A 52,040-nucleotide genomic window follows, 5' to 3' on the forward strand; every position below is an offset into this window, starting at 1 on the left:
CTGAACGATGGGGGTGGAGACGCTCCTTCAGGTTTACTGGGCCAAGGCCGTTTAGGGCTTTAAAGGTCAGCACCAACACTTTGAATTGTGCTTGGAAACATACTGGGAGCCAATGTAGGTCTTTCAGGACCAGTGTTATATGGTCTCGGCTGCCACTCCCAGTCACCAGTCCAGCTGTCACATTCTGGATTAATTGCAGTTTCCGGGTCACCTTCAAAAGTAGCCCCACATAGAGCGCATTGCAGTAGTCCAAGTGGGAGATAACTAGAGCATGCACCACTCTGGCGAGACAGTCTGCAGGCCGGTAGGGTCTCAGCCTGCGTACCAGATGGAGCTGGTAGACAGCTGCCCTGGACACAGAATTGACCTGCTCCTCCATGGACAGCTGGGAGTCCAAAATGACTCCCAGGCTGTGCACCTGGTCCTTCAGGGCACAGTTACCCCATTCAGGACCAGGGAGTCCTTCACACCTGTCTGCCCCATTCCCCTAAAACAGTACATCTGTCTTGTCAGGATTCAACCTCAATCTGTTTGCTGCTATCCATCTTCAAACTGCCTCCAGACACTCACACAGGACCTTCACCGCCTTCACTGGTTCTGATTTAAAAGAGAGGTAGAGCTGGGTATCATCCGCATACTGATGGACACCCAGCCCAAACCCCCTGATGATCTCTCCCAGCGGCTGCATGTAGATGTTGAAAAGCATGGGGGAGAGGACAGAACCCTGAGGCACCCCACAAGTGAGAGCCCAGGGGTCTGAACACCACTTTTTGGAAACGGCAGAAGGAACAGAACCACTATATAGCAGTGTCCCCAGCTCCCAGCCCCTCAAAACGGTCCAGAATGATGTTATGGTCGATTGTATCAAAGGCCACTGAGAGATCCAGCAAAATATGGGTTGTTGTCATTCTTGTTTGTGTAGTGGGATTAAAAACAATAGTACCCAAAAAAGTGAGAAACATGCCAAAGTAGTACATGGAAAGTTGTGCTACAAAATGCCAACCAAGCTTTGGCCAACTTGGAGATGAGAGAGAGAGAGAGAGAGAGAGAGAGAGAGAGAGAATTTTGGCAAATGATACAACAGCCCATTCCCCTCTCAAAATGTGGACATATTAAGATCAATCTGAAGACTTATCTAAGGCATCTGCTGCTTTGGGTTTTTGATGGAGGAATGTTTCGCAATCATTCTCCCCAGTACTATTGAAACCTCAAATTTAAGCTCTATTTTTTCATGTATTGTGGAGACTTTAAGAATGACTTTTTCAGGAATGCTCACACTTGAATATACCTGATAAAGAATCAACTGTATACACACATACAGAATAATTTGATGCCTGGATTTCAATCTTGAATTAATTTTCAAATACGACTGTATCCAATTTGGCTGTCCCCCTCACATAAGGGTGGGAGAATGGAAGGTGATTCAGCTGCCTTTCCCAGAGCCTGGCCAGGCTCTCAATTGAAGTACCTTCCCGCCTACTAGAAATAATAACCCGAACTGAACTAAATCTCAATCTTGGGGGGGGGGGGCATTAAGTGGTGATGTCAGGGGAGGAGGACTTTGGATCCAAGCTATTTCCAAAACCCTCCCCCTGACATTCTCAGAACACCCCCTTCAGCCTGACTAACACTGGCAGGGCCAGTCCATCAGATATTCTTGCAGCAGCCCAGAGTGGGCATCAGATTTCCATCAGAAAGGGAGCTCCAATATATCCTATGATCCCAGAGACAGCCTTCCAAGGATCACAGACTGGGAATGACAAACTTATTCCACCCTTTCCAGTTTTGTTTGTCTTGGACAAACTTTACATCTCATTTTCACAAAGACAAAATTAATGTCTGAGGAAATCTGCTGACCAAGATAGTATCAAACAACTGAAAATGTTTCTCATCCCATTTTGAACATGAGTATTATGGTAGTTTTATTTGCATTTTTCTCATATTTAAAGAATCTAAATATTGAGTTAGGTTTCCTAGTTTAGTCATGCACAATGATTCAAGTAGCAAAGATCTAATGAATAATTTCCAATATAAATTTATTATACAAAAAATAGTTTGGTAGCTTTTTCCAGAAGATTTTTTTTTACATAAAAAGGTTTACAGGGTTAAAATTTAAGCATATCCCATCTTTTAAGTATAGTTCATTGTACAAAATGAGAACCACCAATTAAACAAATAGTTTCTGATTAGACAAAGAAAAAAACCACACTGGATATTTTATATTCTTGGCAAGTGTCTGAAACCTCTCATCCTCTCCCATAGCACAAGTAAATTAAGATAGTACCTTAGCAGCAATTGTGAAGTACTTTTATAGTTGAGCATCTTGCATTAACTCCATACATCACGTCTTTAAAAAGCTTGCATAGTCTCTTTTAGCTCAAAACCATGGGCAGTGAAAACAGTTATATTTTCCTGCTGAACAAATTTGGTGAAATCTTTACCAGTTCACCAAAACCTGCCAAAGCTATGTCTGAACATTTAAAAGACATATAAAAAGAATTTAAATACAGCAAAGCTACATAGCTGTGAAAGACTACATGGGTGTCTCCCTCACCAATTCACTTCCAAAGCAGACTGAAAGGTGGCCAATATTAAAAGTGCTTGCAGAGGACAATGACCTGTAAGGTAGAAGGAAGTATACACTATACTCATGTAAGTCTCTTCAAGAGAGTTGTGCATTTAAGTAAATAAATAAAATAAAAATAAATAAAAGTTATTTGGACTTTTCCAACTAATTTTGATCAAGTTTCAAAAGGCACCTGGAAGACCTTTATGAACACAGAAATCGCAGCCGTCTCCTATGGAAGCACTTCAGGCTGAACTTGTTCGATTCTAGCATAGAAGATCCATTGTAGACCAACAGCACCGACATCCTCTGTGCATAAGTGAGGTTCTGCAGGAGCTGTCAACAAATCAAGAAAGAAGGCTCCATTACAAAGAGTCTGTCCATTGCCAATCACATTTGTTTCTTAGTCAATATACACCAGTACTTTCCACATCAGCCACAGTCCGTTTCTCAGGAACAAAATGCTATCTTACTTTCTCCTTTTTGGCACATATGCATTTTGGTAGTTACATATTAACACTGCATTTTAACGTTTCAGACCTTAAAACATAATAATCACAATGGGTTGGAGCCAAAGGTTTCCTTTTTATCAAAAGAAGTCCTTCCATAGGCAAACTCCCTCTGCCAAAGGAAGAGAATCTCTGGATCCCAGTCCAGCATAATTAAATGCTTGCCAAAATGAAAATACTAACCTTCCCCCTTAATATTTGCAGGGTTAGGATCCCCCTCAGGAGGAAATTCCATGGGGCCAGGACCAAAATTGGAGGACCTGCTTCAGCCTCCTTTATTTGATATTATAAAGAGATGGAATTAAATCAGAGCTGCCTACAAGTCTCAAAGAACAGAAGCATTCAAAGGGTTATGATGCTGCTTCCAGTATGAAAATCCCCAAGCATAAAGGATTTTATAAAACCATACCTATGCATTGGATTGCACTTGGGATGTCAATGAATAGACTGATTTAAAACAGGTTTTAGATGTTCTGGAAAATGTTCCCATCAATATTATGCATCATCAGGGGGTTTGGGCTGGGTGATCATCAGTATGCGGATGATACCCAGCTCTTCCTCTCTTTCAAATCAGAACCAGGGAAGTTATTGAAGGTCCTGTGTAAGTGTCCGGAGGCGATTGGAGGATGGATGGCAGCTAACAGATTGAGGATGAATCCTGATAAGACAGAAGTACTGTTTTGGGGGGACAGGGGACGGACTGGTGTGGAGGACTCTCTGGTCCTGAATGGGGTAACTGTGCCCCTGAGGGACCAGGTGCGCAGCCTGGGAGTCATTCTGGACTCACAGCTGTCCATGGAGGTGCAGGTCAATTCTGTATCCAGGGCAGCTGTCTACCAACTCCACCTGGTACGCAGGCTGAGACCCTACCTGCCCGTGGACTGTCTCGCCAGTGGTGCATGCTCTAGTTATCTCCCGCTTGAACTACTGCAATGTGCTCTATGTGAGGCTACCTTTGAAGGTGACCCAGAAACTGCAATTAATCCAGAATGCGGCAGCTGGACTGGTGACTGGGAGTGGCAGCCGAGACCATATAACACTGGTCCTGAAACACCTACATTGGTTCCCAGTATGTTTCCAAGCACAATTCAAAGTGCTAAACAGCCTTGGCCCAGTATACCTGAAGGTTATACCCACATTGTTCAGCCCAGACACAGAGGTCCAGCTTTGAGGGCCTTCTGGCGGGTCCCTCACTGCAAGAAGTGAGGTTACAGGGAACCAGGCAGAGGGCCTTCTCGGTGGTGGTGCCTGCTCTGTGGAACGCCCTCCCACCAGATGTCAAGGAAATAAACAAGTACTGTACCTGACTTTCAGAAGACATCTGAAGGCAGCCCTGTTTAGGAAGTTTTTAGTGTTTGATTCTATTTTTAATATTCAGTTGGAAGCCGCCCAGAGTGGCTTGGGAAACCCAGCCAGATGGGTGGGGCATAAATAATAAATTGTTGCTGTTGTTTGAATAAAGAATTGTAAATAACGTAGAGTGATAACCAACTAAGTCATACTCAGACGTACTTTAAGGCAACTGATTTTCATGGGTCTACTCAGAGTATCACTACTCTGTCACGCATAGCACCCACATAAGTACGCACCTTTGGTGTAATAAGGAAGTACTGAGAAGTGCTCGCTTTGCAAGCCGTTTCAACCACTACATCAAAGACTCTCCTTTCATTAACTGGGTCCATTCCCTGCAAAAGAAATAAACATGTTAACATTTTCTCTCCTGCTAATGAATACAGTATACCCTTTCATGTGCTGGCATATGTACCTGATTTATTTCATCCACCACTCTGAAGGGGCATCTGTTGAGTTCCTGCAAAGCCATCAGGTACAGCATCGTCGAAACACTTCTCTCCCCTCCACTCTGATGGTGTGGAGTCAGTTCGTGAAGTTGGGTGCTACTGCGAAACTTGACTCTAATCCGAATCCCGTATTTGTCATATTCCTCCTGTCATAACAGGATAGCAGTGTTAGAGATCTGCAAGTTGGCACATAAGGTAAAGGTAGACCCCTGACCATTAGGTCCAGTCGTGACCGACTCTGGGGTTGCGGCGCTCATCTCACTTTATTGGCCGAGGGAGCCAGCATGTGGCCAGCATGACTAAGCTGCTTCTGGCGAACCAGAGCAGCGCATGGAAACACTGTTCACCTTCCCGCCAGAGCGGTACCTATTTATCTACTTGCACTTTGATGTGCTTTCGAACTGCTAGGTTGGCGGGAGCAGGGACTGAGCAACGGGAGCTCATCCCGTCGCGGGGATTTGAACCACTGACCTTCTGATCGGCAAGTCCTAGGCTCTGTGGTTTTAACGTACAGTGCCACCCATGTCCCTAAGTTGGCACATAGTCATGTACAATAAATCAAAGAGAGAAAATGCTGCTATCACATCAAATCAAAAGCTTATTTGCTTTCATTTCCCATCTTCTTGGCACTCAGTGCCATACATTTATTCCTGTCTCCAGGAGGCAGAGAAATACAGTAGATGTAACTATGGTTTGTCATTCAGACAGCATACCAAACCACAATTAATACCAACTCCCCCCCCCAAACTAACTTCAAATCATGGACCGGAGTCTTGTTTCAGCTTTATCTAACAACCCAATCCCAATCCCAACTATGCTCCAGTACTAGCATGAAAAAACACAAGCACACTTGCAGCAGTGTCAAACTGAGCCTTAACACAATACTCCTGTTATGGAAGAGACTGCTTTTCCACTCAACAGGCAGGAAGGGGCACTTGCACAACATCTTTCCCAGACCATCTGGAAGCCAAAGGCTGTGCTCACACAGCAGCACAAACCAGCACTAACATTTTGTAATAGCAAATAGGCACTTCCCTTCTGCTCCCCAACTGCTAAATTTTGACTAGCAAAATACTTGCCAATTATGATTCATGGAAGGTGGTGGATGCAGGGCTAACACACACGGTTTGTGTGCATGTGTAATGCATTTCCATGTGGTTGCAGGGATTTCCATCAGTGAGACTCGGGCCAGAAGGCAGGCTTTACCTCCCCACAGGGGACTCCCAAAACACAGCACTTCCCTTATCCCCATAGGAGTGCAAGCGAGAAAGGAAGACTATTGAGGTTAAACTGCCCCTGCTGTTTCCTGGTCTGAGTTGATGGTCTGATTTCTCCTTCTCAGTTGTATCCTACATATGCTCATTCCAAACCAAGCATTGCCAATGTGTTCTCTGGGGCCGACTCCAAAGTGAGCATGTTCTGCCCCTTTCATCTAAATAAACCTACTCAAGGTCTCAATTCCTAGTGCAGAGCACTGGGAACTACTTTTTATGTATTTGAAGTGTTTAGATGCTCTGAAAACACTTAAATAAAACTTCTGCTTGCCAGGGTTTGGTATAGAACATTATTGTTAATGCCAGTCTGGAAACAAAACAGTTTATACTTCCCAAGAAAGCCTGCCACTACGTTCCAAGAAATGTTTCAAAAGTGACAACATGAGAAAACAACTGGGTATTCCTTATTCTTTAATATAGGCGTGAAGATTCAGATATCCAGATGGAGAAGTTTCCTCTCAATCTTAGACAAAATGTAACACTGATAATCATACCTCGTTTTCTGTATGTAGGTCCACTTCCCCGGCACACTGCATGGAACTAAAAAAGCCACTGAACTTTTCATTAATTTGCTCAACTAGCTGTTTCAAAGGGTTTAGCCACTTTTCCTTAGCCTAAAAAGAAAAAAACCACTCATGTTACGAGGAGCAATTTTACAGCAGATACACATCTTTGTGCTGCAGCAATCAGGAGGTTAAAGTTTTAAATATGCTCTTTATTAATGGTGTCCCTAAACACCATCTGACACATGGGTTAGAAGGTGCATGTCCACCAATGTGCTGCGCCAGCTGTGATCCAGGGACTGGGGGTGGGGGAAATGAAGAGGGGAGGCTACACTGCCAGTTGCCCCCCCCCCCGTGGGAAACAAGAGTGCCAGGCAGAGGCTGTGCTGTGTTGACACTAGACCTGCGCACTGAATGCCAGCATGTGCAGGGTGTGCATGAATGGATATTCTCATCAAGTTGTCTTGGTTGCTGAAAGCCCCAAAGCTGTGCAGGTCAAACACAAAGTATGCTCCTACCAACTTCACTCCCATTGGCCACACAGACCTCCTGATGTGCATGAAGCCACCCCACTGCACATGGAAGCTACTCAGTGGCGACCGGATGCCATGTGCTATCCATGTTACCATGGATGGGTGCTAGGACTGTGCTGCCATGCTATGGCAGTGGGGGGTGGGGGTGGGCGTTCCACAAGTCCTTAGTCCTGTGCTCCAGCTGGCTGAACCTGCCGGCGGCAGTGTGTACTCGGCTTGCGAGTTACCTGCCTCCGTGTACCACTGCCATTCATATACCTCTTGCAAGGATGGATTTGTAGACTGTACTTATTATGATGATTTATTAGAAGGCCAACAGCTATTTATACACTCCCCTATATTATAATGCCTTATGGAGTGAAAATAATGGCAATAATAACCAATACACATAATACCTGTGAAATATTCTGCCTATAGTCATCCAATTCTTTTTTCTTCTCCTCCAGCTCCGCTGTCACCTGCGCTATTTCTTCTGTCCTTTTGTTACATTCCTCCACAACCTGGCAGGAAGACATGACTCTCTTTAAGAGGCGACATCTTCCAAGTGGACAATACAGACGTTTTACAATCCAAATCCAAAGAAAGAAAACTACAAGGCCCATTACTTGTTGAAATAGAAAACAGACACGGAAACCTGGTTACACAGTCACAATACAAAATACATTTCTAGCTCAAGTGAAAAGAATATGAGGCAACACTGCACTTCTTACTGGGAGAACCTCAAACATTCAATAGCAGCACAGCTGTTTATTTAAAACTGGATCGGCCTCCATCAAATATAAAAATGGGTGGGTGGAGGGCCTGACTTTTAGGTGCAAAGGGAGCATGAGGGTGGAGAGGTGAACAATTCTGCCTTTCCTCAGCTCCCCACAGCACATCACCCAAGACCAAGGGGCATTAACCAAACCAGTCTTATCATTATCATCAATTGTACTTTGAGCCAAAGCTAATTCTCTCCACCCTCCCCCTGCAATCGCTGTTTTTTTCTTTCCTCTTTTTAAAAAATCAGAAGCAGCCCAGAACACAGTGGTCTCTGAGAAAAAAGGCTATTTAGAATTCTAATAGATTCAGAATATGGCATTTTACAACACATTGTTCCTGCTGCTTAGCTTATTATTGTTGTTATTACTAAGCAACGTAGTACAGTGTGGGAGTTAAATACTGGGGATACATACTGAAGCGCTGAGGCCTGTGAAACAGGAAGCTCTTGATTTCTCCTCATTCAGCAAAGTGTCAATTTCATCCAGTGTGTTTGGAAGAGCAAGGAATGCCTAAAAGAAAGGACCTTGGTATCAATGCCAACAACCCTGCAAAAACCTCGATTAGGATTTGAATAGAAATTGCTCCTTCATATGTATTCTCTGTCTTCTCCACGCAAAGGACCTACCACTTGCTTGTTCGTCCTCTTGCTTTGGACATAGCCAAAGAAACCTTTTATTATTATTTTTGACCTCTCTTACAAGCCTGAACTCATTCTGCGCTTTAGCCAGCCTCACCTTCCCCCTACAACTGTTGGCTACTTGTGATTTCCCCCTTCTTCCATTTCTTATACACGCCCTTAATTCTCAGCTCCTCTGTAAGCTCCTTATGCAGGAGTAGCAGGAAGCATTCTATGGGCTGTGCCTTCCAAAGGCTGCCTGGAGTGTTCTAAGGTCTGCAACAACCCAATAATCCCCCCCCCTTCCACAACACATTTTAAAAAGGTATTGGATGTTAATCAGCCAAAGGCCTGGTTAAAGAGGAATGTTTCCACCTGGCGCCTAAAGTTGTATGATAAAAGGTGCCAGCTGAACCTCCCTGGGGAGAGCATTCCACAAATGGGGAGCCACTGCAGAAAAGGCCCCGTTCTCATGTTGCCACCCTCTGGACCTCTCAAGGAGGAGGCACACAAAGAAAGGCCACAGAGGATGATCTCAGGGTCCTGGTAGGTTGATATGGGAGAGCCGGTCCTTGAGGTATTGCACTGCTGAACTGTTAAGGCTTTATGGGTTAAATACAGCACTTTGAATTGGGCCTGGGAACTAGTGCAGTCTATATTGTTTCACATAAACTTTTTGGAAATTAAGCAGTACATAAATTCTGTTTAATAAATAAATCATTATAATAAAGGAAGCCTTGTTGGGAATTACATTAATGATTGATAATCTGCTCTTTATTTTAACTGTAACTAATATTTATAGATATGATCAAAATTTTTCTGAGATTGTAAAATATTTATTCTGGTACAATCAAACCTAAATGCCTCCATCATTGTACATTTCGGCTTCCAAATGCTGAAAACCCAGAAGTAACTGCTTTGGTTTTCGGAAGCCAAATGTGCTACGCGGCTTCAGTTTTGAGTTTCCCTATTGTATTGAGGCTTCTGCTTTCAGTTTTTGGTTTTTGAACATTTCGCAAGTTGAATGGTCTTCTGGAACAGATTACATTCAAAAACTGAGGTTCCACTGTACAATAGTTAATGTATATTAACTATTGTATATTCTAATGTTATTCTAGTACTAGCTTATTCTAACAATAATAAGCTAATATTAACTAATGTATATTCTGCTCTGGTCAGACCACACCTGGAGTACTGTGTCCAGTTCTGGGCACCACAATTCAAGAAGGACACTGACAAACTGGAACGTGTCCAGAGGAGGGCAACCAAAATGGTCAAAGGCCTGGAAACGATGCCTTATGAGGAACGGCTAAGGGAGCTGGGCATGTTTAGCCTGGAGAAGAGGAGGTTAAGGGGTGATATGATAGCCATGTTCAAATATATAAAAGGATGTCACATAGAGGAGGGAGAAAGGTTGTTTTCTGCTGCTCCAGAGAAGCGGACACGGAGCAATGGATCCAACCTACAAGAAAGAAGATTCCACCTAAACATTAGGAAGAACTTCCTGACAGTAAGAGCTGTTTGACAGTGGAATTTGCTGCCAAGGAGTGTGGTGGAGTCTCCTACTTTGGAGGTCTTTAAGCAGAGGCTTGACAACCATATGTCAGGAGTGCTCTGATGGTGTTTCCTGCTTGGCAGGGGGTTGGACTCAATGGCCCTTGTGGTCTCTTCCAACTCTATGATTCTATGATTCTATGATATACACTGATTAATAATAATGAACGTGATTCATTAAATAGGCAATCAGTATTTATAATTATAATTATTATTTAATGAATTATTAATGAATTTATAATCATGCAATACTATATACTAAACTATATTAGAAATCTATTATGGCAATGAAATATGCATGCAGGGAGGGGGGGGGAAGGCACCCAAGGCTGCTTTGCCCAGGCTGAAGCCAAAGGTGAATAAATAGAATATAAGTTTTCAGAGTAAAAAGGCTGTTTAGCTTTATGTTTCACGCATTGTAGCAAGACAAAGAAGAAACAACACTGGAAAAATTTCGGATCCACTAATTACTAAATCACAGGGGTCAGTTTCCCCCATTAACAATAATAGGACCCCAATACACTCTTTCAGGGAAGTGTTATTGTGTTGTAATGTTTATAAAAGGAATAATTCTGAAAGCCCATTCGCACCTCTTGGAAGTGTGCCATTATCCTGTGTCAGCTGAAGTGATTATAAAATGTTGTTTTCACCATAAGATGCCAGTATATTTTTGTTTCGTTTTTTAATCTAACCTATTAAAAGAACCCCTAAAACAACAACCCCACATAAAAAAAAAACAATGTCCACATCAAAACTACAAGATCTTCTCTGGTAGGGAAATCACTACTGTTCCATTTCATAACTTTGAACGGGCACAGCATAACATAAGAAAAAGAGAAAAAGTCCAAAACAAAACCCCAGGATCACTTGGTCTGTAATTTGAAAAGCTTTATTTGCTCCAGAGGGGCTACTTGGCGTGCAAATTTCATAAACTTCTCACAAAAGATAAAAAGGCATTTAAAAATAAAATCCCATAATAAAGCACAGAATAAAGCGTCAACCCCCACCGCTGCCGCCAAATCAGACCACCTCAGACTGAGCCAGGCTGTTTTCCAAAGTGCCAAACTGGGATCAGAGCAGACTCTTATTTATCATTTATTTTATTTACAGGATTTGTATCCTGCCCTTCATCCAAAAAGGCTATCTGAGTGGCTTAAAGGTAAAGGAAAAGGGACCCCTGACCATTATAGAATCATAGAATCATAGAGTTGGAAGAGACCACAAGGGCCATCGAGTCCAACCCCCTGCCAAGCAGGAAACACCATCAGAGCACTCCTGACATATGGTTGTCAAGCCTCTGCTTAAAGACCTCCAAAGTAGGAGACTCCACCACACTCCTTGGCAGCAAATTCCACTGTCAAACAGCTCTTATGGATTCAAACTACAAGAAAGCAATGGAGCAATGGATTCAAACTACAAGAAAGAAGATTCCACCTAAACATTAGGAAGAACTTCCTGACAGTAAGAGCTGTTCGACAGTGGAATTTGCTGCTAAGGAGTATGCTTGGCTGCTCCTTTCCGCTGTATAGTAAACTTCAGAAGAGCATGATCACTCGCGCCTAATGATCCTTCCACTTCTACCTCACTAACCAGGTCATCAACATTGGTTAGGACCAGATCTAAAATGGCTGTTCCTCTTGTTACTTCTCCCACTTTCTGGACAATGAAGTTGTCTGCAAGGCCAGTGAGGAATCTGTTTGACCTTATGCTCTTGGCTGAGTTTGACATCCAACAAATATCCGGGTAATTGAAGTCCCCCATTACTACTATCTCCCTTCCTTTTGCATGCTTGGCCATCTGTTCCAGGAAGGCATCATCTATGTTGTCAGGGCTGCCTCAGGTCTCAGCTCACAAAAGACCAACACCAGGCTCTTCTTATATACAAGGATGTTTATTGCAGTTCATTATCGGTTCCACAACCGGAGCGCGCAGCCCCGCGTCTCTTAGGCTAGACGTTTGAAGTCCCCTCTGAATCAATCCCGCCCCTACACCAGCTTAAGAGGCTTGTGCTAGTCCACCTCTTCCTGTCTTTCCTTTTCCGCAGGGTCTTTCTGCCCCCCTGGGTTCCTTCCCTCCCGCTCTCTCCTGAAGCGGATTCCTCAGATGCCTGCTCCCCCCTCCTTCGTGCTTTGGGGCCAGGCTCCTCCTCCGGGCTCTCTCCATTTCCGCGCGCCTCCACATTTGAACTTGGCGCGCGTTCGCTACCCCTGACCTTCCTCTTGACACTTACACTACTCCCTGTACTACTCTCCGCCTTTTCCGGCAGGACGCCCTGCCCCGATCTCCTTCCCCTGTCTCCATCCTGCTCCGCTCCGTGTGTCACACTGGGAACTCCACTCTCTTCACTTCGTTCCTGCTGGGAAGCCGGCCCCGATCTCCCACTCCTACTCGGGGTTTCCCTGCTGCTTCCCTGCTCCTGGCAGGTCCCCCCTGTGACCCCCCTTGGCCTGACTAGGGGCGCCCCCTTCTGGGAATCCTCCGATTCACTTGAGAGACTCATGGAAGACCTCAAGTCATTGTCATCCTCACTGTCCTTGGATTCTTCCCCATCGCTCTCAGTCTCCCCCCTCACCTGTGCCTCTGTCTCTGAACCCCTGACATATGTCCTCCGTTTGGCTTGGGGATCTATAGTAAACTCCCACAATGAGGTCTCTGTTATTCTTCTCTCCCTTAATTTTGACCCAAATGCTCTCACTTTGGCTGTGAGGTTCTAAATCTTGGATCTCTTCACAGGTATACACATCCCTGACATATAACACCACTCCTCCTCCTTTCTTGTCTGGTCTGTTTCTCTGAAATAGATTGTATCCCCCCATTATTACATTCCAATCGTGGGACTTATCCCACCAGGTTTCAGTGATGAAGTGTCAGGGAGGATTTAAAATTTACAGTGTGCTGTGCGTTGGAAGGAGAATTACATGAAAATGATAGATCAGTGGTATTCAACACCTGTAAAATTAGCAAAGATGTACAGAACTGCTCCAAATGTTTGTTGGAAATGTAAAAAGGCAGGCATGTTCTACCATATGTGGTGAACGTGCAAGATAACAGAAGCATTCTAGGAAATATTTACAATGAGTTAAAAAAATGTTTAAAATAACATTTGGAGGAAAACCTGAGGCTTTTCTACTAGGTCTTCTAAGTGCAGAGATTCCAAAGGAGCAGAAACAACTATTCATGTACGCAACGACAGCAGTGCGAATATTACTGGCCCAGAGGTGGAAAGACGATAAAGTTCCGACCAGAGACAAATGGCTGATGAAGATGATGGACTACGCCGAAATGGCAAAAATGACTGGGAAAATCAGAAACCAGGAAGAGAACTTTAAGAAGAATGGGGAAAATTTACAATGTACAGTGGTACCTCGGGATGCAAACAGGATCCTTTCCGGAGCCCCATTCGCATCCTGAATGGAACGTAAGACGTGACAGCGCATGTGCAGGTCACGTTTTGCCGCTTCCACGTGTGATGTTATTTTGAGCGTCTGCACATGCGGCAAAACCCGGAAGTAGCATGCTCCATTACTTCCGGTTGCCGCAGCGTGCAACCTGACAGTGCTGAACCTGAAGCACATTCAACCCGAGGTCTGACTGTACTTAAGAGAACACTGCAAACAACTAAAAACTTTGGCAGGATTTGAGTAATGCTTGTAATATACAAAGAACTATGGTAAAAATGGATTCTTTGTTAAACAAATAGAGAAAACAAGGGAGACAGTTGGGGGGGGGGAGAGATTGATAATGGTAACCATGGAAGGGCAGAGGGGAGTCGAAGGATTCAGGGAATCCTAAATGATGATGTTGATGTATAATGTTTGAATTCAAATTGGTTATGTAAAACTCAATAAAAATAATTTTTTTTAGAAAATAAGTTTTTGAAGTGTCTTCAAATATATGGTAATATGAGGTGTACTGATGACTTTGAAAACATTTTCCTATTCATTTTCTTGAACTGTTCTAAAAGATAACAGGCACTTCGGAGCAGAGCAAAAATGGTCCTATGTGATTGTGCAACAGTTTCCATCAACAAAAGATGGCTCCGCCTGGGGTTTAGTTGTGTGTGTGTCTGTGTGTCAGTCCTTTGTTGTGGCACTTACGTTGCTGAAATGTTCTGGAATACTTTGATCTGGACGAAGGTTGCAAGCTTGCCTAGCTTTCCCCATTAAACCTTTACAGTTCTCCAAGAGGGCGCGTCTCCTTTCATCCAGCTCCAAAAGCTGCTGCTGTAATAGACAGAGGGGGGGGGGGAGGCAGTATTATTATTTTCATGAAAAACTCAGCAAAATGTTGACCAAAGCAAGGCCTTCAGAATTTGGGAGGAAGGGCAGGCTATAAATTCAATAAATAAATAATTACTCTGAAAAACTAAAAATGGAGCCACAAGTCGAAAGGCCCCAGGGAGGACACCAGCCGGGTGCGGAAGGGAGGGCTCATTCCTGTGGAGTCTGCGCTGCCATCAAGACAGAAGTCTGAGGGAAGCACTACCTGGCAGGGTCTGCCTTCCTGGCTCTGAGGGAGCCAGAATCAGCACAGACCTTGAAGGCCTTGTGCTTGAGTTGGCTCTTTCCCTCCTGCACTTCAGGCCTTCCCACCCTGAGCAAAGGGACAGTCCTACGACTGATTTTCGTAAGCCATTCTAGGACCCTTTCTGGTTAAAGAGTGGGGCACAAAATGCCTTAAGTAAATACATCATCTGTAGCATTGTAGATAAACCCTTAAATAATTTTTCAACACCTGCAAGTGTTATTCAACCTACATCTCACAACCTAAAAATAATTGTGTGAATTAGTCCACAAAGCTGTTTCTCACACAAACTTTTTCCACAAGATAAAATCTAGACCCATCTCAATGGAGGAAAACACATCTATTTGGATTTCCAGCGTTTATTTATTTCACGCATACGCACACAGCCCGGGGTGTCCTGGCCTAGGACTTCTAGCACACTATCACTGCACAGCGTGTGGTCGCTGGCGAGTTGTGCCCGGCCAAGGTGAAGAGCAACCTGACTTCTGCCCCAGGCCAAGACAGCAAGCGCTGTGAGGGAGGCTGCCATTGCGGCCTCCTAGGAAGAGAAGCGAGAGGAAGACTAGCCGGGACCAGAGAAAGAGCAGCTGCAGGGAGCTGCCAAAGCGAATGCCAGACTCCAAGAGCAGCCACCCCGGGATGGCAAAGCAATAGGGTAACCCGTGCTGATCCCCACCCCGGGCCGGGGAAGACGGCTGTTGTGTGTACTCCAAGAGAGCTGGCCAATTTGCCACAAGTACCATCTGATCTGAATATCCAGGAACGTCAAGCATTGGCACGGAGCTTGCTTGCTTTTCTTCCCCTCCTTTCCCCCCTTGCTATCTCTCGTCTGTGAGAAAGTGAGCCAGTGGGGTGTAGTGGCCAAAGAGTCCATGAAGCTCCCTGGGTGGCCTTGAGCCACTCGCTGTGTCTCAGCCTAACCTCACAGGGCTGTGGCAAGGATAAAATGGAGTAGAAGAAAACTATGGAGGAAAGGTGGGCTATAAATGCCATAGATAAATCAATAAACCTAAAGGCACAGACCAGTCTGATCTATTAATCTCTGTACAGCAACATATTCATCCACAGAAGGCATTTCAGAATCACAGGAGAGAGAAAAATGCCCAAGCTTCAAGGGTTAGGAAGCAGCTCACAGCAAGAGGAGCTGCCATCTTCCCTTTCCCCACTTGCTCCTGCTTTTACCAGCAGCTTGGCTGAGCCGCCAGAACTGTGCTGTGAATAAGGCAGCAGGGCCATCAGCTGGGGGGGGGGGGGCATTCAGGTCATGGAGGAACTGATGAGACACTGCCAGAACTCTGCTAGGCTCCAAACAGTCACGGACAACATCAAGGTTCAGCCACTTCTCAGAAGTTGTTTCGATTGTTGGGAGTGAATCAAATACGTAACTAAGAATTAGTGCCCGAGTTTGCTTTTTTCCTCTTCCCTCCCAGTCATGTTTCCTTTTGTGTTATGAGTTTTAGGTTGTGAGCCCAAGGGCAGAGATTGTATAATTATGGATTCCCGAAAGCCCCTCTGGAAGACTTTTTGGGTTGAAAAGCAGGTTACAAATCAGGAGTTATTAATACGTTTGTCTCTCCAGATGTTGAACTCATAACTCCCATCCTCTTTGCTCACTGGCAACGCTGCCTGGGGCTGATGGGAGCTGGAGACTAGAGGGTCTCAGGTTAGCTACATCCGGTATTAATGCTGCAAACAAACCAACCAACAAACAAACAATGCACTATGGTAGCTACCAGACTTCAGTATACCATTCTTGTTACAGAGGAAATCAGGAGTCAGTAAGTGCTGTGAGGACACTCTGGCAGGAGTTCTGCCTCGCCCTTCGCACTAGAGATGCCGCTGGCTCAGGCACGCTCAGGCACGTGCAGCCCCCTCCCTGTGAGCTGCTGCTCCTAGTGAAACAGGGGCAGAGAAATTCTCTTATCTGCCAAAAGAACAATTTTCTGAAGGGTAAAACATGCATCATGCTGGACTATCTAAAATAATAATGATAAACTTAGTCTTTAGGATAATTATTCTTTCTGCCTGTTCAGAAAGAGATATTTGGCAGAGTATTGGTATTTCCTCATATGTCTTATTTGACTCCATTAGGAGTAAAAGGATGGGAGTCTACTGAAAAATAGCCAGTGACTAACACTTCCATGCAGAACTGAGCTGAAAAGATTGCCACTCTAACAGTATTCCAAAACTTTTAATTATGAAAAATAACACAGAAGGAAAATATGATTGTTGTGTTCTTAAAATTCATTCTAAAATAAATACTGCAATGTATGTTCTGAACAGTACTTGGTGGGTTTTTCTCCCCAAATGTGCCACGGCACGTGTTCCAAAAAATAAAATAAAAATCAATTAATCCAAACAAGACAATTATCAAGTCTCTCTCAAAACAGTTGTCAAACACAGAGGCGGCTGGGCCAATTATCTGACGGGCAGATGGGGCTACCAATCCTCCCTACTGTTCCATATGGGTCACACACAAACACAGTTGCCTCTCACATTTATTAAGAAAATTAAATAACCAAAATTGCTTAAGATAAATATTAGAGTTCTTGATCTAAGGTGCTATACTGAACAAGAAAAGCACATAAAATCTGCTAATGTGCATGTGTCATTTTTAAATGTTCATGAATGTTAGCAAGGAAAACATATTCTAATCTAAGAGATAATGTTTTACTTTTCTTATGAATCACTGTGCTGACAGAACCCACATATGCAGCATTTGTCTCCCACAGAAAAAGGCTGAATTGGATTTTGCCTGTCTGCCACTACTTGTACAAAGCCTTTTTTAAAGACCATCAGCACAGTTCACTAACAAAAGAAGTTAATTGCTGCTATTAATGGTGCTCTATTTACCTGCATTTGCAGCCCTCAAAACTCAAGGATAGGCTTCCTTTAGCAGGTAAGGGAAACTATCAGGGAAATTGCTCTCCCTATCTGTCAGGGTGTGTAAAAAGGATGTGAAATGCTGGTGCCCTAGGTAAGCATTGTGCCTTTTCATATTATTTTGCAGATCTTGATTGAATATACTCATGAACAAGGAAGCTGTCTTGCAGCAAGTAAGACCACTGATCCCTCCTGGCAAAATGCTGGGGACACCAATTGGCAAAAGCTCTCCAAGGGTTTCAGAGAGGGACTTTCTCAGTCCTACCTGAAGACACCTTTTGCAGGAAGAGCATGTCCTCTCACACAGGACAATGGCCCGTCCCCTAAACAGCATTCCATATATAAAAATAGGTTTTCAAGCTCATTCAACAAGTGTGAGAGTGCAGGTCTTACCTCTGCAGCTCGTAGCTGGACAGCGCAGGCTTTATATTCAGCCTCAAGTCTGCTCTTGTGGAAAGCTGCTTTCATGTTCTGTAGAACCAAATCTGTTTTCTGTTTGTTCAAGGTCACACAACTCTGTGGAAAACAAGTATCATTTAGAAGATTTTGCTAAAAAGAAAAGCATTTACAGTGGTACCCCGCAAGACGAACGCCTCGCAAGACGGAAAACCCGCTAGACGAAAGGGTTTTCCGTTTTGGAGGCGCTTCGCAAAACGAATTTCCCTATGGGCTTGCTTCGCAAGATGAAAGCCCATAGGGAAATCTCTCCCAGGTGACGCGCGCCTATGGCAGGAGCCTCCATAGCCGAGCGTCACCTCTCCAACCGGGAGAGCGCGCGCGGGGCTAAAGAAGCCATAGCCCCGCGGCCCTCTCCCAGGTGACGCGCGCCTATGGCAGGAGCCTCCATAGCCGAGTGTCACCTCTCCAGCTGGGAGAGCGCGCGCGTGGGGCTAAAGCAGCCCCCCCGCAACCCTCTCCCGGGTGATGCGCGCCTATGGCAGGAGCCTCCATAGGTGCGCGTCACCTCTCCAACCGGGAGAGCGCGCGCGGGGCTAAAGAAACCCCCCGCGACCCTCTCCCGGCTGGAGATGTGACGCGGGCCTATGGCAGGAACCTCCATAGGCGCCCGTCACCTCTCCAGCCGGGAGAGCGCGTGCGGGGCTAAACCAGCCCCCCGCGACCCTCTCCCGGCTGGAGAAGTGACGCGCGCCTATGGCAGGAGCCTCCATAGGCGCCCGTCACCTCTCCAGCCAGGAGAGCGCGCGCGGGGCTAAAGAAACCCCCCGCGACCCTCTCCCGGCTGGAGAAGAAAAGCCCTTCTCCGCACCGCCAGCCTGGCAAGCGGTTTCCCTAGGAACGCATTAATTGATTTTCAATGCATTCCTATGGGAAACCGTGCTTCGCAAGATGAAAAACTCGCAAGAAGAAAGAACTTGCGGAACGAATTAATTTCGTCTTGCGAGGCACCACTGTATTATTCTTCAATCTGGCGTTTATCCAGATGCAATGCCTCTTCTGTTTGATCAAACACTTGGCAACTGAGAATAAAGTTTGCTTTTCCAGGGCGAGTGACAATTCATTCCAACCTGCCAGAATGATAGCGCAAAGCACTTTTTATTATTTATTTATGTATTATTAAAATTTATATCCCACCCTTCACCTTGTAATATACTTATGAGTGGGCATTTTTGTAACTATTTATTCCTTTGGAACATTTGCACTGTCATGCATCAGGCTCATAACAGCATTGATGTTAATGGACTCCTCTAGGTGACAAGCAATTGAGAAATAAAATGTTCAATACATCTATCAATTAGGTCTTCGTTTTGGGGAAGGGAGGAGTTCATCATTATTTGAATAAACTCATAAAACACCAACAGTACCAAAAGCAGCCTTTGAGAGATGTGTGTTTACCTTTATTAGTTGCATAAATTCTGTGACGAGTTTTACTTTTTCAGTGTTAATTTGTTTTACTGCAATATTCGCTTGCTCAGACGCTTCTTCCAGGTTGACGCCATCTTGTTCCATTTGTCTCAAACTGCGCAAGGAAGATTTATGGGCAATGCTGTTTGAATTACTACAAAAATCCTAGTTCAACCCTATGAAGGCTAGATTTATGTTTTGACAATGAGGAGGCATGATAACTGCCTTTCAAAGTACAGAAAATCAGACTATCCTGTGCAAGCTGAAGAACTTAAAAGAGTAAAGTCTACAAACCTTTCACAATAAATAAAAACCTAATTTTCAATAGTGCCTCTAAAACACATCTGCCCTATCATTCAATTAACAAGCTCTGTCCTGACTGACGTTAACAAGCACAGGAGAAAACAGGGATGCCTGTCATCATTAGCTCAATTCTTCAAGCTAAATTCTGTCAACTCTTAACCATTTTTGGGGTCAGGTCTGAAATCCTAGTTGTCATGTTATGCAAATTGCCCACCAAAGGGATAGCAGATTCTATGAACACCAAAGGAGTTATTTATACAGCCAAAGTATAGCATTATTTGGGGGGGTGCGGGTGGCGCTGTGGGTTAAACCACAGAGCCTAGGACTTGCCGATCAGAAGGTCGGTGGTTCGAATCCCCGCAGCGGGGTGAGCTCCCGTCTTTCGGTCCTAGCTCCTGCCCACCTAGTAGTTCGAAAGCACCCTTAAGTGCAAGTAGATAAATAGGTACTGCTTTCTAGTGGGAAGGTAAACGGCATTTCCATGTGCCCAACAATTTTTTAAGAGGCACACACAGAACTTCAAATTCTCAGCACATACCTTTCCTTACTTTCCCCACAATTTAATAGAATCATAGAACTGTAGGATTGGAAGTGACCCCGGGGCCATCTAACCCAACCCCCCGCAATGCAATATTTCTATAACTTTCATAAGCCAAGTAATTAAATTTGATTGTCCATACTGCCTTCTTTTTTACAGCTGATGTTTAAATTACAAACCGTACAATGCACATGCAAGTATGCGCTTATGCGGTTGCCCCCTGGTAACAGTGTAGCAAAGAGAACAAAGTTTAGAGCAAAGGGAACGGAACTGTCCAAACCCTGCAAGTAAGCAAAGTAAGAAAAACTGAGGGGGACTAAGGACTTAAAGGGCAAAAATATGAATATGAATATAAATATAAATAAAATATAAAATACATAATATAAACAAAATATTATGTAAATTCTAATGACATTTCTATTTGCCTTTTAAAAGTCTTTTAAAAAGGGTGGAAAGATTAATTGGACTTGTAGATCATTAATCCCCTATTTCCATCTTGATCTCTCATATCCATTTTATCATAGTCAGAAGTTCACAGTGCTCAGCAGAAGGATGACAGGTTTTCCTCATCATTTAAATGGCTCCATGATCATCAATGGACTATCAAAGCAGTAAGAGTTCTGATCCAGGTTCGGCTCAGTTTTCGGAGTGCTGTTTCTCTACATAATAAATATATAAAATAGATATACCTGTCACTTTTCATACTAATTTTTGATTCCAATTGCTTCCTTTTGTTTTTTCTATCCAATAGCAACTTTTTCTGTTGTCTGAGGTCATTATCTCTGCGTTCCATATGTTTTTGTTGTGTAGAGAGAGAAGCCATTTTAGAATCCAGCAACTCCAGCTGCCTTGAAATTTCCTAAAGTAAAAAGTGCAGAAGAAAATCCCATTGTATGATGTGTTCATAGTGCACAGGCAACCATTTTAAAAACAGGGAGTATTCCCCCCCCCCCAAATGCTAACAGTATTAATTACATTAAGAAGGCATTTTAAAGTTCAGGTGCAAATATTCTTGTGATATTTGAAAGTTACTTTCAAATTGTAGCTTTAGTGTTAAATGTGGTGAAAAACAGATATAGAACACCAGCCAAAATTGCTGACCAAAGACTTTACAGGATTAATAAGTCCCAACATTTCAAATCATGAACTGCTGTTTTCCTAAACCATCACGATAAATCAGCTTACCTTCTGTTGATTTTCCAACTGCCTTCTTTCGTCTGCATCCACTGTGACAGTAAGGAACTGTGCCGGCCTCAGTGATGTATTACTGGTAATGGTCTGATTTGTGTAAAAAGACACTTTTACCACATATCTTTCTTCTGCTGTGTAGATGCTTCTCAGTTTGGTTTCTTTTATGACCTGCACACACAAAATTACCACACTACAATTATATCAACTCCAGAGGGATAGCTATTAACATCCCGAATGTTAGTCTATTGCAACAAAAAATTCAAATAATTTGTAGCAAATTTATTACGGCATACATTTTAGTGGCTTACAGTCACTCGCATCAGATGCATGCAGTGTTATCCTAAATTGGAATGAATACATACACATGGCAGCGGGATAGCGGGAGTGGAGTTGCAGGCAGCAATGTGAGAGGGAAATAAAGTGAAATGCAGAAACTACAGACTGTGATCATTACTTGAGATGTGCACTGTGGCTGGATGGCAGCCTTACCCTCTCCCCTTGCACCACGAGTAACCTGGGGCTCCCCAGGGCTCAGGAACCAATGATGTGGGACAGCCACATTCAGCTCCCAGAAAGAAAGCTTTCTATCTCAGCACATTTTAAGACCTCTTCTGACTAGGAGTGTAAGAAAGCAGGCTCCTTTGTTTCCTACCTTCAAATTAAGGGCAGCTCACCAGGCCTGAACTTGAAAGGGACGGGGGGGGGGGACGGGGGACGGGACTACTGGCCTTCTAGGACTTTGGGAGCTTCATGTGAGGTAGAAATGAAGTGATGTCTTAACTGCTGCTGTTTCCACTTTTTTAGCTTGTGTTTTGCGTGTGTACCACCTGTTTTAAGACAATTGTTTTTAGGATGGTTTATCTGTTTTATATTTTACTGTAAGCCAGTTGAGATCCAATTGATAGGAAAGCAGATTATAAATTTAAGCACAGTATTTATTATTATTTGCATTTGTTAGTTGCTTTATATATTTAAAAGTCTCAAAACAACTTTACAAGAAAAATACATACAGCTAAGTACAGTTATAAGTCAAGTTTAAAATACATTTAACACAAAGTATCAAAATGTTTATCCAACAATACACTAAATAGTCAAAGATGAACAGCACAATAGAGACTGACTTAACCACTAAAAGACTAGATTCCACAAATAGGGGTGGGGTAGAGAGTAAACACTCTACATCTCCCTCCAGGCTGGGTCACGTGAGGAGAGGTGATCTTTGGAACTGGGATCCTGAACCACATAAGGCTTTATAGGTCAAGTCAAACTCTCTAAATTGAGCCCATAAATTAACTGGTATTCAGTTCAGCCAGAATCAGTATATTGTGCTCAGACCTTCTAATCCCAGCTAATAATCTGGCTGGTGACTTCTGCAGAACCATCACCCCAAAAAATCAAGCACCACTTTCTCTCCACTGCTGCTGGGAAACAAAGAACAGATACGACTTTCAGTGTTCGAAGAAACCCAACTCATCTCTGCCAATGGGTGTAATTTGATTGTATGTGCTTTTCTTAGCTGCTTGTTGCTACTGTGCTTTGCTAATGTGCTTATATAAAGTATGACAAGTTCATGGCCTCCTGATCTGGTGTTGCTTGCTTCTAAGGGAAAGGCGGCAGCATCACACCAAGAGTCTTCCTAAACACTACAGATTTCTATCTCTCTTAGTCAACATGCCTCACCCTTTCGATCATATTTCTGGTTTTCTCTGTGCCGACAGGGACCTCATGAATGCGATATTTAGCACACAGGTAATTCATCACAGGGTGGGGAGCATCAAACAACTCTCTCAAGTAAGAGAATACTCCATACCGGCTGAAGAAGGCAAGAGAGGCAGTTAAATACATTCCCCCCAATTAGTAAAATGAATAATCAATTCTCAGAGCAAGAGTGTTGGAGAAATGAATAAATATGAGCAATCATATTTTAACTGAGGTTAAATATTAAGATTCTGTAACATCAAAAGCCAAATTCTGCAAGCTTATAACAGGCAAAATTGAGCAAATAGTAAATGCTTATTTAATCAGCTAAATTAATTTGATTCAGTATGCTGGGCATCGTGGTGAAAACAGCTAGGTCACTGCACAATTGCTTTCACACAATAACTTATTCCCATTATTATAATGTAGGGTTTTAAGATAAATAGCTTAAAACTTACAACAGTTCTTCAACGGGTTTCCAAGGTTTGCTTTCAGCATAAGATTCACTTGGTGCGCACACAGCATTCACTCTGAGCCTCTGAACATCACGCACCTAAACAAGATTGCATCAATGCCAAGAGAACACTCTTAGCTGTCTTAAGAAAAATGTTTGAACTGAGCTTTTTAACAGTTCTCTTGAGTAGGTAACAATAGTAACATTAGAGAGTACTTCGGAGGATCTTTAATTTAGAACCACCTACAACTCCTTATCTCCTGCCAACCTAGCGGTTTGAAAGCACGTCAACGTGCAAGTAGATAAATAGGTACCACTCTGGCGGGAAGGTAAACGGCGTTTCTGTGCGCTGCCCTGGTTCGCCAGAAGCGGCTTAGTCATGCTGGCCACATGACCCAGAAGCTGTACGCCGGCTCCCTCGGCCAATAAAGCGAGATGAGCGCCGCAACCCCAGAGTCGGCCACGACTGGACCTAATGGTCAGAGGTCCCTTTACCTCTTACAACTCCTTATCTGAAAGCCATTTCAATCAATTAAGGATAGGGTTAAGAAGTGCCTTGCTTTTCTTTTTTGAATTATCTGCACCCTGTTTATTAAGTGAATTTTCCAAAAAGCCTAGCACCCATTAACTTTGTATCAGAAGAATAAAGAAACTGAATCTTCATATAGTCACTGTTATCAGGCAACAGTAGAACAGGTTTTTCCCTCTCTCGCTCAACAAGGTGACTTCTAAAAAATATAACATTTCATGTGCTTCTCTTAGTTGGCGGCTGGAAATGCACTGGAGAAAAGAAAAATTAGCAGTGCTTCATGCTACCAGTGTGGCGAGAGAGACGCAATCAAGAGCCTGCTTATTAAGCTTTTTGCTGTCTGGACTTCGATACCAATCTGTTTTTAATGTAGGAATTGGTCCTTGCCTCTCGTAGAAAGATTTCCATATCTTCTTGGCTTTCAAAGACAAAGGCCCTCAAGTCGTTGGATGAAATGTGATTTTCTACATATTTAGCATGCTTATGATCTTTCATATTGATCTGTGCAGAAAAAAAATATCCAACAATTACAAACGGTGGCTGAAATTAATAGAAAAAGAACAATAAAATGCGCATGAAGGCAAAGGAGCCAGTAAGATGATACTTGGGTTCTAAATAAATGGTAAGTACATTTCCAAATGTAGTTAAGGACGGATATTTGACTGAGGCTTCAAATCCTGTGCACACATATCTGGGAGCAAGTCCCACTGAATGCAATGAAGCTTACTTCTTTTTTCATCGTTGGTGTAGTGTGTTTTAAATGACTTATAATGAAATTATATATTTCAAGTATGACTTACATTAAATGGGCATCAAGAAATAAAATAAAATGTGCTCTATTCTTTAAAATGGCTCAATACTCATTATGCTGTGGCTAATTATTCTAGAAGTACCTTAATTCATATGTTGGTGGTTACATTGTGGCCCTGTCGTTATCTTCGTGGGAGGGGAGATGCTGCAGTATGGTGCCATCCGGATGCAGCCTGGAAACTTAGTAAGTCCCAGGTGATGTGGGAGGAGCCCAAATGAGGACTTTTTCTTGAGGGTAACCTCAAGATTAGACTACTGTAACACACTGCATGTGGGCCACCTTATGCCTTGTTCCTGTAACTGGTGCAAATGCAGGTGCCGGGGTGCTTAGTGGGACACCCAGCTTTGCATATATTTTAACAGTGTGGAAAGATCTGCACTGGCTGCCTATTAGCTGCAGAGCCAATTTCAAGGTTGATGGTGTTGGTATTGAAAGCCCTGAAGAACTTGACACCAGGGCACCTAGCAGACTGCCTCCCCTAGTACAGAGCAGGCTGATCTTAAAAACTTCCAAGGAGACATGGCTGGTGGCTCCACAACCATTAGATTGTCACTTGTTGACAATGCAGAAGCAGGGCTTCTTGTGGATAGAACCCAACCTCCAGAATACCGTTCCTCACACAATCCATGAGGTGGAGACTAGGGCTGGGCGATATATCAATATATTGTCCAAAACGGGTCTGAAGTTCACATCGTGATAACTGTTTCATAATATCTGAGCTGGCAATATATCACAAATCACAGTGTGTGTAAGGGCTAGGCAATATCTGGTTTTCAGTATCACGGTAACTCACCAGCTAAATGTTGAAATGTCATCAACAGCTAAACCTCACAGAATCATCAGCTCAACACTGCAACTACCACAATGTCTGAAATAAGGATGGAACTATACAGAGGCGAACAAGACAATGTCCAGGCAACTGCTACCACTTAAGAGGTCTAAAATGGATAAACGACAACATTATCAATCACCATACAGTTAGTTTCATCAGCAGGCAAGCCAAAATGCATCCCAACAGGACTTTTGGTTTTGGGCTTGGCTACCAAATGATGGCATCCAGGACAATCCAAACCACGACAATGAATCATAGTGAATACAAATAATTTGGGGCTGCCAGGCTGCCAGCAGTTCTGCTAGGAGACAGAAACAGCAGTGGCAGAAACAACTTGCCAGGACTGCAGCAGTAGCGGCGACAACCTGCAAGGCCTGGCAGTGGCAGCACAATCAGTGGTGGCCTGTGAGTCCTCATGGAGGTGACAGGAGCGGGGCAGCAGTAGCAGCATGCAAGGCCTCGTGGCGGTGGAACAAGCAGTGGCGACTGCGAGGCCTTGTGGCGGCGACAGAAGTTGGCGGCCATAGCAATGGCAGCCTGCAAGGCCTTGCAGCAACGCCACAGTGACAGCCTGCAAGACCTCTTGGTGGTCATACATAGTGGTGGTAGTAGCAGCAGCAGCCTGCAAGGACTTATGGCAGCGATGGAAGGCAGCAGCGGTATGGGTGGTGGCCTGCGAGAACTAACAGCAGTGATGGGAGGTGGTGGCAGTAGCGGCCGCAGCCCACAAGGCCTCGTGGCGGCGATGGAAAGGGGCAGCGGTAACGGCACTGGCCTTCGAGGTCAGGATTTGGCAGCAGAAGCAGTAGTGGCCTGCGAGTCCTCAGGGTAGAGGCCTGTGGGGACTTGTAGCAATGACAGGAGGTGACAGCAGTAGTGGCATCCTGCGAGGCCTTGCATCAGCAATGGGAAGTGGGGGCCTATGAGGCCTCGTGGCAACAAAAGCAGTGGGGCTTGTGAGGCCTCACCATGGTGGCAAGAAGTGGCAGCCTGGACGTCCCCCTGGCGGTAGTGGGAGGTGGTGGCAGAAGTTGTGGCAGCCTGCTCAGCGAGGCCTTACAGGTGACCCCTGCTTCTGGCACTGTCTCCTGACACCATGGGAAGGCCTCACAGGCCACCGCTACTGCCAGCGTCATGACAAGGCTTTGCAGGCAGGCGTCGTTTTTGCCACTGCTGCAAGGCCTTGCAGGCCACCACTACTGCTGTCACCGCAAGGCCTCACAGGCTGCCGCCAGCACCCACTGTCATGGCAGGGCTTTGCAGGCTGCTTATTGTGCCACTGCTTCTGCCCACCCCCCCACCCCCGTTGTTGATTCTGCCACCGCCAGGCTGCTGCTGCTTCTGCTGCTGCCTAGCAGGCCTGCCTGCTGTCTGGGAGTCCCAGATTATTTGTATTCACTATGATGCATCACTGTACTTTGGACTGTCCTGAATGCCACCACTTGGAAGCCAAGCCCAACCCTTAAGTAGTAGCAGTTGCCAGGACACTGCCCTATTCACCTCTGCATAGCCCCTTCCTTATTGCAGATGTTGTGATATATTGACATATCATGATGTTTAACTGGTGTTATACTGCAATACTGAAAAACAGTTATCGCCCAGCCCTAGTGGAGACTGTAATAAGTCAGCCTCTTAAAACATGTTCACCAATGTTTTCCTAGATTCTGAAAAACTGTCTTTGTTTTGTACAATGCTAAGCTTTATTTGTGATGCACACTTTTATCAAGTTTTACTGAATGTTGCTGATGAATTTTTATTGTTTTTATGAAAACCTCTTAAAATGAAATTTATTCAGCAGCATGCTTTTTAATAAGTAAATTTACTTGTGATGGATGGACAGAGTAATCCTAGGACTCAGCTAGAGTGGTAAAGAAAAAGTGTTTTATATGTATTGTATATGCAGTATAACAATGTGACACCAGAGGGCGATGTGGGGCCACGGCTTTCCCAACCAGATTTCCCTGTATGAGTTTACGGTACATTTAAGTAAAACGCTTCTTTGACATGTCTAGATCCAGCCACAATCTTACACATACAGTGGTACCTCGCAAGACGAATGCCTCAGAAGACGAAAAACTCGCAAGACGAAAGAGTTTTTCGTTTTTTGAGTTGCTTCGCAAGACGAATTTCCCTATGGGCTTGCTTCGCAAGACGAAAATGTCTTGCAAGGTTGTTTCCTTTTTCTTAAAACCGCTTGAAGAGGTGCAGCTGCGACTTGACCATGCTTCGCAAGACGAAAAATTCGCAAGACGAAAAAACTCGCAGAACGAATTAATTTCGTCTTGCGAGGCACCACGGTATGTATATAGCTTCTATTCTATTAACATTCCCCGCCCCCGCATTTTCATAGTTCTTCTTTTTATCTGTAACCCATCTCAGAAAAAGGTGAGGTATAAATAAATGAGCCCTCCTCCTCCTATCTGCCGGCAGGTCAGATGGTTAGGACTGAGGTCAAGTATCTCTCTATCTGCAGGGGAAGGCTCCACATAGAAGGGCATGTCCCTGCGGTGCTGTTTCCCTGGTGGTAGCCAGCATTATTCTCCAAAATGAGTGTTCTGGAGGCCTGCTTTCATTTGCTGGGTTCCTCCTCATTACCAGCCTAAAGCTGCTACAACTAATTTCCCTCTCTCCATTGCAACCAATGGGTCTGGGGAGAGAATGAGAAAATGCAATAAGTCCGCCCCCCATACTTCCCATCCTGGGGGAGCCAGCCGAAGTTTGGAAGTGGTGTCGTTTGACCTAATAACCACCATGTAACTTCAAAATGAAACTAACTGAAAACGATAAAAATACTGCACTTTGTCAAAAAGGTTATTCTCAGAAGCAGTTTGAAACAACCCATTCAAAATAAGTGATTAGATCTGGTTATTTGATCTAGAATTAGCTTAAGAAATGAAGGTGCTAAAGGCCCCACAAGCTGTATGATAACTTTCCCATCCTCTTACAAGGCACTGCTTTTCTGGAAGGCTCTTAAACCTCACTGATGGCCAGACTAGGAAAGGGTGAGGCGGAGGGACTTTCTTGGAGCAGCCCAGCAAGAGTGGGGACTCACCCTGGACCTTTTAACTTTAATATGCTGGTCATATGTCTTTGTTAGTTCACGGTATGAACAACATACATACATACTTTTCAAAATACAAAGCCTCAAGTTGAACAGAATCCATTCCAGAAATCCGTTCGATTTCCAAAGTTCCAAAGATTGAATCGGAAGCAGCGGAAGTCCAGTCAGACGTTCAGCTTTCGAAAGAACGTTCGAAAACTGGAACACTCACTTCTGGTTATCCATCTTTTGGGAGCTGGAACATTCGACTCCCAAGGCATTCAGGAGCCCAAGGTACGGCTGTATTTTGTACTTTCGCAGAAGGCAAGATTCACACCACAGACTTAATTCAATACATAAAGGTACCTGTATGCCAAGCTCGACTATTCACATTAAAACAATGGATTATAGTTTTATAAGCAGTAGTGGTATTACATTTTAGTGATGACTAAGTCACACAATAGTCAGGCAAATCAGCTTACTGCAAGCATCATGGGATCACAGACTTCTCCTCTGAACAGGTTTCTGTTTTCTCTTAGCCACGTAAGAGCAATGTGTGTGTCTTGAAATCTCCTTTTGAGCTTCTCTTCCTTCATCTTCACCATATTCTCAAACTGCACAATGCCATTCATTACTCCTGTAATTTTGAGACAGCTTTAGGAGCCATGTTCACAGGGCTTCATGATCACAACTACAGCCACTATAGAGGGAAGAGCTGTCTTGCACAAAATACCCATAGCTAGACCCTTGACGCATATCCAACTAACTCCTTCTGCTAGCAGAAGCCCATGCAAGAACTTCCACTAGCGCAATCAGGCTTTCCCCGCTCCCCCTTGCAACCCCACAGAACAGCATGCAGGAGGAGGAGAGGAGAGATCGTTCTGGAGGGTGAGCAGAAATCACAATGCAAAGCTGAATTCCTAGCATATACTTTCCACTCTATGCAAGCAGCCCATGGAGAAAGCTATGTGGAATTTTGTTAAAGCATCCAGTCTGAATTCAGCTTCTGAAATCCCTGCCATACTAGAATAAATCCTCGCTGGAAATTTGGGCCAGGATTCAGAGCATTATACAGGAGGTCCACATGTACAGTGGAGCTTCTAAGCCGGCTCCAGACACCTGGCAAACCATTCACCAAAACTGGAAGAATTTCAGGATCAGCATCAACATACAGCTTTAGGAGTTGCCTGGGGGGTGGGGAGTCCTGGGAGGGGGTATGTTTGAACACACCTAACTAAGGCTAGGATCCAAAGAGCCTACTGAGAACATTTGCTTCCAACCCCTTCTCTGTCATGTTAACAAAGAAAGGCAACAGGAATTGATATCTTCAGGGCTGGGGATTTGGGTTGGTTGTCAGTTATCAAAGCCAATTTCCTATTGTGAAATTCAGCTTTACCACTTGGCAAAAATAATTAAGTAAATAAAAAGGGATGGGCATCTGGGGGAAAAAGACGTTAGCAATCCCACCTGCCACCGAACCCAATGTATTTTGACTATGCATGATTTTGGCTTCAGGTGCAATCCCCAGAACGTAACCCCCATGTAAGTTGTGGGCTTACTGCAGTACTAACAGCAAGCACACAGTTAAGCCCATTTACCATCTTTGTCCTTTAGCAAGCTCTCCTTTTCTCCTGTCAGATGATTTAATTCACCATCAATATTTAGTTTCTCTTCCTGCAAATGGTTAAGCTCAGCATTAATTGAATCCATCTGAGGTTGAATATTCTCAGGACTGTCTGTATTTCTTAGCTCATTATTCCAGTCTTCTATCATCTTACGAGTGTTTTGTATTCTCTTCTGTCGGTCCATTTCTACCTCCTCCTTCATCCTCATTGCCTGCATAATTCTCTCAATCTAAAAAACACACACAAGCATTTCTCAAGCATGCCAATAACAAAAAGAAGTTTTTACAAAAGTAAGAATATTCTAGCTAAGATAAAATGGAAGTTATTTATTATCTAAAAAAAAACCAAACCCACCAGCCATTATAATTCTCTGTAGTACCAAACTTGGGTGACCCCTGGCCTATTAGGTTAGAAGCAAAACAGGATCATACAAAATCCAATTGGCTTGCATTGCTGATCATAGGTTACCTGCACTTTCCAATTCTGGGATGCCTATTTGCTGGTCTACATAATTTTTTACAAGGTCATGACCTTTTATATCTAAAGTGCTATAGAAGCAAATGACGCTAATGACTGCAACTATTTACCTGGAAATATGCTAGAATCTAGCAAGTAAGAAAGGCAGGGGTCACTATTACAGAATCCTCAATATTGGCATTTACGCTTTTGGAATAAAATGAATGCCTCTGTCAGAAAATTAAACATGTTATAAAATCAGCACAACATGGGAGAAACACAATGGGTTCAAATTACTAAAGTTTTAAGGTAAAGGGTAAAGGGACCCCTGACCATTAGGTCCAGTCATGACTGACTCTGGGGTTGCGGTGCTCATCTCGCTTTATTGGCCGAGGGAGCCGGCGTACAGCTTCCGGGTCATGTGGCCAGCATGACTAAGCCACTTCTGGCGAACCAGAGCAGCGCACGGAAACGCTGTTTACCTTCCTGCCGGAGCAGTACCTATTTATCTACTTGCACTTTGACGTGCTTTTGAACTGCTAGGTTGGCAGGAGCAGGGACTGAGCAACGGGAGCTCACCCCGTCGCGGGGATTCGAACCGCCGACCTTCTGATCGGCAAGCCCAAGAGGCTCAGTGGTTTAACCCACAGCGCCACCCGCGTCCCTAAAGTTTTAGAGAGAGTTAAATGCAAAATACAATACAATACAAAACTTACTTCTTTGTCTTTTGACTCCAAAACATCTTGATGCTGTTTACATTTCTGAGATGTTTCTCTGATAGCTGCAGCCTATATACCAAAAGCATTTTTAAAGTTAGAAATCAGCTGTAACTGTAATAAAAGAATCTAAGGCAGTACGGACAGGCGACTTTTCTACTACACCATGGATTAAACTGCATATTGTAACAACTATTTCTGGAGAACAATCATTGCCTCTTAATTAAAGGCTGAACACACTACCGTTAACAAGTATATAGTTGGCAGTTTAAATAACTGCAGCTTTACGGAATCAACTTTTGAGATTCGATATAAAGCTGGATACATGTATAAATTTTGCCATTTGTATCCTGATGTCTCGGTTGTAGCTCACTTCACATGTAAGTTTCTTCCTGTGGGGCATCACAAACTTCCACAGCAAGGCACCGAAGGCTGGCTACAGATCAATGAAACTCAAACCACTCCCTATGGGTGGATGGATAGGGGAATGATGTTTGGCCACACTCATTATGAGCTCTGCAGCTTGAACCAAGAACCTCAGTCTGAAGATGAGACCTACTTCAGTGGTTGGTCCTGGGCTCTCTATATGTTAGAATCATAGAGTTGGAAGAGACCACAAGGGCCATCGAGTCCAAACCCCTGCCAAGCCCCTGCCATGTTTATCTACCTCAGGTGCTGAAGGGAATAGGAGTATACAAAATCAGGCCCTGCTATTGGCAGGTAATATGAAGTCTCTGGGCTGGCCAATCTCAGCATAAATACTAGGAGTTTGGCCTTTGCCTTTGATAGATCAAGGGAGACATTATTTCTCTCTTTGCTGCATTTCAGGTTCTCCAGCTTAAGGCACTGACTTCATGGACTCTGAATTGGAAAAAATCAATGAATTCCAATGAAACAAGCCAGAACCCCAGCCAGGCCCTGACAGAGCCCACGCTCCAAATACCTAACTTTGGACTGCAAGTTATCCCCAGGTGAAATGGCAAGTTAGGATGTCCTTAGACATTGCACTACCTTCTTTGTGAGGCATACTGTGATTTAGATGGTGTCAGGAAGCTAGACTATGTAGAACTTTCTGTTCTGATTCTACTCCACTGACTCCTTTCTAATTCTTTGCTCATTAAAAGTGTTTTCGTTTTACATTACATGGGGTACCTTCAGCTACATGTCTAAACTACTTGTATGTCCATGAGACTTACAAAGGAACTCTTAAATACATACTTTCTCTTGGATTTTGTTATTCAGACTTGTACACTGTTTCTCAGCCTCTTGGATCTGATGTGTCATGGGAGATTGTGATTTTCTTAGTGCATTTAATTCCTCCTTTTGACGATCTCTGTTTTGTTTCACCTGTTCATGTTGCTTGCGGACATCTTCATATACCTAGGAAGGAATGCAAGCAAACAGATTTATTAATTTACATTGTTTATTCAATGCATTTATATACCACCTTTCTGCCAAGGCACCCAATGTGGCTTACAATTATAAACCACTAAGACAAATTATATAACATGCAAAATGGAGGAGGCAGCAGTCTGAATGAACTGGCCCTGATGTTGTCTGTGAGGACATTACATCTCTGTGCTCGATAGCCCAAACAAGTCGTCTGAAGTTTCTGCTTTGTGCACCATTTAACCTGTCAGGAAATGCAAACATGTCCCTGTTAGATGGACTGGAGTTGGTGAATAGTTCCAGGCAATTACTTTGACATCTGTCCATCTATGCTTAAGGAGGGCAGGTCTATCTCATGGAATGGGAGCCTGTGGCCCTCCACTTGTTGAAGAATTACAACTCCCACTTTCTCTGACCACTAGCAATATGGGCTGTGGCTGATGGGAGCTGATGTCTATCATCCAGAGAGCAACAGGTTCCTTATACTTAGTCTAACTTTTAAATTTCTATTTTGTTCTTTTATTCTAATTGAGGATAGACTGTGGTGTGGGGAATGCTATAAAAACATATCGCCATAATGTCCTAGTATGGCACTAGCATGGCTCACAGCTAGACTAACTACTGGCGGCTACAATAAGAGAAATAATTGTGTCTTTGTCAGGATTGCTATGTCCAGACATGTCTGTAGGTTTAAGACCTCCTGGGCCAACGAAAGACTATGCAGCAAGAGCACCTCTGGGTTGTGTTCAGATGTGCTGGATACACAGTCTGGTGTACTCCAAGCTACTGAAGTGGACTTAGGCTGCCTCTACCACTCATGGTGACTATTTCACCTCTTCTATAGGAGGTGGGGTTGTATGCCGCCTTTGTCTGAAGAACTCAGGGCAGTTCACAGCATAAAAATACAAAATAAGAACACAAAAAGCAAGAACAAACCCATAACCTCTCCTCCCATAAGCACATTTAAAAAAACCTAGAATGTTATTCAGCCCAAGGCCTGGTTGAAAAGGAACATTTCCACCTGGCAGATAAAGATGTATGATGAAGGCACCTCCCTGGGAAGAGCAGTCCACAAACACTGCAGAAAAGGCCCATTCTTGTCTTGCCACCCTCTGGACCACACACATGGAGGGGGCACATGAAAAAGGGCCTCAGATGTTGGTCGCACGGTCCAGGTCGCTCATGTGGGGAGAGGCTGTCCTTGAGATAAGTCCTGAACCGTCAATTTAAATATCCTGTAGCTACTCAGTTGATCTTTGGATTCTCACTTTGGAAGACTTCAGTCATGGAAACAGGAATCTGTAACATGTGGAGGTTGACCCCAGGTCCTCCCTCACTGATCTAGGCCACTGTCCACTAGTTTTCAACCCAATGGCTACAAACTAGCCCAGTGGCTACAAGCATTCTTTAATAAGCGTGTGGTTGGGGGGAAAGATGGGAGATTTTCAGAAATATCAATTCCGCATCCAATAGTTCCTTCTTAGGCTTTTCTGCACTCCTACAGAATTACAGCATACAAATAGCCCTGAATGCTCTCCTAGGAAAAGCAGCTAGACTTTTGAAGACAAATCCTTAAAGAGGTTTTTACCGTATTTTTCGCCCTATAGGACGCACTTTTTCCCCTCCAAAAATGAAGGGGAAATGTGGGTGCGTCTTATGGGGCGAATGCAGGCTTTCACTGAAGCCTGGAGAGCGAGAGGGGTTGGTGAGCACCGACCCCTCTCACTCTCCAGGCTTCAGGAGAGCCCCAGCGCCAGCCCCACAAGGTCGGGGGACAGAGGGAGGCGGAACACCGCCATCCCGCTGTCTCCCGAAGTGGTTTGGAGGCTGACGGCGGGGAGACTCCGCCACCAGCCCCGCAAGCTCCGGGGACAGCAGGGAGGCGCAGCGCGTCTACCCGCTGTCCCCGGACCTGATCTCAAGGTGGGCGGCGGGGAGAAGAGCGCTTCTCCCCGCTGCCTGCCCCGCAAGCTCCGGGGACAGCAGGGAGGTGCAGCGCGTCTCCCCGCTGTCCTCAGACCTGATCTGAAGGCGGGCGGCGGGGAGAAGAGCGCTTCTCCCCGCTGGCAGCCCCACAAGCGCCGGGGGGGGGGCGAAATAAATTTTTTCCCTTTATTTCCCCCCCAAAAAACTTGGTGCGTCCTATGGGCGGGTGCGTCCTTTGGGGCGAAAAATACGGTATATAAATTTAAATAATATATACATTCTATGGCCTTTTCAAATCTGACTGGGTTTTTTGTTGTTCTATTGCTGTTTAAAGATTCCTTAAAATGTTACTGATGTTACTTGTAAGCTGCCTTGGAAAGATCTGTATCTTGAATGGCAAAGATATTAATAACAGTAATAAAGAAACAATGTAAAATGCAATTCATCTTGTCATCTTTATAATAATTGTGATTTATTTGTTTTCCTCTTCTATTTCTATCCACTTCTACAATTCATTCAAGTACACTTGCTACATTACATTTGTTTTTGTTTTTCCCCAAAAGTCTAAAAGAAAAGAAAAAAGAACTTACCACCCAGGGCCTTTTTCTCTCAAGCATTGCAATTAAATCCAGATGGCGTTTATGTTCATGGTATCGCTCCACATCTTGTTTATACCTTTCATTTGTTTGCTTCATTTTCTCTAGGTTGCTATGTTTCTCTTTACATGAATTCTGTCAGAATATGTATTTCAAGTTATTTAGTTGGTTCAATTAAATTGCAATTGTGACGTGCCCTATTTGAAACTCAAATACACAAGAATTAGTATTTCTATCAAATTAGCACCTCACTTCTCTAATGGAAAATGGATCTTACTTGTCAGAGTGCAAGTCAGAAGCCCATATACAAAATGAAGGTTTGGTATCAATAGTAATCTAATCTATCAAGAAACAATGAAATGTTATATGCTTTGCATTAGGTCCTCTCAATCCTTGCAAATGGGAGATTGCAGGGTAGCAAAGAGGTATTCCACAGCATTTAACTATGAATCTGTTCCAGTGATATCTGCTGCTGTTGCTGAATATTTAAACTATGCATTTCCTTTTCCTAATATGGAATCAAACGTGGTTCATAATTCAGCTATAAGAACCAGTAGATAAATAAACAGTGTAGACAAAACAACTGGGACTTTAACATTTCTGTCAGCACAATGAAGGTGAGCCATGTTCCCACTTGAGAAGGACTTGAAACCAGAGAATCAGAAGTCAGCAAATTGTTAAAGCATGAACCCTGGTTAGCCCGAACCTTGTTAACAATCAAGTCAATGTAACACTAAGTATATAAATTTCATTTAAATATTTGTACCCCAATTTTCTTTTCTAAAGCTAGGCAAAGTGGCTAACCAAAGGTACATACCAATAAATACAAAAATATCATAATCTATATACACACAATAATTCAATCACTAAATAAAGGAGTTTGAACTACACTAAACTCATGACTAATCAAACAGTAAAACTAAAACAACATTTCAGTTACACAATACGACTATTTCACCAGCAAAATACAGTATATCTAACAACCTCAGTGAGCAATCCTATACAGTGGTGCCCCGCAAGACGAATGCCTCGCAAGACGAAAGGGGTTTCCGTTTTTGCGTTGCTTCGCTAAACGAATTTCCCTATGGGCTTGCTTTGCAAGACGGAAACGTCTTGCGCTTTTTTTTTTAAAGCCGCTTAAAGAGGCGCAGTTGCGACGGACCGTGCTTCGCAAGACGAAAAACATCGCAAGACGAAAAGACTCGTGGAACGAATTCTTTTCGTCTTGCGAGGCACCACTGTACTGTACTTAAAATCTGCAGATGAGAAGCTGTAGGATACAGTGAAAGCCAAAGATGCCCCTGGAACTTCCGAGATGCCACTGGAATTGTACACGCCATGCCAGCAGCCCTGCAAGTGTCTTTCACTTTCAAGATCCATTCCATCCCAGATGCTGCACAAATGAGACTTTTGATTTTGAGCTGAGGCATATTAGAAGGCAAATTAGAAGGGACCCCTAGCCTGACTTGGCTTCAGCTGGCCTCAGAAAGAGACCCAGTGGTGAGAAAGGAAGGTTGGGGGCCCCACCACTGCCTGGTCACTCAGACTGGGAATGGGGATGGGGCAGGTATCTCAAGTTCATCAATGCTGCTTCCTGGATGTACGAAGCACTCAGTTAGCAGAGGGTAGAAAGGGAGGCAAGAGGTGCTGCTGAGAAGCCTACCAGGCAACATATTAGGCAGGGGGTAGGCTAAAAGAAAGATCCCTTGGGTTGCCAGGGCATCCAAAAAGACATGCTGGCTCATGGAAGAACCAATCCATTTGTAGCTGGCAGCTGTTCTACTTAAAAGCAATTCATGTGAGCACTTGGGAGGTAGAAAAACTAAACAACATGCAGTGATACTTGTCTCCTCCTTCTAGCTGACATCAGTGTGCAACATTAGCACACTGGCCATGACTGATAGACGTTAATAGTGTTTCTATTAAGTGGTTGTATCTGCCATTTTAAAACCATTTGGGGATTTTTCAAGCTTTGATTTCCCCTACCCTCCCAGGCTGAAAACATAGGATACGGCCATTGTTGGTCCTTCTTAAATAACCCGGCAGTAAAAGCAGCAACTACTAGGCGCTTGACCACCTTCAAAAACCTCCTTACAGTAAAGGGACATGGCAAGAGGAGGGTATCCACAATATACAAAATACTACTCCAGAATCTCACACACATTATCTCAATCAAAAAGCAACGGGAGCACAACATAGGGTTAAAAAAAAACCCCAACCCAATGGACCAAACTGGTCTAAACCTCCCTTTAAATCCATCTCAGCTAAAAGAAACAAACTCACATTGAAGCTTATCTATAGATAGTACCTAAGACTACAAAAGATGGCGCTTATACACCCAGGAACCTCACCAAAGTGCTGGAGAGGTTGCAACTCTACAGGCACATACCTCCACATGTGGTGGGATTGCCCCCAAACCCAACCCTTTTGAACATAAGTTACTTTGCATATTTTGGGGGGACTTAACAGCTACTAGAAGCCACCCCAGAACTGAACCTATTATTGAATATTTTCCAAGACAATAATGCACTCTCACACCACAAAGAACTCATAAGCCACCTACTCTCAGCAGCCAGGAGCATCATAGCACTGGAGGGACGTGTCAGGAGTGAACCTGGACCACTGGTAGCAAACTGTAAGGGAAACAGCCCTACTAGAAAAGCTAACCAACAAACTCAAACTAGAGTGGGGATAAGCAAAAGAGAATGCCTTCACCCCGGTATGGCTCCCCTTTATGACATACACAGCCCAACAAGACAACACGAACCCACTGACAGCATTCGAATCAACATGGCTCATTTGACCCAACAACTCCTCCCCCTGAAACATGCAAAAAAACCTCACTGCAGTCAGCTGAAGGCAACCAACCAGGCCCTGGGGCCCCCCTTCACTGCCAATGACAACCAAGAAATGAATAGAAAGAAAACCTACCCACGTGACGCTGACACAAAAACCTGGCACATACACTATGTAAAAGAATGGAAGTTTACTACCCCCCTTTTCTTCCCCCCATCTCCCCCAACCTTATATTGCCTAAACCATTACTGTCTCATGTTGAATATAACTGATCTGTAGAAAGGACTGAACTGAAAGCAGAGATGCTTTATGTACTTATGTTACCCCAGAAAATTTTTAATTAAAAAAACCTTTTTTTAAAAAAAGGCAGTTGTTGGTTTAGTGGGGGTGTAAATTGCCTCATCCTCCCCACATTGGAGTATAGGATTGCTCTGCCTGCCAGTAAAGCTGAAATCCATACCCATTTACATAGGAGGAAGTTCCAATGAACTCCATGGGACATACTTCTGAGTAGACATGCATAGGACTGGGCTGTAATATACCTCTGCCACCAGCCAGGATGCCAGAGGCCATAAGGAGGCTGCACTGTCTGTCTGGCAGGAAGAACAGAGCAAGAGCTAACAGATCTAGCTAACAGATGCGGCTAGGAAGAGCAGCTGCTCCAGTGCTTTCCTCCTTCTGTGTTCTGTTTTCTTTACTGCTAAGTTTATTGGATTGTAACAGGGACTGTCTCACCTTTTAATCTCTACAGTTCTCCTAACATTTCAGACGTTTTGTAGGTGATAAATAATTACAGGAATAAATGTCACTAATTCAGAGAAGCAAGAAAATATGTTAAAAATCAAAAAGGAAGTTCTTCCAGAAAGGCAGTGAGTCAGATCCTTATCTCCCCCACCTGCTGTGGGCCACGTTTGACAAGTGGGTGGGACTGCCACCTTGTCAATCTCCTCACATGACAGTTATAGCAGGTGACCTGCACAGGCAAAAGCACAGCACTGTGCAAGCCCCAAGGGTGGACATTTGGTGGCTGGCATTTCCAAAGCCTGGTGCCAAGCAATGTGCAAGCTCTGCTGACTGGCTGGCTGTTGATGGCTGCAAAATGCCATGCATAAGGCTTTGCAAGCACCAATGGTCCATGCTGCAACTTTACCTGCCACACACCTGACATCATATATGAGCTCAGGTGTTGGGCAAGTTGGGAATGGTTGGCCAAAATAATCTGGCAAGCCAAATGGGAAGGTTTGCCTCTACTATATTAGGGGAACAGTTTACCTACGAGATTACCTTACCCCACATGTGCCCACTTGACCTCTTCAATTGGCAGAACTAGCACTACTACAGGTGCTACATAACACCCAGTAGCCATTCCACATTGGTAATGTGGCAGCACCTGCACTTTGGGACTCCCTGCCTACCCAGATCAAGAAGGCTCCTTCACGGGACTCCTTTTGGCACCTGCTAAAGACATTCTTGTTTAGACAAGCCTACCCAGATGCCTAGAAATTTGAGGTAATTTTAATATGTTTTTGTATTTTAACTTTTGTATGTTTTAAAGTATGCTTGTTATTTTTTCTCTGTCTTATTATCTTTGTGTAAACCACTTTGTGAGGGGTCCTCCCCCATCAAGCAGTATATAAATTTTATAAAATAAACCAACAAACAGATGTAAAAATCCCAAATGCCTCTCCCTGCTCTCAGCTGTGCTGGCTGCTGCTCAGACTTCTGCTCAAACTGTCTCTTGCAGTTACCATGGATTTCTGCCACACTGATTAGATAAAGGGGACACAGAAACCCAAACAAATTTATTGAAATATCAACAGAGCCAGTTGCAAAAGTAAGTATAATTCCTATTTAGTCAGTTTCTAAAACTGAAGCTCCAGCCTGTTCTTCTTAGAAGAGATAGGAAAGCAGGACGTATGAAATTCAAGAGAAAGAGAGATGAGAAATAAGAACCTTGGTAAGCAAATTATAAATAGTAGGAGCAAGGAATGAAAAAGCAGGATGGGCAAGACAGTACCTGCATCTCCAGGTTTAGCATGGACTGGGCTGCCGACTCAAAAATAGCACCTTTGCTCTGACTAACATCAGAAAACAGCACCCCTAACCTCTGGTCCTAAGGAAGGGGCCTTCTGCTCTCACATTCTCCTCTTAGAACAGTAAAACTGTTGTGAATTTATTTTAAAAGTAAAAAAGAGTGAGAAAAACTTTCTCATAAATATCAGCCAAGTACCTCTAGTTCTCGCTCTCGCTGTCTAAAGTTTTTCAGATCACAGTGGTATTTGTACATTTCTGGAGGACCAACCGATTTCTCTGTGGCTTCAAGTAGTTCAACCTTGGATAATTTTGCAAATTCTCCAACTTTGTCCTGCAAAGCAAGAATCCAAATACCTATGGTGCTTTGTGTAATAATGTAATACACTTTGTAGCAAAAGGTACTTTTCAGACCAATGTAAAATACAGTGGTGCGTCAGGTTACAGACTCCACTAACTCAGAAATAGTACCTTGGGTTAAGAACTTTGCTTCAGGATGAGAACAGAAATTGGGCTCCAGCGGCGCGGCAGCAGCAGGAGGCCCCATTAGCTAAAGTGGTGCTTCAGGTTAAGAACAGTTTCAGGTTAAGAATGGACCTCCGGAATTAAGTACGTAACCAGAGGTACCACTGTATCAATTGTACTATTACTAAAGCTTCTTAATTACAAGCACCTTCCTCCACCACCATCCTCCCCTGGTGTGAGCACATTTGTCACTCAGGCAGGGGATTTTGGTAACAGAGAAAATCCTTTAGCATCTAACCAGCAGCAACCTGTTGCCAACTCTCCACCCACCACTACTTCTGGGCTGAATGTGTGCACAAGAACTTGGAGAAACGCTAGTAACAGAATTCTGTATGCAAGAGGCAAAGACAGCTTCAACTGCCACTGAATGGCCTTCTCAGGTCTCATAAAGTTCAGAAGAGCAACAGAGGCATGTTGTTCAGAGGGAAGACTGCAGTACACCTCTGTGTATTTCCCACCCTTACAGAGCACAAGATTATACCCACAATTTTTGTCCTGCAGAATTTCAAAGAATAATTCTTGAAGGCACAGATGCTGATTTTAGGGCTCTATCACTTCAAGGAAGTAGACAAAGAAAGCAAAATCATTTATTTAAATGTCTGAAACAATTCTGATGAGTTGTACATGATCATAAAGAACTAGAATTTTTTCATAATTTCTCCCACTGCATCAAACAAAAGCAATGTTCAAATCCATGTGTATTTTCTGCATCTTTGACATTAATTTTACTTTACCACAATAATTTTGCTCTTCCCTTAGCATACGATCCTTTAGAATTTAAAATGAAGAGAGAACAATACACTCTCATAAAAATTACTACATACCTGTGGAAGAAATTGGCACAGATTGCCTACTTGGATATTTAAGGCTGCAATTTGATCTTCTACCATTTTGAGAGTGGACGGTTTCTTATTAATAAACCAAGCAGACTGGTTGTTTGATACAGACATTTCCCGTGTGATAACAAGTTTGGATGGTTTCTTAAACCTAAGAAAGAGAAGGGAAAGTGTTTTTTAAAAAAACAGCCATGAAATGCTGGTTAAAAATCTGGTATGTGGCAGCTTCTCCCTGCAAAAAAGCCAGTAAGATAATTTATTTAAAACATTTAGACCAAACAGAAACAGAAACAAGATTGTTACTCACACCTCAATTTCAACAACTGCTTTGTTAGTACCCCGCTTCACATAGTGACCAACCTAAAATTAAAATAAACAAATATTACTAGATTTATCTGGCAGGGGAAGAAACCAAGAATAAAATATTAATTACTGATAGATGCTAAAGAAAGAGGCGAATTCTCCCTGCCGGATATATGAGATTATATTTTGAAGTGTCTTCTCCTTGCTGGTTAAAGGAATGGATATCATTGGGAAACAGCTGCATATTAGATCTTGAACAACGCAATAATAGATTTGGTTGACACGCTTAACTTAAGGTTAAAGTTCATAAAGCTTTTTTGAATCATGTTATAAGGAAACCGATGTATGAAGTATGGGATAAATATAAAAAATTATTAGAACATAAAACACCATGATGGCTCTCTCCTCTTGAAGCAATATTGGTGGAAAAAAAGAAATATGAGAAATGACTGGCCAACATATAAAGAATCATTAACAGAAGTAGATCAAGAGTTAAAGTTAAGGAGGTTTGAAGACATGAGAATTAGTACCCGATTGGTTGCAATATCAACTTAATGAAGTGTTTAAGATGGATTAAAAAAATGGTTTTCTAAACAAAACCTCCCAGTTCGAAAGGGAACTGTTAGAACATAAAACTAGCGGTAAGTTAATTTCTAAAATGTATGAACTTCTATTAGACTGGCAAACGAAAGACGAACAGGTCAAAACGGTTATGATTCACTGGGTGAAGGATTTTGGTTGTATCACTGAATTAGCAACATGGGAAAGATTAAGGACAATAGAATTAAAATTTACAGCCTGAAATAAAATTATATGAAAATAATGTATTGTTGGTACTTAACTCCTAATAAATTAGCTAAAATGTATAAATCAAAAGTCTAAAAGATATTGGAAATATAAATAGAAAAAGGGCACGTTTTATTATGATGGCTGGGAGTTTGTTAAGAGGGAGATAGTAAAAGCACAACGTCAGGCAATACCAATGAGACGGAAACATGGAAGGTGCCTAAAGAAGCCAGGGTGGCTATCTAAAGAACTTTTAACTGAATTAAGATTAAAAAAGGATGTGTACAAAAAATGGAAAAGGGGGGAAACCACCAAAGAGGAATTCAAACAAATAGCCAGCACGTGTAGACACAAAGTCAGAAAAGCTAAAGCACAGAATGAACTCAGGCTTGCTAGAGAGGTTAAAAGCAACAAAAAAGGCTTTTATGGGTATGTTCGTAGCAAAAGGAAGAACAAAGAAACAGTGGGGTCACTCAGAGGAGAAGATGGTGAAATGCAAACAGGGGACACAGAAAGGGCTGAACTCCTCAATGCCTTCTTTGCCTCAGTCTTCTCCGATAAAGAAAACAATGCCCGACCTGAAGAATTTGGAGCAAATGATTCAGCAAAGGAAACACAGCCCAGAATAACTAAGGAGATAGTACAAGAATATTTGGCTAGTTTAGATGTATTCAAGTCTCCAGGGCCAGATGAACTGCATCCAAGAGTATTAAAAGAACTGGCAGATGTGATCTCAGAACCACTGGCAGTCATCTTTGAGAATTCCTGGAGAACAGGCGAAGTCCCGGCAGACTGGAGGAGGGCAAATGTTGTCCCTATTTTCAAAAAGGGGAAAAGAGAGGACCCAAATAATTACCGCCCAGTCAGTCTGACATCAATACCAGGGAAGATTCTGGAGCAGATCATTAAGCAAACAGTCTGTCAGCACCTATTGATCACCAATAGTCAGCATGGATTTCTGAAAAATAAGTCATGTCAGACTAACCTGATCTTGTTTTTTGACAGAATTACAAGCCTGGTAGATGAAGGGAACGCAGTGGATGTAGCCTACCTTGATTTCAGCAAGGCATTTGACAAGGTGCCCCATGATATTCTTGTAAAGAAGCTGGTAAAATGCGGTCTTGACTATGCTACCACTCAGTGGATTTGTAACTGGCTGACTGACCGAACCCAAAGGGTGCTCATCAATGGTTCCTCTTCATCGTGGAGAAGAGTGACTAGTGGGGTGCCACAGGGTTCTGTCTTGGGCCCGGTCTTATTCAACATCTTTATCAACGACTTGGATGATGGACCCAAGGGCATCCTGATCAAATTTGCAGATGACACCAAACTGGGAGGGGTGGCTAACACCCCAGAGGACAGGGTCACACTTCAAAACGACCTTGACAGATTAGAGAACTGGGCAAAAACAAACAAGATGAATTTTAACAGGGAGAAATGTAAAGTATTGCACTTGGGCAAAAAAAAAAAATGAGAGGCACAAATACAAGATGGGTGACACCTGGCTTGAGAGCAGTACATGTGAAAAGGATCTAGGAGTCTTGGTTGACCACAAACTTGACATGAGCCAACAGTGTGACGCGGCAGCTAAAAAAGCCAATGCAATTCTGGGCTGCATCAATAGGAGTATAGCATCTAGATCAAGGGAAGTAATAGTGCCACTGTATTCTGCTCTGGTCAGACCACACCTGGAGTACTGTGTCCAGTTCTGGGCACCACAATTCAAGAAGGACACTGACAAACTGGAACGGGTCCAGAGGAGGGCAACCAAAATGGTCAAAGGCCTGGAAACGATGCCTTATGAGGAACGGCTAAGGGAGCTGGGCATGTTTAGCCTGGAGAAGAGGAGGTTAAGGGGTGATATGATAGCCATGTTCAAATATATAAAAGGATGTCACATAGAGGAGGGAGAAAGGTTGTTTTCTGCTGCTCCAGAGAAGCGGACACGGAGCAATGGATCCAAACTACAAAAAAGAAGATTCCACCTAAACATTAGGAAGAACTTCCTGACAGTAAGAGCTGTTCGACAGTGGAATTTGCTGCCAAGGAGTGTGGTGGAGTCTCCTACTTTGGAGGTCTTTAAGCAGAGGCTTGACAACCATATGTCAGGAGTGCTCTGATGGTGTTTCCTGCTTGGCAGGGGGTTGGACTCAATGGCCCTTGTGGTCTCTTCCAACTCTATGATTCTATGATTCTATATTACATATGGTGGTCATGTAAGATGATAAAAAATTTCTGGGAAATGATAATGAATTGGGGAAAATGTTGAAAATAACTTTTTCTAAGAAACCAGAAGCTTTTCTTTTAGGTATTTTAGGTCCAGAGATCCCAAAGGAGCGCACTTCCGAGTTAGTGCCTCCGGCAATGGCGGATTTCCTCTGATCGGGAGGAATCCGCTCCGTGGAAATTAGGGTCTGGACCGCCACGGCGAGGCGGAGAACCATTAAAAACCACAGGCGGGAGAAGCCTGTGGACGTGGGATTCGGCTGGCACCTTTTGCGCCTCCCCTACTCGCGGGGAAACCCGGTTTCGGGGTTCCGGAGCGACGTGGGGTGAGTGGCGCGGTGCTTTGAATCGACTGCTTTTTTCACAGAGTGAAGCCGCATTGCTGTTGCCGGAGAGCGCTGACTTTTTCCTGTGGACAATTGGATTTTAAATAACTACCCGTGAGTAGAACGGAAAATTGGATTTTTAAACATTGTAATTTGGCATCGAAACGGGAATGTTTCAAACAGGAAGTCCGCCTTCCCCTTTTGTAAATAGACTAAAGCAAAGACGTTGCAAACTAAAGTCTGGAAAGTCTTTTGTAAAGGATTAAATCTCCATCGGTTGAAACTACTAAACCCCACTTGGAAGCAGGAGAAGAGGGGGGAAATTTTAGACTGCCTAAGCCTGCAGGAGAGAGAGTGAAGGAAGATAAATTACCACCGCCTTGAACCTGGGAACGGGCTGTCAGTAAGATCGATCATTGACTGTGAATAACGTATGCTGACAGATAGCTAAATAAGAGAAATATATTGTTTCCATTGTTTCCTTTTGCACTTGAAAAGAAGCAAATGTAACTGAAAATTGATCTAACTTTGTTGCTGGATCTTTGCTTAAAAGGACAGATACAAATAGAAATTGTCTCCTCTAGGGGGAGTTTTTGAAACTGTTGCAGGAGTGGATCTGGGGAATTTTACAACTGCAGAGATTAAAGGCCGTGGGAATCTGAGATTGACCTTGGACAAGAATGTTGACAGAAGAAGCCCTAGTGATTGCATTTTGCAAGACAAGTGCTTTATTGGAACAGCTTCATAAGAAGACGGATGTGATGATTATTAAAATTGACAATATTGGACAAAAAATGACTAAGTTGGGACTAAAAGTGAATACCTATACAGAAATAACTCAGGATTTGATTCGGGAATCTGTTTTGACATTGCAAGCTGTGGAGAAGAAGGAGAAAGTTGTTGTTGAACCTCAAGTAATTCAAGTGGATAGAGCCCTGGCCTTACAGAGGCAATTTGACGAACATAAGCTGTTGCCATTTATGATTGAATCCAGAGAAAGCCAGATTTGGAGGGATGGAGTCCCACTTGGATTGGAGAAGGAAAGTTGGATAGATCCCCTTATGCAGGTTTGGGATCTGGATTTGGGTCAGGGGGAGATTGGAGTTGTGGGGGCCTTTAGCTTTGGAGGGACTTTGAAACACGCTCTGAAATAGCGTTTGGACTTTAGTTCGGACTATGGAGAATGGGCTGACCTGTCGAGAAGGAATAATGATATTGTTAGGTTGGAGTTTCCCCGAGACCTACTCCTCAGTGCCAAAGGAAGGAAACTAAGAACAAGATCAGCAGAAGACAAAGTGAAGCTCATGTATAGATATGAAGAAGACCTGCAGAAGGGACATGGAAAAGAGTTAAGAGCCTCGGATAGAAGATCACCAGGTTGATGGACCATATGGAATTGATAGAAAGGACTGACAGAATCCGAGTCCAGGGAGAAGAGATGGTGGATGAAGATTGGAAAAAAGTTTTAAAAATTTATTTAGAGAAATATTGTTAAATTAATGAGTGTTAGAAAAATTGTTGGAATGAAATTATACGGCTTTAATAGAAATGTTATAAGGAGTTAAGTAAATATAAGTTTTAGGATTTTAATGGTAAGATAAGGTTAAAATAAATTAAGACAATTAAATGACAGAAAATAGTGAAAGATGGAAAGGATTTGATGGCTTTAGCAGAAATGTTATAAAGAACTAAGTAAAAATAGATTGTTAATGGACCAAAGTGGAAAATTTAAGGTTAGATTGTCTTAAGTTAAATTTTAGAACGAAAATTGAGAAAGATGGAAAGGACTTGCTGAAATAGCTAAGTGAACTAGAATACAAAGAAGGGAGGTGTGAGGAGGTCGATGAAACAAGTATATGAAAGGTAAAGACATGGAAAGGTTGGAAGCCGCAGAAGCCTCACCGTTCAGGGACTGACTGAGCGTGTTCCCCATCTCCGCCACCCGTGGAAAGAGGAGGAAGGAAGAAAAAAGAAGATAAGGGTGTTGGTGGTGGTGGTGGTGGAGGAGGAGGAGGCAGCAGTCACTAGTGACGTCGAGAAGCCATCAGCGAGCTGGAAAATGCCAAGCGCCGCTGGGGGGCAAGATGACGGTGGCAGCAGCAGCAGCAGCAAGCAAGACTCCCACCGGCAGTGCTCCCTGCTGGCTGCTTGTGTGCCCCGAGACTCATGCAAGCCGTCTTGCCCCGCCACACGGCTCAGTCCTCGTGCCCAGGCAGGCGGTGCTGAAAAGCCCGGCTAGGCCTCTGCTGCTGAAGAGCCACAGCCCCACTGCCCTGCAGTAGGAGCAGGAGAGGTGGGCTGGTGGGGCAGCAAGACCACAGCCTTTTCTCCCCTGCCAGCGAGCAGAAACAACAGCAGCGGCACAGCATTGAACCGCTAGGCTGCCTTTTGCAAGAAAGAAAGAAAGAAAGAAAGAAAGAAAGAAGGAAAAGTGGGGGGAAATGGTTCCAGTTCAAGTGGGTGGAAACTTGCTCGCTCTTGCTACTGCTGCCAGACAAACAGGGCAGGCGGGCGGGTGTCTGTTTCTTTAAGCAGCAGCAGCAGCAGCACCTCTTCTGCTCACTCCTCCCCTCAGGGGAAGCCCAGCCCAGCCACCACAGCCAAGCAGAAGAGGGAGGGGAGAGGGGAAAGCCCCCTGCAGGAGTCCTGGGATGGCGAGGAGCAGGAGAGCCACCCATGGCCAGAGAGAGCGCCGCCTCACCCTGGCCATGCCGTCAGCTCTGGCGCGCCTACAGGGCCGCGATGTGGAGTTTGTGATGCACCAGGCGACAATGACAATCAGGTACAACTCGCCGCAGGGTGCTGTGGACATGAACATGGGCCGCTCCAGCATCCTCTTGCGCCACCACCTCGAGCTCACCTTCCACGCACCCCCCTTCTACCTGCGCTGCCTGGGCAAGAACGGTGTCTTCGTCAACGGCGCCTTCCAGAGGAGGGGTGGCCCAGCCCTGCAGCTGCCCCCCCCCAGCAGTGAGTTGGGAGTCGTGGGGACGGGCGACACATGAGGATCGGGGGGTAGGGAGACGCGCAGGCTGGAGTGTGGGGATTTGGGGTTGGAGGACAGGCGTGCAAGCTGGGGGGTGGATGGGGGCTAGGGAGACACGCAGGCAAGTTGGGTCATGAGGATGGGGCTTAAGGAGACACGAGTGCGGGCTGGGTCGTGGGGATCTGGATTAGGGAAGCACATGCATAGGCTGGGTTGTGGGGAAGGGGGTTAGGGAAACGTGTATAAGCTGGGTTGTGGGGATGAGGGTGTGTCAAGGCAGACATGTGTATAGGCTGGGTTGTGGGGATGGGGGCATGGAAGGCCTGCATGTAGACTGGGCCATGGGGATGAGGGAGATCCATGTGCAGGCTGGGTTGTAGGAATGAGCATTAGTGATATTGACCATCTCATTAGGCAAAAGCAGACCCATACTTCCCACTGAAATGCTTATAAGTTTATGCTGATTAAAATCATTCTTCATTTTAAATATTATATTGGTTTTCCTGTTTTTTGTGCACTAAAAATAAAATATGTGCAGTGTGCATAGGAATTTGTTCATATTTTTTTCAAATTATAGTCTGGCCCCAACAGTGTCTGTTTAAAATGTTTGGGGACCCCTGTCTTAGAGTCAATTAAAATATCCAGGAAGGGCATATGATATTGACATTCATGGGCCTCTAAACTCAGAATACATTCCAGGCTAGTTCCTCCCTATCATGTTGCCTTTCCCAGAGCAGGGTACCTTTCCCACAGAGATCTTTCAGACAAGTGACCCGCCAAATACATTCTAAGATGGTATAGGCCTATAAGGATAGCCCTGCATATTCTTCCTGGCTCTGTGAACTACCTTTCCTTAAAAATGTGAGCGTATTTGTATTATGTTCTATCTAAACTATGGCATGTAGTCGGCTTAACGGTTGTTCCTATTTACTGTATTTTTCGCTCTATAAGACGCACCATACCACAAGACGCACCTAGTTTTTGGAGGAGGAAAACAAGAAAAAAAATATTCTGAATCTCAGAAGCCAGAACAGCAAGAGGGATCGCTGCGCAGTGAAAGCAGCAATCTCTCTTGCTGTTCTGGCTTCTGGGATAGCTGCGCAGCCTGCATTCGCTCCATAAGACGCACACAAATTTCCCCTTACTTTTTAGGAGGGGAAAAGTGAGTCTTATAGAGCAAAAAATACGGTAGTTACACTATTGCTAGAATCATCTCTCGGCTTAACTGCAGTCTTTTTGGGGTAGCTCACTGTAAATCAGGAGAAACCTTTCGTCTAAATATCAACCAGAAGCTCCCTATGTGCTGTATGCTGCACACAAAATTAGTAAGCAATTTTATATTCATTCTCCAGGGTGCTGCAGTACATAAAAATCACCAGACTATATCAAAGCTTTAGAAAAGAAAGGTATCTTAACACACACACAAAATATGGAAGTCAAATTGAGAAAAGAGCCCAATGCATTTTCTACAAAAGTCTGCCCTCTATTTTCCATCCAACATATTAAACAGTCTTTTAAGCTGTTACCACACTTTAAACATATTACCATAAGAATACCATTCTATAAGATTGCAAAGAGTTCTCCTCACCTTGTCTGCTCGTCCTATGAAGGAAGGTTTTCCAGCCAATCCCAGGCATAAGGCACATACGATACTTGATTTACCTGTTCCATTAGCTCCAACTATCATGTTTAGATGGGGTCCTGGAAGCACCACACAGGAATCATAAGTACTGAAAGGCAATGCCATTATAATTTAATGTTTAGAAAGCGGGAAATCAAGGAATCTGACTAATCAACTGCAGATTATTATAACACCAGTTCATTATATTTAGTTTGCCAGTGTTTTTTTTCAAAACTATCACAGTCCTTCGTGTTTCCCCCCAATGAATATATTAGGAGTAAATATCTGCAGACCCCATATTCTATACACTGATGAATTTTGAAATCAAAACTAATGTAAGAACTCTGGGTTGACAGAGATTGGAATGTGGCATTAATTCAACATAGCCTGTGACTAGACAACAGAATTACAAAATGTAATTTTGCCAGTTAACCAGGGTCTTTCAGAAAACAGCAGCATCGGACATGGAAGGCAAAAAGATATTCACAGACGTGGAGGGACCAGAAGCCGAGCTAATATTGACCCTCTGTATATTCCCTTCCCCTCGATGGACCTTTAGACCTTTCCGTTGCCTCCCCGGGGCCCAGGGAGGGTCTCCTCGCGAGCCGGAGGGGCAGCGGGCCTTTGCTGGGGCTGGTCAGATCCCCCCCCCCTTCGGGGCCCAGCAGGGGGGTCCCGAGCGCCGCGCCGCTGAGTTCGGGGGGGGGGGAGCGCCGCGGGTTTCTTCTAAGCCGCCACATGCGGCGAAGTTGTGCTGTCGGGCCTCGAGTCGAAGATTCACGAACCAAGTGGCGCGGAAGGAGACTTCCCCGCCCTCCCTGCAGCCGAGACGGGAGACGGGGGGGGGGTCCCGGAGGGCCATTTGGGCGGCAGGCGCTGGAAGCCCCCGCGTCTCCCGCTGCCGCCTGGTCGGGACGGGGGTCCTGGGGGGGGGCTGCCCCCTCGCGGCGCCCACGAGCCCCGCCCCCCGCGGGGAAGCCCCGCCCACGAGGCCCCGATCCTCCCGCCCCGCGCGCGCCGCGCTCACAGGAAGTTCTCCATGTAGATCTTGAGGATGGAGCCCTCCACGAAGGGCGGCTCGGCCTCCGGCGGGGCCAGCGCGGCCAGCGGGGTCGTTCTTCGCCTCCAGCGGCGCAGGCGGCCGCTGCCCGGGCTCCCGCCTTCCGCTTCCTCCTCAGGGCTCTTCGCTCGGCGCTTCGCGGGCGTCGCCATTTTGCCGCCGCTCCGGGCGCGCGGGCGCTGCGAAGATTTAGCGAGCCGGCGGCGCGCGCCCGCTTCCCATTGGTCTCCGCGGCTCCACGTCGCGAACGCGCGTCATTGGCGGGGGCGACCTTCTGCCTCGGAAGCCTTTCCGTTGGCTGAGAAAGAGCGGCCATGCGCACGGGGAGGGGCGGCGGAAGCGGGCGTTTTCATTGGGTGGGGGAGCGACGGGGCGGGGCATGATATGTAAAGAGTCTTTCTGCGCGGCGTCCCAGAGGGCCAATAGTAGGCGGCCGGGGGCTTCACTATGCAGTCACTGGGCGGGCTCGGGCTGCGCGTGACTCGGCGGGAAGCGGTCGCGTCGGTGGTGTGCCGTGTGCAGAAGGAGGGGCGGCCCCCCAGACACCAGGCCCCGCCCCGGGAGGGCTCTCGGGCTCCGGCTGCCTCCTCCGGGCTCGGCGGAGGGGCTCCGCCTCGGGCGCCCGAAGGGCTCATTCTGAGGGCCATTACCGCTCTGTCTCCTGACTCAGATCCAGGAATTAGCTTCCCCTTCAGATAATTTTTAATTGAATAATTTTCTCATGTCTGGAGTAATTGAAGTTTGAAGTCTTGTTTATTCTGTTAAATTCTACTCCAAGAAGACCCATTTGTTCTAAGTAGAACTCAACCATGCAGACATGTATGTACGAAGTATTTTTTTCTAATTGAGATCTCATTGACACCTCTAGATCAGGCATCTCTTAGAAATAATTAAATAATATTTTTGGGAAATGTAAATATTATTTATACTTCTAAATAAAATTACATTTTAGAATCTAACTTTGAAATTAAAATATGACATATTTTAAGCCCATGAAAAATACAATGAGATTGGTATTTTTAGTTTTGAAGGCCAAAACTGTCAATTTTTTTGA

The 52,040-nt window shown here is 44.3% G+C and overlaps 1 protein-coding gene across 1 annotated transcript; it reads right to left on the bottom strand.

The window, feature by feature from the left end:
- Window positions 1-2,021: 2,021 nt before the first annotated feature.
- On the bottom strand, window positions 2,022-51,153 carry SMC5 (structural maintenance of chromosomes 5). Its single transcript, XM_082241696.1, has 24 exons — window positions 50,954-51,153; window positions 49,894-50,035; window positions 41,986-42,038; window positions 41,667-41,829; window positions 40,517-40,651; window positions 35,485-35,625; window positions 32,798-32,959; window positions 31,580-31,651; window positions 30,381-30,636; window positions 29,265-29,419; window positions 24,487-24,600; window positions 23,575-23,669; window positions 23,099-23,231; window positions 21,413-21,586; window positions 20,917-21,086; window positions 19,378-19,501; window positions 17,917-18,039; window positions 14,214-14,339; window positions 8,360-8,455; window positions 7,580-7,684; window positions 6,643-6,762; window positions 4,841-5,020; window positions 4,665-4,760; window positions 2,022-2,902 (listed from the first exon to the last, which is right to left on the bottom strand). The coding sequence occupies exons 1-24, from the start codon at window positions 51,136-51,138 to the stop codon at window positions 2,771-2,773; spliced, it is 3,252 nt and encodes a 1,083-aa protein (XP_082097822.1). The 5' UTR covers window positions 51,139-51,153; the 3' UTR covers window positions 2,022-2,770.
- Between the last annotated feature and the right edge of the window lie 887 nt (window positions 51,154-52,040).

The sequence above is a fragment of the Podarcis vaucheri genome (assembly GCF_965113315.1).
Source record: "Podarcis vaucheri genome assembly, chromosome: 11".
Lineage (NCBI taxonomy): Eukaryota > Metazoa > Chordata > Lepidosauria > Squamata > Lacertidae > Podarcis > Podarcis vaucheri.

Coding starts and splice junctions, on each gene's coding strand:
- SMC5 (XM_082241696.1), bottom strand. CDS start 51,138: ATGGCGACGCCCGCGAAGCGCCGAGCGAAGAGCCCTGAGGAGGAAGCG. Junction 50,036..50,953: donor ATCTACATGGAGAACTTCCT/GTGAGCGCGGCG, acceptor ATTGCCTTTCAG/TACTTATGATTCCTGTGTGG. Junction 31,652..32,797: donor ATAACAAAATCCAAGAGAAA/GTATGTATTTAA, acceptor TTTGGTATATAG/GCTGCAGCTATCAGAGAAAC.